Below are 67,657 nucleotides of genomic sequence, written 5' to 3'. Positions count from 1 at the left end.
TGTGAGCAAAGTGCAAGGCTCCCCCAAGCAGGTGCGAGTGTGGGGGTCCTGGAGTGTGGAAGGATGGGAGGTACAGGGGGATGGGGGGGGCAGCTGGGGCAGGCAGGGGGTGGAGGCCAGCTGATGGAGAAAAAGTAAAAGGGAAGTGATGGGCAGTACCCCACAGGAGCCAGTCTTGTGCTGGAGGCTGCCTTGGGGGACTAGGCACCCCAGAACGAGGATCCGTGGCTCATTTTAACAGCGGGCAAATGGAAGGTCTGAGAAGGCAGTTGGCTGAAATCGGACCCAGGGCCAGGTGACTCCAGGTTTTTCTGGCATCCCAGCCACAGAGAAGAGAAGGAGACAGAAGCCCGAGTTCTGCAGCTCGTGGGGAGGAGGAGTGCTCCCCCTTAGCCATGAGTACACTTGGAATCTGGGCCTCCCTGGGCCTCCCTGTGGGATCCGAGTTCACCTGGATCTTACTGTTCATTGTCACTGCTCCCCACACCCAAGCAAAGAAGTAAGCAGAGCCACTGGTCACCCACCCCCGACTGTCACTGAGGACGAACCAGGAAACCCCAGGACAGCGGTCTGCTCCAATACTTGGCCAGTCGATGATTAAAACCAACCCACAAATTTTGATAACTTTCCTCTGCCCTTTGCATAAGCTGAGCTGAGACCGTGGAAAACACTTCACGGTGCTCAGACCGGGTCAGGAAGGCCAGTGTCCTCCCCCGTGACCCACCCTGGGCTTCCTCCCTCACAAATCACCCAAGGACTTTATTCCGGGTGCTCCCCTGTGCCCACCTTCTTTTTCCCATGCACTGCTAGTCCCTGGGGCAATCTCTGTTAATTTAAACAACAACAACAACAATAATAATAAATCTAAACAACAACAACAAAAATCTAAATGTAATGTGATGTCCTGGGTTGGATCCCGGAACAGAAAAAGAACATTAGCAGAAAAAGTAGTAAAATCCAAATCAGATCTCAAATTGAGTGGACAGCGTTGTACCAATGTTTGTTTCTTAGTTTTGACAAACGGACCATGGTTGTGTAAGTGATGTTGATGTAAGGGGAAACCAGGTGAAGGATATAGGTGAATTCTCTTCCTAGCTTCGTAAACTTTCTGTAAATCTAAAATTGTTCCAGAACAAAATGTTTATTTAAAAAAAAAAAAAGAAGAAGAATGCACCTCTTTGGTAAGACACATATGACTTGCAAAGGGGTATATGTACTGGGTTTTATCCCGCATTCACCCCTCCGGGGCGGAGCTTCCTTATGCAGTTAACAGCCTGCCCAACTATACAGAGTGTGGCCCTCCAACTGCACCTGCCCTCCGTGTGGAAAAGCCACTCCAAAAAAACCCAAGCAAAGTTCTCCCTGATGTAGGGCAGTCAGACTCCCTCCTTCACTCTGCATGCATTGATTATATACCACTTGAATACCTAGCCCTGGGCTTGGTACTTTAGGGGACACAAAACCAGATTAGAAAGCTGGCCCCGAGGGATCCCTGGGTGGCACAGCGGTTTGGCGCCTGCCTTTGGCCCAGGGCACGATCCTGGAGACCCGGGATCGAATCCCACGTCGGGCTCCCGGTGCTTGGAGCCTGCTTCTCCCTCTGCCTGTGTCTCTGCCTCTCTCTTCTCTCTCTCTCTGTTACTATCATAAAAAATAAAAAAATTAAAAAAAAAAAAAAAAAGAAAGCTGGCCCCTAATAACTTGTGAAATGTAGTGAGAGCGACCCAGTCACCCTGCAACCACTGTTTTAGGAGGTCCCGAGCTGCAGGTGGCCCTCAGGCTGTGGAGAGGCCAGGGTTGGCAGAGGAACAAGATGGGAGGTGAGCAGCCCAGACTCAGCATCCGGGTGGACACAGGGCTGAGGGACGGTAGCCACGGCTGCATGCTTCCAGCGTGACATTCACTGCTCTGAGCACGGGGCTGGAGGGGGTTCTGTTGTTCCCCCCACTTTACAGATGAGGAAACCTAGGCACAGAGAGACTCGCTGACTTTTGTGGCCATACACTGGAAATGAATTTAGGTGCTCCCTCCTTTCAGAGGGACACTGAGGCCCTAGTCGTGTGACCACAGCCATGATGCAGCAGCCCTGGCCTCCTTTCCAGTCCTCTCCACCTTCTCTTTCTTCTTCCTTTTTAAGAGTCTATATTGAGATGTAGGTTACACACAATAGATGGGTCCATTTAGAGTACACGATCCCATTCATTTTGACAGATCTAAACACCCCGCCTCGGATCAAGATTCCGGACATCATCACAGAACACTTCCACCACTGTGGAACTTCCCTCCCTCCCCCCACCACACAGAAGCTGTGATGTGCACTACTTTGCACTTTCTAGAATCTCGCATAAAGGGAATCACGCAGTATGTGACCTTTTGCAAAGGCCTCTTTCCTTCAGCGTGTCCTGGGGACGCATCTACGTTGCTGCATGTGCCAGGGCCTGTCCCCTCTCAGCAGCAGGCAGGTTCCATCGCCGGGATGTGTCACAGTTTGGTTATTCAGTCAGTCCTGTCCCCCTGACCACCCTGAATCACAGAACCGCGGGGCCTCTGAGCATGCGTGCAGGGAGCACCAAGGCCGTGTTTACCCAACCCCGCCCTTGCATCGGTGGTATCCAGCCCTTGGCTCCACAGGGCAGCTGCCCAGCCCCTGCTTACATACTTCCAGTGATGGGGAACTCATTTCCTTAGGAGACAGTCTCTCCCATCCTCAGGTACCTGGGCCTATTGTAGAACCCCAGCTCATTTCAGCCCCAGTCCACCCCCCTAGCTTGTCCTCGCTGAGGTCCTGGTTCTTTTTTTTTTTTTTTTTTTAAGTTTTTATTTATTTATTCATGAGAGACACAGAGTGAGAGGCAGAGAGAGACACAAGTAAGGGACAAGCAGGCCCCATGCAGGAAGACTGATGTGGGACTGGATCCCAGGTCTCCAGGATCACGCCCTGAGCCAAAGGCAGATGCTCAACCACTGAGCCACCCGGGCTGCCCTGAGGTCCTGGTTCTGAGGCCACTCAGGTCAGCACACTCCCTCCTCACCAGAAGCCTGAGGATTTGGGAGGCCCAGCCTCCACCCAGCCATGTGCTGGTAAATGTTTAACTTCTCCTTCTAGTTCGGTTATCTTTGCTGGGATGTAATCTTCCGTGATATGAAGAATATATTTATCCAATGTCCTGTGAATGGACATGTGTGAGGTTTGCAAAGCTTGCTTTACAAACAGCTCTGCTATGATGCATGCGGACTCCTGGAGCTGGTGTGTGAGGTTTCCTTAGACATGCAGCCGCAGAGCTGGAGGCCACGTCCACCTTTTCCCCCAAAAGAGCGAGGAGTCATGCTTAAGGGGCGCTCAGGGTCCACACTCGGCCTTGTAGGCTTTACGCTTTGTTCAACCTCGTGGATGTGAACTGGCATCTCATGCTGGCTTTAATTTATGTTAACTTACTTCTGGTGCCATCGAGCATCTTTGCAAGTATTTATTGGATATTTGTGTGTCCTGTTCCCTAAACTGCCTCTTCATATTTTTTTCTTGGTCCATTCCTCCATTCTTTTATATCTCTTTGGAGGAAGTTCTTTGTATACTCTGATTCCCAAACTGCCAAGTGCATTGCATATCTTTTTTTCCAGGCTTGGAGGTGTCTTTTCAGTAGTCATGACTTTTCAACAGTTTTTATTTGAATGTAGTCTCCTGTAAACCTCTTCTCTGGTGACATTGCTTATGGAGTGAGTTGTAAGAAATCCTTCTCTAGGTACTCCCATTTCATAAAGACGTCTTCCTGTGTTTTCTTCTAAAGCTTTTAAAATTTGGGGGTGCCTGGGTGGTTCAGTTGGTTAGGTGTCTGCCTCAGCTCAGGTCATGATCTCAGGGTCCTGGGATCCAGCCCCACATCAGCTCCCTGCTCAGCAGAGGAGTCTGCTTCTCCCTCTCCCTCTCCCCACCTCGTGCTCTCTCTCTCTCTCTCTCAAATAAATAAAATCTTTTAAAAAAAATAAAGCTTTTAAAGTTTTGCTTTTCATGTTCAAGCCTTTACACACTTGGGATGGATTTTAGGATATGATGAAATATGGATGTAACTGTGTTGTTTCCATAACCAACTGTTCTGGCACAATTGGCTGAGGCACCCTGCCTGCCTTTCCCCAAGGAGCCGCAGCTTGCCCACCTGTCTCCTGGAAGGTGTCTGCCCGGGTGTGAGTCTGCTCCTAGCTCCTCTGCCTGTTGGCCTATTTGTCATCCCTGAAGCCAGCATGACGCTGCCTTAATTACCGAAATCCTATGCTAGGTCTTTATGTCTGGCAGGGTAAAAATTCTCCTCTCTTGAACTTTTTTCATAATGGTTATCACTGACCATTTGCTCTTTCGTATAAATTTCGGAATAAGCTTGTCAAGTTCTGGGAAGAACTATGTCAGGATTCTAATTAGAATTCGGTTCAATTTATAGAGGAATTTGGGGAAAATTGACATCTTTGTAATATTGAGTCTTCCTACCCATTAACATGTTATATTTCCTCTTTATATCTTTCAATAAAGTTTTATAATTTCCCCCCAGAAAGGTCATGCACATTTTTGCATGAGATTTATTCCTTGATACCTTATTAGTTTCACTGGCATCGTAACGAACACCTTTTAAAATTGCATTTTCTGTTTGTTGCTTCTATGCAGGAAAAATGTCAAATTTTGCATATTGGACTTATATATATATTATACCTTTATATATGGCCATATGGATAGAAATTCTTATTATAATTTATCTGGAGATTTTGCTACTAGCAAGTCTAAGACTGTCTTTGTAGATAGCCTTCATTTGTGGAACAGGACAGTTTTACTCCTTCCTGCTAAGCCTTACAATATTAATTCCTTGGGTTGTCTGGAGCCCCCACCACAGTGTTGAATAGAATGAGTGATGATGGGTGTCTCTGTTTCATTTCTGATTTCTAAAAGTGTGCTTCTATCTTTTCACCATTAAAGATGATGTGGGCTCCTGGCAGATATTCTTATCAGTTCAAGAAGTCTCCCTGCTATTGTTAGTAACAGCAGTTTTGTTCTGTTTTTATCACAAGTGTTTAATTTTATCGAATGCTTTCTTTTCCCTGTGTCTATGGAGATGTGAATAACACTAATCCATTTTGCTAGTGTTCAACTACCCGTGCATTCCTGCATGAACCCAACTTAGTCACTCTGGGGAGTGCTGCTGGCGGTCCCTCACTAGCCACTCTCTGTTCCTTCTTTTTAGTAACAGAGCTGCAGGGCTTGCAGCCCCACCACAGGCTCACCCAGTTCAAAACCAAATTTCTCAGCGTCCCTTGCAGCGATATGTGTCCTTATGATTAAGTGTGGCAGAGGAGGGCACACAGGGAATTAATGCGGGCAATTTCTGAGTCATCATCTCCTTGAAGGTTTAAACCCTTTGTCCTGTCCATCTTTTTTGCCCCTCTCCCCACTGGCTATGAAATAGAAATGCTGGTGCAATCCTGGACGGGTGGGGGATGGTAGATGGAGGTGGCTCACTCTGGACTTGAGACAGAAATACACTGTGCTGGGTCGCCTGGGTGGCTCAGTGGTGGAGCGTCTGCCTTGGGCTCAGGTCGGGACCCCTGGGTCCTGGGATTGAGTCCCCACATCAGGCTTCCCGCAAGGAGCCTGCTTCTCCCTCTGCCTGTGTCTCTGATGAATAAATAATTTTTTTAAAAAAAGAAAAGAAATACACCGTGCCTTCTTTCAAGCCCTGTGCTTTATCAACTTTTTGTTATCACAGCTTAAACTGCACCCTTAGGAATGCAGTCGGGATGATTGTCTTGCGTATGTAGCCAACTTCAAATTGTCAATATGGGGTGGGGGTGGGGCCCCTGTTCATGGGTACGATTGGACATTATGTTCCTCCTTTTCTCATACTGTCTTTTGCGGGCAGGGGGAGGGAATCAAGGTTGTGCTAGTTTCACTAGAAGAGTTTAGTGACCTTATCTCTTTCTTTTTTAAAAAAACATTTATTTATTTATTTATTTATTTATTTATTTATTTAAAGTGGGAGGGGCAGAGGGAAAGGGAGAGAAATCCCCAAGCAGACTCCCAGGCACCCCCTGACATTATCTCTTTTTCTATTTTTAGAGGAATTTGAATAATATGAAATTGTCTCTACTAGAATATTTTTTACCATTAACAAAGCCATATGGGGGCACCTGGGGGGGCTCAGTTGGCTAAGTGTGGGCCTTTTTTTTTTTGTTTGGGTTCTCAAACTTATTGATAGGAAGCTCTTCATAGTATTCTATAACTTTTAACATCTCCTTTTTAATTTCTGTTACAGCTCTTCTTTCTTTTCATCCTATATTGATTATTTTTGTTTCCAAACTTTTTTATGAATTGGTCCCCAGATTTGTTAGTTTGACTGAGCTTTTCAAAGAACCAACTTTTGGCTGTTTTAACCCTATTATACAATTTTTCCTCACTTAACTAATTTCTGTTCTTACCTTTATTTTTTTCCTTTGGGTTTATTGCATTGTTGTTATTTTACTTCTCAATTTTGAATGCTTGGTCCAGGAATTTTCAGCCTTCTTGTGCTCCTAATAGCAACTTTTTATGGCTATAAATTTTCCTCAAATACAACTTTAGCTGCAGCCTACCATTTCTTCTTAGTTGTGGCAAAATATACATAATATCTGTCACAACCTACAACTTTGATATGTAACATTTTATTATGTTTTAGTTCTACATATCTTAAGATTTTCATTCTGATTTTCTTTTTGATCATTGAGTTATTTGAAAGTGTGTTAATTTTCAAATGTTGGAGGAAGGAATCGTCTTTTTGTTACCGTTTTCTTAGTGGTATTGTCAAAGAACATGGACTGCATCACACCAATACTTTTAAATTTGTTGAGACTTGCCTGTGAGCTAGTACGAGGCTCATATTTCCATAAATATGTAGATAATCAGTGTTCTCTATATGTCTAATAAACCAAAGGTATTAACTGCCCTGCTCAAATCTTTTATATCGTTATAAATTGTTTTCCTTTTCTTGCTTGATCTATCAGCTACTGGAAAGGTATGTCAGTTCTTCCACCATGATGGTAAATTTGTCAATTCTCCTTGTAATTCTCTCATTTTTTCTTTTTCTTTTTTTAAGATTTTATTTACTCATGAGAGACACAGAGAGAGAGAGGCAGATATACAAGCAGAGGGAGAAGCAGACCCCATGCAGGGAACCCGACACGGGACTCGATCCTGGGTCTCCAGGATCAGGCCCTGGGCTGAAGGCGGCGCTAAACCGCTGAGCCACTGGGCTGTCCTCACTTTTTCTTTTTCCTTTATAAATCTTTAGGCTATATTACTATCATATGCATAAAACTCTAGAATTACTTTATCTTACTAAAAATATGTAAACTTTTATTAAAATAGCAGCCAGCATTTTTAAAGACTTTATTATATTTATTATGTTATATTTTAAGCTAGCACTTAAAAATTATTATAGAAATAAAAACTTAAAAAAAAAACATGAGGAAACCCCTGGGAGGTGGAGGTGCCCTTGGTGTCTCTGGTAGGCCCCCTGGAGGCATCCTGGGAAGCCATTTGGGTGGAGGTCCCCTCTGCCTTGGATCAGCTACAAGTTCAGTGTCACAACCAAGAGAAGTGACCAAAGAGACGTGGCCAGTTCTAAGAGCAGCCCCCAGGGGCTGGAGTCTGGTCCCCAGTCTAGCAGGGTCCTCCCAGAGTGACTGAGCTCTGGGGTCAAATTACTGAAGGTGGATTCAGATAGAAGCTGATGATTATTCCCCCACACCCGACGCATCCACCTGCAACCAAACTCCCTGGGCCACTGGTCAGTTCCAGCCATCTCCTTCCTTCCTGGTAGAGGAACCATATTTGAGGCTAACAGCTCCATAGGGCAAATTCCAGATTCAAGGAGGGGATTTTTCCCATGAAGCCCTAGATGCAGAGTGCAGACCCCTCTCTTCATTAGGGGCTTTTCTTCTGCCCCAGACACACCTAGAGACCCAGCACAGCCAGGTTCCCATTGTCCCCTGCCTGGACCTCAGGGAGCACTCCCAGGCCACCCTCCTCCAATGGATGGATGCACGGAGTGGCTCCTTCTGGTTCCTCTGCAGGCACACTCTGCTGCTCTACTTCATACACCTGCTCCTAGTACACTGTCTTGGCCTTTCTCTTCACACCCTCGGGGCCACCCCAGCCACTCCAGGGCTCCCATCGTCATTCCAGAGACCTGCTGGAGATGCCCTCAACCGATCCCAGACACCCATCAGCCTCTCCAACTCAACATCTCCCCCATCCTCCTCCCAGGATAACACAACCATCCCACTCCCCAACCTGGGATCTAGACAGCAAACCTTTTTAAGTTTATTGGTTATAATTTAATATTTTCATATTACTTTTAAATGAGTAATACATTCACCTGGCCCCAAATTCAAAAGCTACAAAAGAACTTATTACGATAAGTCACCCTCCTGACCCACCGCCCAGCCACCCAGTCCTTCCTAGAAGGTCACTTCCATTGCCATTTTTGCGTGTGTCCTTCCTGGGATCTTCAAGCAGAAAAAAAAAAAAAAAAGCATTCTTCACTTCCTTTCTCTCACCCCAAAAAGGAGCCCAGAATGCCCAGTGTGCTGCACTTTGCTGGTTTCCATTTACTGTGTACCTTGAAGTTTGTTCTGAATTTGGTTCAGAAAGAGCTTCCTGCTTCATTGTTGCAGGTGAATCCCATTGTTTGGCCTGAGTTATTCTGATTAGTTCCGATGAAAGGACAGGTAGGGGCAGCCCGGGTGGCTCAGCGGTTTAGCACCGCCTTCAGCCCAGGGCCTGATCCTGGAGACCCTGGATCAAGCCCCACGTTGAGCCCCACGTTGAGCCCCACGTCGGGCTCCCTGCATGGAGCCTGCTTCCCCCTTTGCCTGTGTCTCTGTCTCTCATAAATAAATAAGATCTTTTAAAGAAAGGACAGGTAGGTTCCCCCCACCTTTTGTTCCTCCTGCCCCGTGGCCTGTACAACAGTGCACTTGCACAGTTCCCCCAGGTGCGAGTATCTGAAGGCCCCTCCCTTGGGGAGGGCTGCTGGGTGACAGGGGCATCCTTTGTGCCAAATACCCTCCACGGGGGCTGTACCCCTTCACCCTCCCACCAGCAGCACCCGAAAGCTCCTCTCCCACGTTCCCAGCACAGGCTTTCAGGCGACTTTCTTATTTCTGATGCTCCAGGACAAAAACAGCTATACTGCAATGGAGCGTTCATTTGCATTTCTTTTAGTATGAGTGAGCATTTTTCCAGAGGGTTAAAAGCCATTTGTATTTCCCTTTTCTGTGAACTGTGTTTTCATACCCTAGCTCATTTTCTTCTTTGGCGTTGGGGCTTTTCATTGATTTCCATATTAGGGAAATTAGCTCTCCCTCCATCGCCAGAGTCGTGTTTTCCCAGCTCCATCATTGGCTTCACTAAATAGTGATTTGAACCATGGAGATTTTTTTTCATCTTGATATTGTTCAGTTCATTAGGCTTTTCTTTTATGGCATCTAGGTTCTTTGTGATTCCCAGAAAGGCCTTGCCACTCTGAAATCACATTTTAAGAAACGTTCTTCTATGGTTTCTGTGCACCGTGTTATAGTTTACCTTTTTACATTTGGTTATTTGCTACATATCTACAGAGCAAATGCTATTTTTTTTTTCCAGATGGCTACTCATCGAGCAGAGCCATTTACCAAACAGTGGATTTTCTCCCGGCTGACTGAGAAGCTACCTTGACCTCCCCTAAGTTTGCTCATGCATTTGAATACTCCTCTGATGGGGCATTGTTTGCTCAGTCCCAGCACCCAGCACCAGGCCCCTGCAGGGCCCTGCAGTTCTTCCCTCCTATTGTTTCTCCACTTGGGCTCCCACTTTCCACCCATAGCTTTAGTTTAATTCTGTTTTGTTTTAAAGATTTTATTTATTCATTCATGAGAGACACAGAGACAGGCAGAGACACAGGCAGAGGGAGACGCAGGTTCCCTGCAGAAAGCCCAATGTGAAAAGCCTGGATCGAGTCCCAGGACCCCAGAGTCACACCCTGAGCCAAAGGCAGATGCTCAACCACTGAGCCACCCAGGTGCTGCACCCTCCCACCCCTCTCCTCCACAGCTTTAGTTAAGAATGTAGATAGGTGAGTGCAGGTGCTGGGGGCTGTGGGAGGAAGGCCAGGAGCTTTCCCAACTGGTAATGGGATCATGTTGGCCCTAGGGGAGGCTCACTCCGATTCAAGGAGGGAAGGTCCCCATGTTTGTCCCCACCCCCACTCTTTTGTCCCTCCACCAGGCCCAGACCAGACCGCTGGTAGGTCTTCAGAGCCACACTCAGTCTGGCCTTGCATCTGCCATTCACTCCACCCAAAATCCCCGCCCTCCCCCTCTACCTGACGAAATCCTGTTTCTCCTCCAAGACTGAGCATTGGGTGTCCCCCCTGGCTGGAGCCCCGCACCCTCTGCTTACCTCCCCACACCTCAGTCCTTCTCACGGAAGGGCAGGAGCAGAGAGCTCAACCGCAGCCTGCCCGGTAGCCTTCAGGCAGGCACATAAAGGGCACAGAACAAGCCAAAGTAGGGACACACCTTTGCCCTGGACAGACAGACTCTAGGAGTCTGGGGGCAACTTCTCCATGCCATGCAGTGCATCCTCCCCATCTTGTCCAAGCATGGGTCTTGGGTTTTGATTTTCATAGTCTCCTTCCTCCTCCAAGGACCCCCAGGCCATTAAACCCCTTGGCTCCTGCCTTTCTCCTTGTGCCTGGCCTTGGATGCCAGCCCTCTGGTTCTGCTGGCTCCACTGCTGGGTGGGCCAGGGGACTCGGATCTGAGCAGGGAGGGGAAGACACCTGCAATCTCCGGGGCGCGCGGCTGCGGGGAGGATGGCCTCCTGTCTGCGAGCCCCTGGGCCCTTTTCGGAACACACACCAGGCATCATGCAACCCGTATTTAACAAACTAGTCCTGGGTGCTAGGCCCTCGGGGAAATGGCAGTGGGCAAAGCCAAGTCCCTGCCCACCCCCCCCCGGGGAAGGTCACATGCTGGTAGGGACCCAGACAAGACACAGGTTAATGCATACAATGGTAATACAGGTGGTGAAAGTGCCGCAAAAAGCTAACAGGGGAGGCCGAGGAGAAGAGAGAGACGGAGAAGGGAAGCAGTCAATGGGATTAGAAGCCAGACTGCGCTCTGCAGCGTCGGGGAAGGGTACAGCGGGCGGAAGGACCCGCCAGGGGCAGAAGCGGGGAGGCGCTGGGCGTTTTCAGGGGCGGCAAGAAGGCGGGCACCAGCAGAGCGGCTGGGGGCCTGGAGGCCCCGTGACCACCGCGCCCTCCTGCCCTGAGCGAGAAACCCCATCCGCATCGAGAAGGCGCCCCCTGGCGGCCGCCTGAGGACTAGACCCCAGTGGGACAAGGGCGCCGCGGGGAGAGCCTGCGCTCACCTCCCTGCCGCGTCCAGGCCGGCAGCACCGGGAGCAGGGAGGTGGTGTGGAGGGTAGGACATCGGACCTGGGCCGGGGGGGGGGGGGGGGGGGGGGGGGGGCGGACCTCGGGTATCTTCCGTCGGTCCACGGGATTTGCTGATGCAGTCAACGGTGGCGCCAGTTCGATTCCTAGCGACCGCGAAGACGGACGTGTCCTTTAACCAGGAAGGAGCGACTGGGAGGAGAGAGTTTGCAGTGTCAGGAATCAGGGTTTCCATTGAGAAGCCTTTTATTTATTTTTATTTTTATGATTTTATTTATTTATTCATGAAAGACACAAGAGAGAGGCAGAGACACAGGCAGAGGGAGAAGCAGGCTCCCTGCGGGGGGCCGATGTGGGACTGGATCCCAGGACCCCGGGATCACGCCCTGAGCCAAAGGCAGAGGCTCAACGGCTGAGTCACCCAGGCGCCCCTGTTGAGAAGCGTTTTAGACAAGGGCATGTCAAGTGCACAGTCGCAGGATGAGTCTGGAGCAAGGGGAAAGATCCCGGATGGACATAAGCTGGAGTTGTCCCGAGGCAGTTGTACTCAAAGTGGCAGGAGGTCACCCAGGGGAGGAGTGCCCCTCAAGACAGGCAGGACCACCCGACGGCCCTCCTCGGGGCTGCCTCCTTCTCTGCCTTGGGCTGCATGAGCCGAGGCTCCCTCCCATTGCCAGCCTCCCCATCCAGACAGAGGAACTGGGAGGGATTAGGAGAGAAGAAAGCCCCTTCTACCACCTACCTGGGGCCTCTCTGTGTCCCCCTCCAGACTTTTCCAGCCCTGCCACCAGCCACGTGCCCAGGGCCTCCTCCCCCTGAGCCCCCAGCCTGCAGCCCGTTCTTAGATTCCTCATCCTGCAGGAGCTCCCCAGACCACCCTGATGTCTTCCTTCCTTGTCCTTGTCTCCACACACCTGACTGGCCCCCACCCAGGAGCCTAGACCTCCTGACCCACCCCATCCCCCTCTGTGGACTCCACGGAAGGCTCAGCAAGGCCCCAGGCACTCAACAATCTCCTTACCAAGCCTCCAGTGCTTTCCTTCACACCCTCCCCTGACCCCATTCTGGAAGTCCCAACTTCTCCTTCAGGAGAACATGGTTTCAGCTTCCACCCCACCCAAACCCATCCTGAGACGGCCCTGTCCTCCAGCACTGGCCCGCCCCTCCCTGGAGGCACCTGTGTGCTCACAGCCTCCCCCCCTTGGCCCCTGCCTCCTCGGCTACAGCGGCTCCTCCACGTGCACAGCTGCCAGGAGCAGCACGTACACCTTCCAGACCCACACAGCGGATCTAGCTGGTGCAGTTGCCTTGGTGTCCCAAACCACAGTTGGAAGGGACCCAGGAAAAACGGTGCTCTGAGCCCTACAGGCTCCTGTATTCATGGGAGCACAGCAGAGCAGGAAGGGCAGAAGGCCAGTGAGCCAACCCACAGCTTCATCTCAGGCCCTCTGCTCCCAGATTCTCTGCATCACCTGCTGGGGGGCTCCTGACCCCCTTTGAGTACTTTTGATGCGCTCACCTTGCATTGCTTTGGGCTCCTTTGCCCAAAGGGGCCCAGCTGACTCTCAATTGCAGGTAACAGAAACCCAGCAGCGGAGGCCTGAACAAGCAGGGGTTTATTCCCTTGTTCAGCAAGATGCCTGGAGGAGGCAGCCGAGGCCTGGAGCAACAGCCTTGTGAAGCCATCAGGAACTCAGACTCATCCTGTTTCTTGTCCCCACCGTCCTTAGCTCTTATCCTGCATCTCAGGCTTGCTGTCTTGGCTGCAAGATGGTGGCTCCCGGCCTCATACCCACATGCCAAGAGGCAGGAAAGGGGAAGGGAAGGGAGGCCCAAATAGCATTCTCCCAATGAGCATCTCCCTCTATTTGGGAAGGGACCCCCCTCCCCAGGGACTTCCTCATTGGTCAGAATCAGATGGCCACTTTGATCACAAAGGACACTGGGAAATAATTTAGCTTTCCAAATTCTATAGGAGAAGGAAAAAATTGGGAGACAAACTGAAAATAGGTGTTGAGGGAGCCAATTTTTAATATTTGACACAGTCATAAAGGGAATTCATTGGCTTATGGAAGCAAGTTGTCCAGGCTTCAGGCATTGGCAGATCCAGAAGCTCCATAGGATATCATCCAGACTCAATCTCCTGCTCTCCATCTGTCACTTACTTCCTGTCAGGATCCCTCTGGTGGCACTAGCAGCTCCAGATTTGCATCATCTTCATGCCTGGAAATCACAGCTGAAAGGAGTTTGGTTTTCCTAGTTGTTCCAGCAAAAATCCCAGGATTGAATCCCATTGGCCTTATGTTGGTTGCAGGTCCACCCTTGAGCCAATCACCGCAGCAAGGAAATGGAATATTATACTAGCTGGATCTCTGTATTGCCTTCTCCTTCCCAGATCTAGGGATGGAGTCAGCCTCGTCAATCACATGGACTGGAAGTGAAGGTGTGGTGGTCCCAAAAGACACTCTGAATCTGATACCTGATAAGCATCAATGACAAATGCCTCTAACTCCCTCCGTGGCCTTCCCTGAGTAGTCTCCTCTGGTCCTTCTACCTCTCTGACATCATCCTCAGCTCTGGGCCCTTCTTGCAGCATGGACCCCACAGTGCTGGTTTCTGTGAGGATCTGAACTCAATTGTCCAAAGCCTCCACGAACATGCACATGCAGTCCTACGACCTCATGGTCACCCGGATACATGTCAATGACACCCAGATACATTTCTCCTAACTAGATCTTGCTGTGGAGCTCAAGACCCGTTCAGTGAGCCAATTTTTTAATATTTGCCACAGCCAGAAATACACATAACATCAAATTTCCCATCCTACCCATTTTATGCAGACAGTTCAGTGGTATTGGATATAGTCATGATGTTGAACAACCAGCAATGCCATCTGTCCCCAAAGCTCTTTTCACCCTGTAAAACTGGAACTCTGTCCTCATTAAACACTAACTCCTCACCCCCTGCTCCCCCAGCCCCCGGCCCTCACCCTCCTATTTTCTGCCTCCCTGATTTTGGCCACTCTAAATACCTCATATAAGCGGAATCATACAGTGTTTGTCTTTTTGTGGCTTACTTCATGAGCATAATGAACTCAGGGTCCATCCACGTTGTTGCGTATGGTGGAATTTCCTTCCTTCTTAAGCCTGAAAAATATTCCAGTGTAAGGAGGAGGCACACGTGCTTATCCATTCATCTGTAAGGGGCACGTGTGGCGTTTCCACGTTGTAACTACTGTGGATGATCCTGCTGTGAACACGGGTTTATAATATCTCTTCAGGACCTTGCTTTCCATTCTTTTGGGTGTGTCCCCAGAAGTGGAATTGCTAGATCATCTGGTAATTCTATTTTTCATTATTTGAGGAGCCATCATACTGTTTCCCACAACACTGGCGCCAGTTTACCTTCCAGCCCAAGGTGCCCACGGGGTTCCAATTTCTCCACATCGTCACCAACACTTCTTTGTGGTTTGTTTGTTTACTAAAAATTATCCTAATGGATGTGAGCTGATATCCCTTGGAGTTTGGATTGGCATCTCTCATGATGAATGACGTTGAGCATCCTTTCATGTGCTCCTTGGCCATTTGTATGTCTTCTCTGGAGAAAGATCTATTCAAGGCCTTGCCCATTTTTTAATCAAGCTTGGGTTTTGTTTTAAGTAGGCTCCATGCCAAGCATGGAGCCCAACATGGGGCTTGAACTCATGACCCTGAGATGGAGACCTGAGCTGAGATGCTTAACCAACTGAGCCACCGAGGTGCCCTTGCTTTTTTATTTTCAGAGTCTGGGAATTTCTCTGTATGTTCTGGATGTTAATCTCTCATCAGATGTATGATTTGTAAATATATTCTCACTTTCTGTGGGTTGCCTTTTTACTCTGATGGTGAATTTTACACACAAAATTTTAAATTTTCTTTTCTTTTTTCTTTTCTTTTTTTTTTTTTTTTATTTATTTATGATAGGCACACAGTGAGAGAGAGAGGCAGAGACACAGGCAGAGGGAGAAGCAGGCCTCATGCACCGGGATCCCGATGTGGGATTCGATCCCGGGTGTCCAGGATCGCGCCCTGGGCCAAAGGCAGGCGCTAAACCGCTGCGCCACCCAGGGATCCCAAATTTTAAATTTTCATAGCTCGCTCAGGATGGGCAGCCAAGATGCAAACGCAGACCACCTAACTGGAGAATGCACGTTCTTAACCATGGACAGATGGACAGGTGATGAAGGGATGGATGGTGGAAGATGGAGGGAGGTTGGGAGAGAGGACAAAGGAACAGTTGGGGGATTCCATGAGAGGCCTTCTCAAACTCCAGCTGCAGCCCAGCCACTCCCCCCCTGCTCCCCCCACCCCCCAACAGGGCTAGGGGAGGGGGAGGCAGGTAAGGCATCAACTCAGGCCCAGAATCTTTTTTTCTTTTTTTTAAAGATTTTATTTATTGATTTGAGAGGGAGAGAGAGAGACAGAGAGTGTGCACATGAGCAGGGGAAGGAAGAAGCAGACTCTTCCCCAAAGGGAGCCTGTTGTGGGTTTCATCCCAGGACCCCAGGATCATGACCTGAGCAGACACTTAACTAACACTTAACCTCAGACACTAACCTCAGAATCTAAGAGAAAGCCAAAACTTCACGAATCAAGATAAATAATAATTTGTGATAGTTTTATAAATCAAAATCAAAGCAATAAATCATGGTGGGAAAAATATCCACCACTTAAATAAAGATAGGATGTGAACCAGCCCTGGTGTGACCTCACCCACCTCACCGTGGTCCAGGCCCTACTTACCAACCCAGAACCTTCCTGCCGCCCGCCCCACCACCACCACTTCACCCCCACCGTTGCCCCAAGGCCAGTAATGGAGAGTCAGGAGGAATGGAGTGAGGACCGGGTTGCCAGGCTCTGCTCAGCCTCCAGTCCCGCCACAGTCCCGGCCCCAGGACTCCTCCACCCCCGCCCCCAGGGAATCCCAGGCTGTGGCTTCTCTGAGTGGCATCCCTGCCGCCACCACAGGGAGGAGCCCGCGGGCTGCCTTTGGTCTGTGAGGGAACCCGAGGAAGGGGGTGACCTAGGGGACCGACCCTCCAGTGCCCCCATCCCACTCCATCCTACCCCACCTCCGTCTGGCTCCTCCTTCCGGCCCAGGCTCCCTGGAGCTGAGGACCCAAGCCAGGCCCTTCCAATGCCCCCCTCACACCTATCCTCATGGGAGGTGCCGTCATTATTCCCGGTTTTGTAGGAAAGGAAACGGAGCCCAGAGAGGGAGAGGGCATGCATTCTGGACATGTCTGAGGGTTGAGGGAATGAACAGTCCCATCCTGCAGAGTTAGAGACCAAGCTGAGCGTGGCCAAGTGATCAGCTCCCATCGCACGGCCGGGAGGCACAAAGCCAGGGGCAAGGCTGGCTTTACCTGAGCACAAGCCCCCTGCTCTTTGTGTGCCAACCTGTGCTCTCAGGCTACCCAATATGACCCCCACCTGTGAGGCCCCATGTCCTGATCTCAAAACACAATCAGGTCAAGATAGAAGGTTCTAGCAGGTGGGCTTCAGGAGTCTTTTGTCCCTCCCACCTCTGTGCTGACTTTGGGCAAGTTGCATCCCACATCTGTGCCAAGGCTGTGTTGGGACCCTGGGGACCTGGGACCACACAGAGAAACCAGAGTGGCCTCCTCCCAGGGTAGCTGAGGGGAATAGAAAGGGCAATAGGAAAAGGGAATAAAAAGGAGGCCTCGGGGTGCTCAGGTCCCCGGCCTCCCGCTCCTGCCATGGTTTTCTCTTCATTAGGGGACAGACCTCAGACGATCCCTGAGGACTTTCCAGCAGGACGTCTGGGGACTTGGGTCACAAGCTCACTGCCATCCCAGGCTGCTTTGTTTCACCCAACACCTGGATACCTAAGGTTACCTGATGACCGGGGTCGCCCCCCAATATGGGGATGGCCAACCACAGGGCAAGCGTGAGGACCCAAGCCCCACACTTCCAGCCTGGCTGGAAACTGTTGCCAGACTCTGCTCTCACTTCCCGGGGCTGCACAGGGAGGGAGTGTCACCACCTCTGACACAGGTTAGCGGTGGGGAAGATGCTCGGACTCCGACCAGCTGGGCGGCTGCCTTTCAGTTGAATGGCATTGGACTGTTGCGGGCCATCATAAGTCGGGGATCCATAGGCCCCTCAAGCTGAGGCGGGAGATCCCTGACCCCCACGTCAGCTAGTATTCATTCAGCAAAACCTACCTTAGCACCAGGCCAGACAGCACAGGCCAGTCGGATAGACCCGGCCTCATCCTTCATAGAGTTTATGCTCTAGTGATGAAAACAAATTTTGAGCAAGTGATTAGGGTGATGGGTTCTAAGATTCCGGCAGAGTGTGCAGGAGCCATGAGCACTCAGGTTAGGACACAGTGCCCAGAGAAAGCACAGTTTTCTGTGCCAAGGCCTAAAGCACTGGTAGGAGCTGGCCAGAGACAGTGAGGAGAAAGAGTAAGTCAGGGTGCAGAAGTGGCATCTACAAAGGCCCTGGGGCATGAGAGAACATGGGCCGATCAAGACAAGGAAGGATGGTCCATGGCGCTGTAGCATAGGGCAAAGGGCAGAGTGGTGGGCAGCAGTCAGCCTCCAGGGGAACTCGCAGCTCATGCTCCGGAGTCTCAATGCCATCTGGAGGGTGGGGGGAAGCCCCGGATGGTTTTTTAAGCAGAAGAGTGATGCGACCAGTTGGCTTTCAAAGCAGGAAGTCCCAGGGAGCCCCATCACTGCCCCAGGGTAGGGGAGGGGCCAGATTCTGGATGGCGTGGCAACTGGTAGACCAGGCCTGCAACCCACGAGGTGTAGCTGGGGAGCCCCGGCCTTTCCCCAGGCCTCTGCGCCCATGAACGTGACCCCGGGAGCTGAAGAGATGACACCAAAAAGGCAGAAAGGGGACCCATGAGAACATGCGTCAACAGATCATTTTGTTCAAGTCATTAATGACATTTTTTCTGCAAAAAAACAAAAAAATGAGTCTCCACAGTAGACCGAACCTACTATAAGTTTAAATCCTCAAGTATCAGATTTCAATCTTTGAAGGACAGACAAAAACTCTAGAGGAGTGGCCTCCAAAATAACTAGAACTGATGTCCCAGAAATATGACTCAAACTTAACCACAAGAACACAAAAGTCAGAACCAAACTCTGGGCCGGAATCCCTGCGTGTTGGCAGCAGCCCCTCGGAGCCTCTGTTTCCTGGTCGGTAAGGCAGGCAGTGGAGATGTCTGCTCGGGCCAGGGGAACCTTCTGGCCTTTCCCTTGAGGCCCGAGCCCCCCTCCTCGGGGCTCTTGTCCCCTCCTGCCAGCAGCCCTTCCAGCCACAGACGCCTGAGTCTCTGCGACTTAACCCCAATAGAGTTGCTCCTTCTTAAAAACACCCTGCCCACCCCATCCCTGCTCCAGTGGACTCTACTTTTTGATCTTTTCTCGACATCCCTCCTCTCTGCCTCTACTTCCTCAACTCCTCCTGCCTGTGGCCCCTGCCCCACCACCTCCCACCCCAAGCTGCTAATGCACTGGGTGCTCAGAGACCTTCACTTCCCCAACACCCACCAGAGGCACTGCTGACCACTTCTTCAAAGGCCCTCATCTTGGGGTCTCGGACCATGCCCGGCTTCCTTCTGGGCCTCCCTCAGCTCCCTCCTTTCCGCAACCAGCCTTGTGGCAACATTTCCCTCCAAGGCCCCACAGGCTAACACCCAGCAGCCCCCTCCATTCCACCTCCCTGGCTGGGGGAGCCCACCTCCCACCTACATGCTCCAAATGCCAAGTGTCCTGTCTCCCAGGATTCCTTGCATCCAGATGTGAGGTCCAGGTTGACCTGCCTGGACCAAATGGGATGATTAGAGCTCTGGTGGGTGTGGCCAAACAGGTAGAGACACCTGAAACGGTCAAAGCCATCGGGCAAACCCGAAGGAGGCAGAGTGCGGGGAGACATGGACCTCGGCTCCATTCCACCCCACAACACAGCCCCCCAGGCCCCCTGGAGGCTTCTGCTTCTTCCAGGCCCCACTCCAGGGAGTCTTCAAGGAGGATAGAACCTGGGGCCGCCTTCTGTGTGCACACGACATGCATGTATACATATGCTTCATATGCAGTAGTGTATTCTGGTCCCCAGAAGAAACTACAGTCCCAACCCCAACCCGAAACTCCTGTGTTGGAAAGGAGAAGTAGGGGGCGGAGGCCTGGGAGGAGGAGTCAAGGGAGGAAGAGACCTCTGAGCCTTTGTTCATGCTGTTCCTTCAACCTAGAACACCTCCCACCGCTCCCTTCTCTGAAGCACAAACTCCTGCTTGACCTTCCAGAGGATTCTTTCCTTTCTTGAACAAATACCCAAGACTCTGGATGGGCACCCCTGCTCTGGGAAGCCCTCAGTGAATGGGTTCCGAGCCCCTCAAGCCCCAGGCTTGCCACTGAGTATTGCTGGTGGCTCTTGAGTTTTCTGTCCCTACCACCGAACACACTAGGCTGCATCCAGGAACTCCTGGCCACCTACTCAGTGTGAAAAGATGACTCTCACCTAACATCTCCCCTTCCTTCAAAATTCTACCTCCCGAGTCCCATGCTCATACTGAACCATTTGGGGATCCTGAAGACACACACCTCTCCAGCACAGGGGGGCAGGTCCTCAGATGCCTGCACTGGGCATCACACCTAGATTCCAGCTGGCTCTATATCCCATATGCACCTGCACCACGAACACTGGGCCACGACCCTTTACAGGTTTTGCTTTTGCAACCTCCTCCACACAAAAAAGGGAGGCATTCTTATCTCCCCTTTGCCAATAAGGAAGCCGACTCACAGGGTAAAGTCATGTGCCCAGGCCACACGGGTAGGGCTGGATCTGAGTCCAAGTCTCAGATGAACAGAGAAAATGCAAAGAAGATTCAAATCACCCCAGTTCCCACAACCCAGCAACAATATATCTGTTAACATTTTGGTGGACATCCTTCCCTCCTGTGTTTATAGCTGAGGCATCAAACGGGTGAACCATGAGCCAGATCCACCCATTTTGTTGGCTTTCACCTCGCTGTGCAGCTCAGCATTTTGCATTTTGCAATTTAAAAAAAAAGACTTGATTATTAATATCACACACAAATGTGTAAATCCAGTGATCCTTTTGAAAAAGAGATCTGACCATCCCTGGCTCTTGTCTTTTCAAGGCAACAGTCAGCTGGCCACTTCACACGGGGCAAGCCTCTCCATTTTGCCACAAGCACCCCCCCTCCTTTCCTGTTATGCCTGCAAGGAGGTCCGTGTCCCTCATTTAGCTTACCTGACCCCCGTCAGGCTGACAACCTCTGCTCTAGGCATCTACAAAGGCTAGCATTTATCCAAAACCTACAACACATCAAGCACCAGTCAAATGTACTTGACACAGGTTAACTTCTTTAATTCTCATAGTAATGATATGAAGTAGGCACTGTTATTATGCCCATTTTACAGATGAGGCAGCTGGGGATCGGTTGCTCAAGACCATGGTGAGAAAGCGGCGAAGTCGGGATCGGAGCCCGGGCAGTCTGGCTCCAGAGTCTGCCTCTGACCCCGGAACTATATGTAGAGACACACACACTCAGCCCTGGGTTGAGGATCACATTCTATACCGATCCATATAGTCCACGATCATCTGCAGCAGAAAAACGAGAGTCACTAAAAAAATCAATATTTACCCCCCCAAAAATAGCAAGAGTAGACATTTGTTGCTTTTATCCACCCAGTTATCCTTCCTTTAAGGAACTTCCCTCTTCCTGGCAGTTCTGGTGGGGCTGTTCCTCCGCTCTCACCTGCCTCTGGACCAGGAGGTGGGGCATGTGATCCAGGCCTGACCAATCACAGTGTTCCTCCCATAATGTTGCAGGGATTGGTCCAGAGATGGGTACATGACCCAGGCCTAGCCAATCAGAGTCTTTCCCTGAGATTTTTTTTTCTTTTGGTAGGCTGTCTTTCCAAAGGCAAAGGTGATCCGAAATGAGACTGGTGCTGTCTGTGGCCGGGCTGGCTGCCCTATGGAGAAAACTCATCTAAGCCAGAGAAAGAAACAGCTCAGCTAGACTGAAAGAATGGGCAAGAGGATGAGAGAGAGAGAGAGACATCTTAAGTCTCTGGTACCCATATCCCCGGAGTCAACCACATCCCTGACTCTCCAGGAACTGAGCCAGTAAATTCCGGCTTAAGCTAGACTGAGTTATGTTTACTTAAAACCAAACGATGCTTGACTTCTACATCCTCATTATTTTCTTTAATGACTCACACTAGCCCCTCATCTGGACTCAGCATAATTTATTAACCGTTCAGTCCCTGATGGGTGTTTGACTCTACCCAAATTCCCCTATTACCAATCCTGTGCTTATCCTTTTCCAAGTGTGTGCAATTATCTCACGAGAGGCAGTTTCTAGACATGAACTTGAGTATCACAATATGTTCAGATGCCCTTGACCTCCATCCCTGCCTTTGGCTTACATGTCATGGACTGTCCCCCAGCTTCCCCCATCCCTCTGTGCCACAGGCTCCCAGTAAGTCTTGCAGCCAAACCTGGACAAGGAGTGATGGGGGACTGGGGGACATCAAGCATGTTTGTAAAGGCTCCTCCAGAGTCCCACTTGCAGCTGGGGTCTCACAGGCCAGAGCCTCAGTGGTCCCAAGATTCAGGGGCATTCCATCTGCCAGGCAGAGGCTCCCTTCCAGTTCCGAGTCATGAAAAAAAATTAGAAATCAGAGAAAATTATGAAAGGGAGGGACTTCAGAGATGATTCATCCCAGACACACACCGTGCCCACTGCCTGCCACATCCCAACCATCCCAGATGACTCCACCATGTACCCCACAAAGGTCAGGATCTTTGTCTCTCTTGGGTGGGTGCCAAGAATAGCATGTGGAATGTAGTGAATGTACACACATCTACTGGATGAAGGGATGGATGGAGGGAGGGAGGGAGGGAGGGAAGGAGGGAGGGGTGGAGGAATGGAGGGAGGAATGGAGGGATGGAGGGATGGAGGGAAGGATGGCTCTAGCTGTGCAGCCAAAGGCAGGTTCTTTAATACTCACTCTATTAAAACCCTCTCTCTCCAGGTCTCCGTTATCCTACATGTAAATGAGATCATTGAATTAGACCAGCCCTAAGCTCCTGCAAGCTCTCTTGCTCTCAAACCAACTGTGACCAACACAGATGAGGAATCCTGAGCTTTTGGGGCACAGAAAGCATCATCTACATGGTTTTACTACAATGGAATTCAAGTGCTGGGCCTTTCCTACCTCTCCCCTTTAATGGTGGGCAGGCCATTAAACTTCTTTCTAAATGTTTGAAGTCATGCTTGCATAAGTTCAGAGTGCAAATGAAGTCAGGCAGCACAGAGCTTGAATCTGAGCTTGCTTCTTCCTGGCTGTGTGACCTCGAGCAAGTAACTTACCCTCTCTGAACTCAATTTGCACATCTATTAAACAGAGATAGTAATACACTTTGTTGGGTTGTGGAAAAGATTAAGAAAAGATTAAATGAGAGGATTGGCAGCACTTAGAACAGTGCCTGGCATGTAGTGAGCACTCCATAAATGATGGTTGTTGTTGGTGGTTGTCTAAAGTCCCCTATGTCCGGGGACTGCCGTGTGTTGTCCTATAACCAACTGTGGACCAACTATGGACCTCCACGTAGCTCACATGGAAGAAGCAGAGCCTCATTTCAGGGAAAAGGGCTGATCCCAGGCCAGAAAGAGCTTCAGGAAGAGGCCTTTAAGGGGAGCCCTTCCCATCTTCATCCTTCTTCCTACCTGAAATTCAGGCACAATGGCTGGAAATCAGGCAGCCACTTTGAGCCATGGGGAGACCTTGAGGATAGAGGTAAAAAATTAGAGGGAGCCTGGATGCCCGATTCTCAGGCTTCTGTGAGAACAGCCCTATATTCCCTACCTCAGGCTTCATTCTCATAAGAGGTAAATATACCTCTAATTTCTTTAACCCATTGTTATTTGGGTTTTCTATTTCACATAAAGAAACTGAATTCGGTCTGCCCCCATTTTGCAGATGACAAAAAACAAGTGTCAGATGGGAGAAATTCTCACAGCTAGCCAGCACTGAGTTGGGGTTTGAATCAAGGTCTCTACAGTTCCCCTGCTATTGATTCTACCCACTGCCACCCACAATGGTCCCTCCCTCCCAGACTACCTGCACACAAGCTGTTAGACGTGACCAGGGCTAGGGGGACAGAGGGAAGGGCGATGCAATCATAGAAGGTTTCACGGAGAAAGTGGCATTGGAGTTGAGTCTTAAAGAATGAGTTAGTGATAATAACTGAACCATTTGACCAGCCCTTCAGACAGAACGGGAAGCCCCAGATGCCAGCCTGTGGTCCCGGGCAAAGTACATCCACTGGGCCTGGCGGCAGCATTAGAACATATTTCAAGGGCCCCCAAGACCATCCTCAGATTCAGTGATTCACCTGGAGGACTCACAGAACTCAGCCCACAGCCTTACCTACAACTATGATCTGTTACAGCAAAAGGGTACAAACAAACCCAGTCAAATCACCTGGGGTGAGGTCCACAGGAAACCCGGCATGGGGGTCCAAGAATCCTCTCCTGCTGGAGTCACGCAGGAGCCACTAAGTCCTCCAGTAGCAAAATGTGCAAATGCATGTGAGATGCTGTCAACCAGGGAAGCTCAGCAGAGACTCAGTGCCCAGGGTTCTTTATTGGGAGCTGGTCATGGATGCACCCTCTGTCCAGCATACTGCACGCTTCCAGATTTCCAGAAAGAAAGCAAGGGTTCAGCATGACCCACGGCGTTTGCACAGTTTAAGCTCAGCAAGCCACTCTCATCAGAGAATAGCAGGAATCCTCTGGAAACCCAAGTTCCCAGACCCGAGGCGAAGGCCAAACCTGCAAACAGGCCTTGTAAAGGATCACCGTCCCAGTCCTGCTGGGTCAACTTTTCTGCACAGGGAATGACACCTTCCTCCCCGTTTCTGTTTTTGAAGTGACCCAGGAAATGGGCTGTTGTGCCTCAGACCCAAATGTGTAGAGAAAAATCTATTTCCTCTGGAGACCACTTCAACAGGTTTCCTAGAGAATGACCTTGAGTTATGCAAGAGCCCAAGGGCAGAAGGGGGGCTGCTTCCAAGAGTCCTGAGAGCACAAGACTGACAGGAGGTAGGCCTGACTTCTGGCCCTAGGATGGCCACTAATCCAAGTTGGTCAAGCATGTTCCAGAAATGAGCCTCAGTTTTCACTTCAATGACATGAAGGCATTGGATTTCACCTGTACTGGTGAGCTTGTGCTGCGTAACAAACCACCCCCCAAATTGGTAGCTTAAAACAGCAAACTTCTGTTATTTCTCACAGTTCCATGGGACAGCCATGTGGGTTGGACTCCACTTAGTGGTCCTTCTCTTGGTGTTCCCTGGACTCACTCATGAGGCTGCAACAGGACGCAGTCAGGATAGCTGGGCTTTTCTCTGTGTGGCCTCCCACCCTCCAGCAGGCTAGCCCAGGCTGGTTCTCACAGCAGCTGGGCAGGCAGGTGGCCAGAGACAGACACAGCCCAGTCCAGATTCAATGGGAAGAGAAATAGACTCCACCTCTTGAGGGGAGGAGGGGCAGCGTAACCATGCAAAGGTGTGTGCACACAGGGAAGGGTGGAAAGTGTAGCCAACTTTGGCATCAACCATACTACTTCTCCTATGTTCCTTTTATTCATTCACTTATTCATTCATTGCTTTTACCAGACATGAAGACATGGAGGTGAACTTGTCCTCATGGGGCCTCCAGACTGGTAGGGAAACAGACGAATAAATCCATGTGTGACACACAGTTACACAGAGTGAGCATTTTTTAAATAGATATTTCTTTACACAACACTTTTTTCCACAAAGAAATTGGATCAACCTGCTGGAAAAGGCACAAGCATTAAATTGGGAATTTTAACCAGAAAGAAAACTAAAACCAAAAGGAAAAGAAGATAGTGTTCATTAAGCACCCACTATGTCCCAAGCATCTTAAGCACATTCTTTCCACCCCCTTTTCTATAACCCTGAGGTGAGGATTATTATTCTCCCTTTAAAATTTTTTTTTATTTATTTATTAGAGACAGAGAGAGCACAAGAGGTGGGGGCGAGGGGGGGGAGCCAGAGAGGTTAGTAGGCTCCCCACTGAGCAGGAAGCCCAATGCAGGGCTCCATCTCCAGGACTCTGGGATCATGACCTGAGCCAAAGGCAGCTGCTTAACTGACTGAGCCCCCAGGCACCCCTCTTATTCCCCTTTTATAGGTAAGCAAACTGAGGCTGGCTGCAGATAAGTGACCTTGCTGGAGTTCTCACAGGACCCAAGTGGCAGAGCTGAGAGCCACACAGCTGAGTCTGGCCCCAAAGTTCATGTGTTACAGTGGAACAGTTGTAAAGGAGCTTCGGATTTGACTATGAGTTTCCTAGCAGCCTGGGGGAAAAGAGAAACTAAACATACTGCCAATTGGTCACTAGACAGGAAAGAGCCAGGCATGTCATCAAAGGGAAGCAAAGCCTTTCCTAGCACTGAATCCATTTTCTTTTTCCCAAGGCTGAGGAGATGGAAGAGAGCTTGTAGGGCAGAATCTTTGGGGCCCCGTTGTCCAAGGGTGACCCTTCAGCTGACATCTGGGGACGTTGGTAAGTAAATGCCCGACGTTCCCTGGAGAAGGCTGTGTCCCCCAGCAGCCATCATTCTCTGCACGCGTGTGTGCGCATGCGCGCCCGTGGTGTGCCACTCTGTCTCACTTTCTCTTTTTATCCCCCCAATCCCTCCCTTTGTTTGTCTCCGTTGTCTCTAAATCTCCCTAGCCCGCACCCAAAAATGCAGAGTCCCTGCTACACGAAATTCTGCCAGTTTTAGGAAGTGCTGCTTTGTCAAGAGCCTACACACCAGATCCTAGCAGACAGGACTTCCTCCCCACACGGGGCTGGGCGGGGCGACCCGGAAGGGGCCTGATGTAGCTGAGGTGACACCTCTCTGCCTGGCCAGCTCGAGCAGCAGCTGGCTCAGCGGGCGACAGGAGCACAGGCCACCCTTCCTCAGGGCCTCAGAATGGACTTGTGCCACCCAGGTAAGCACCTGGGGCCAACCTCTCTGGGCCTCAGTTTCCTCTTCTGTAAGATGGGGACAATTGTGCTTGCTTTGCAGGACCCTGGGAGGAATCAATATGTAAATAGATATAAGGTGGGAAAGGCAGAAGCATGCAATGAATGTTTATGAGCTCAGGCTGGGGGCCAAGCTGTGCTCCAGGGGCTGGGAGTGCAGTGAACAAAGCAGGCCCTGTCCCTGCTCCCATGAGCTCACGCTCTAGCGGGGGAGACTGTCAGGAAAGGTATTAATGTAATATGTCAGGAGGTGACAAGCAGGAGGAAGAACAGTCAAGGAGGGTAAGGATGATGGAGAGGTGCTGGAGAAGGCCTCAGAAGGAGGCACCATTTGGGCAGAGACCTGGAGGGGGGAGGGAGTGATCTATATGGGTTTCTGGGGAAGGAATATTCCAGGGGGAAGGGACAGCAGTGCAAGAGCTGAGGATGATAATGTTGGTGACAATGGCTGTCTGGGTGGCACAAGGGTCCTCAAGCTCCTGTCTGGCCTTTGAGGATGGGGAGGCCGAGGGCAAGCCTAGAGCGCTGGTGGAGGCCAGGGAGGAGCAGCGGAGACCCTCCCCAGTGAACAGAAGCATGTCCGGGGGAAAGAGGAGAGGTGTCTACGCAGCTGGTAGGGGAGACAACAGGATCCTGCTGCGTTTCTGCAAGGCAGGGAGAAGAGGGACAAAGCCTCTGTGCCCTGCAACCAGAATATCCCAGCATTGCCTGGAGATCCAGGAGACGAGGCTGCCGGGAGCTGTCCAGTCCCCAAGCTTCAGATGACATCGACCCCGGTTAGCAAGAGAACCCTTTCTTCCAACAAAACCGAAGGCAGAGCCGTGTGACCCCGCCCCCCAGCCTCCCTGGCTCCGCGGGCTCTGGGGAACACACAGAACCACCCATCCCTTCAACCCCGTTTGGGCTTTTGGTGGCAGGTGGCTCACAGACTGGACGGGCTCCGTGATATGTCATAGGTGGCGACCAGAAGGCAAGAGGGGACCCAGTGAGGAGTAGCACCTGGCTCCAGGTCACTCGCCAGATGGGAGGTGATAGGAGACGCTGAAGTCACGGAGCCCACACTGCCTGTCTTCCCACCGCTATTACTTTGCTCTCACAGCCCGAGGTCCTTCAGAACAGGGAGGGTCGTCTCCATAAAGAGGTGAAGTGGACGAGAGGGCTGACTCGCCTGTTAGTGGCCAGGGACGTGAACCTGAGAGGAAAGAGAGCAGGGGTCAGCCCGGGCTGTGGGAGGCGCCGGGACACCAAGAAGGTGGGCCGCCGCTTAGCTTTAGGCTGGCCCTGGGTGGGAGTGGGTTGAGGAAGGTCAATGCAGGTGGTCTGCTGGGAGATTTGAGATCTCCATGGATTGGGTCATTCATTCATTCATTCACTCATGCTGCAAACAGTCCTCCGGTGTGCAGGTCCTGTGCTGGCTGAGCGGTGCTGGGACAGTGGGGACCCAGCTGTTGGGGGAGCTGCTGGTCCAGGATGCGGGGGGATGGGGAGACAGATCCTGCAGACAATGACCCAGGGCAGATGAGGAAGCGACTTCTTCCACCTGGGGGGGGGACAAGCTGGGAAAACTTCCTGGAGGAGTCAGAGGGAGGGAAGGAAGGTCATCCCCCATTGTCCAGAGTGGGTCTTAATCAAAGCTCCTCCCCAGCCAGGTGACTTCCCTCTCTGAGCTCAGATTCATCATCCATAAGGGCCCCTCCACCCCCAGCCTGAGCTGGGAAAGTGGGGAATGAGTGGGGGGTGGGACTCACCCCACCTGGCTGGGGGCCCAGCTCTGCACCAACCCACCAGTGGTCATGATGGGCCTTTTATCCTCTGTGGGCTCTGCTTCCTCACCTCTGCCGTAGATAGGATGGGGCCGGGCTCCCCCAGGACAACCTGGCCTCCTCCAGCTTGTCCTGCAGAGAAGCAGATCAAGCCCCCTCCCCCAGGGCCTGCTGGGAAGCTGAGAGGTCCAGGCAGCAAAGCCCCTACGTGACCAAAGACAACAACTTGGGGTTGGTGCAGCGAGGCTAGGGTGCAGTTAAAAATAGAGACAGCTTGGCTCTGGGGGTGGGGAGGAAGCCACACGGACACCCACAGAGCCTCAGGGGCTGGGGCGGAGCCGCTCCGCCAGACACCCCCTCCTGCCTGGGTGCCCCTCACGCGGAGACTCTGAGGCGCCTCTGCCCCCTGGGGGGGGCCCCAGGAGAGCACCCTCCTCTCGCCCTGGAAAGCGGAAGCAAGGCCAGCTGTCCTGGAAGCCAGGCTGCAAGCAGAATGATTTCTAAAAATATGATGGGAAAGAGGAAGGACAAAGGGGAAGCAGGGAGGAGTTGGGGAGGTGGTCGGGGTGGGCCCCCGGGCACTCCCCGCAGCCTGGGCACGGGTGCAGAGGGCAACCACAGCCTGCAGCAGGCGTGGGCTCAGTTGTCCAAAACTGGCCCTTGTGAGGCCTGAAAATTAGAGTCAAGCTGAGGAGTCAAGAGAGTTCATGGTGGTGGCTATTGTCCTTCTCATGTTATTATTGTTTGTGTTTTATCACTATTGTCATCAAAACCCGTTCTCACTGGTTTGGGGTGGTATCTCATTGTGGTTTTGATTTGTATTTCCCCGATGGCAAGTGATGCAGAGCATTGGGGAGACTGGGTGAGAGGCACTAAGGAGGGCACTTGATGGGATGAGCACTGGATGTTATACTATATTTGGCAAATCAAACTTCAATAAAAACAAATAGAAAAAAAAAAACAAAACACCTCCCCTAAGCTGCTCCAGGGCTTAAAACACCAGCATCGCCTGGCTGGGAATCAGAAATGGCCCTCTCACTCTACGTCCCTGTCACCCTCCACTCACTCTGTGTCCTTGGCACCCTCCCCGAACCATCTGGACCCTCTGCGCTGAAATGCGGAGGAACCCCAGCTTTGAGACAGGTGAAGGGTCCGAAGGCCCCACGCTCCACAGGACAGTTGCAACAGCGCCGGGGCCACCTGTTGGGGTCAGAATCCTGTCAAGGTAACAGGGCCCTGGGAGGATTCATGGACACATCCGTCAAGCCACAGAAGAAGCCCTATGGAGACGGAATGCCAACAGCCCCTCCTCCCTGCCCCGCCATCCTGCCGTCCTGAGGACACGTGGGCCTGTACCTGTGCCTCTGTCCCCCCAGCTCTAGGAAGTTGGCTTTGTTTTCTCTCTCACCCCCCAGAAAGGGAAAGAGGAACAAACCGCAGGCATCATTCCACATCCGGCCTTCATTCTCAAACAGGGAGCCACGGTCAGCATTTCCATGTCAGGACAACCAGGGCTAGTGTCTGATGGGGTTTCAATGATTTGCATGAAAATATCTGGCATCAGACCATCATCAGCATCACGGGTGTGGCCTCGGAGTCCTAGCTGGGCCTGGGGGTGACTCCCAGCTCCACCACCTTCCAGCTGTGTCACTTGACCTCTCTGAGCCTCGGATACCTCATCTATAGAATGAGACCAGATGTTCCTTCCTCCAGAGCTGTCATCAGGATCAGACGGGATAGACAGAAGACGGCAAGAGCCTGGAGCGCCTAGTAGGTGCTCGAGCAGCGAGCCACCCCCTAAGGGACAGTGCGGCTTGTTTGTTGAGCAAGATCTTGGAGCTGTCCACGAAGAACTGTCTCCAGAACTGCTGTGGGGACAGGAGGGACCCGAGGGAGAGGCCCAGACGCTGCACGGGAGGGCACCTAAGAGGGGATGAGCAGGAGCTACAAGGTGGAGGGGAGAAGGAAAGGCATTCCCGACGTGGGGAACAGCAAGCACACAGGCCCTAGGACCAGGCGCACTGGGAGCAACCAGAGGACTCCGGGAGGCCTCAGGCCCGGCACAGGATGGTGCAGTGTGAGCTGAGGATGGGGGCGAGCCCGTGGGATGAGTGGGCCCTATAGACCTGGGGTCTTGTCCCCAGAACAATGGGATGCTGTGGGAGACCAGATTGGAGGTGCAGAGGGGAGGCAGGGAAACACGGGGATGGCCTGCAGTCACCCAGGGCCTCACCTGTGGTCTGCGTGCAGGTGGGGCAGTGGGAAAAGGAGATGGACAGGGCATGGCTTGGCCGGGGGGAGACATGAGGGCGAGAAAGAGAAAGAGAGACAGCTGCGTGTCAACATGCCTCCTGGGCTCCTGGCCACTTCCAGGAGCTGCGAGGATTAAAAGGCATAATTTATGCTGTGCTGCTGGCATAAAGTAGGTGTATTTGATCTGAAGGGACCCTTGCGTTGTCTCCTGGTACAAGTGACACCAGGATCTTCCAGCCAGCCGAGCTCAGAGTTGCAGGGACAGAGATGAAAACACCCAAGTGGGTCACTAGGAGGAGGGTATGCAGAGCCTTTTATCATTTCTGGGTCCATGTCAGTGACCTTTGGGGACAGAACACTATCTAACAGTCATATCTTACATCCTGGTACACGGTGCCCCATCCGAGCAGGATATCGGCTCCAAGCTGACACCTCAGCTGCACCTTCCAGAAGCTGCTCCATTGCTCCATCAGGCCGGCAGCTTCTGGTGGTGAAGAGTCGGTGAGGACACTTCCCGGCCGGGGCTCTGTGGGAAGAAAGGGCCACTGCATGTCCAGAGTACGTGTGGCTTCCAGTCAAGATGGATCACTGGCACCAACACTGGGCCGGTTGGTCAGAGACTGGCTGAGGTCACCAGCCGGGTCATTCCATCTGCTTGGTGGAGCAGGCCCTCTCCTGTGGTGGGTGGTTGCTGGGGAACGTTAGTGTGCTTCACAAAAATTTTCACCCCCCAGGGACGCCTGGGGGGCTCAGTCGGTTAAGCATCTGACTCTCGATTTGGGCTCATGTCGTGATCTCAGGGTCGTGGGATCAAGCCCCACATTGGGCTCCATCCTCAGTGGGGAGTCTGCTTGAGATCCTCTCTCCCTCTCCCTCTGCCCTTTCTCTCTCTCAAATAAATAAATAAAATCTTAAAACAAAAAATCTTCCCCCTCCATGTCCACTCCTAGAGGACCATCCACTAGCTCTACCCCCAGACCTCTCTGCTCCTGATCTTCCAATCTTATGTCTTCTTTCCAGCCTCTGACTGAGAAGTCAAGCCATCCTCTCCTGGCCCTCGTTAACCTTAAAAAATAAAACTGCCGGTTCTTTTTACCAGCAAAGATGGGTTTATTCCAAAATAGTACAGAACTGTGATCCAGGATAAGCAAGCTACGGCCAAACCCCAGGCTAGTCCACAGAACAAAGGAGAAGAGGCTCTTTCATGGAACTCAGAGGAGTTGGAAAGGCTGCTATGAACAGTCCACTGGAGCTAACTGGGAGCTTGAGGCGAAGTGGCTCTTCATGGGCTGAGCTGTGACTTTCCCATTCCCTGGGCTGTTGCCGAGGGAAGAGAAAAGCTTCCTTCCTCCTGCTGGGAGAGTAAAGTAGGAGCTGAAATCTTTCCCACTTGCCAGGAGCATGTCCCCCACCTCCAACCCCCCCATTGCAGCTGGAGTTGAGGAGGAGTGGTAGTGTGTGAGAGCTCCCCCTGCTGGCCTTCGGGCTTCCTTATAAAAGACTTTTTTTTTTTTTTTTTTTTAATATTAATTTTCACACCACCTACGCCTGTGTATCCTTATTTGGCACCACTGCTCTTTGCCCATGAAGTGGATGAGCAGGTGCTCCTCCACGGTTCTGCCCTTGGGGGGATTTCTCATCTCTGTCTCTCCAGGACACCTTCGAACAGGACTGTGGTTCAATAGTTATCCAGTTTTTACTTAGCCCCAAACAGGAAGCCACTCATTCCGGAACCAAGTTCAGGTGTTTTGTTCCTTTGCTAGAAAGATCCCAAAGGACCTACCGATGTAGACATAGTGTGAGATGAGGGGCCTGGGTGACCTGTCCATGGTGCCCACTGGAGCCCTCTGGGTCTGTTCACTGTGGAGAGTGAATCACTTATGAAGGATTGTGCTCATTTGACTTTATGACTCAGTGGGTCACACAGACCCACCTTGACTGCTTGGCCAAGGCAGTCATTATCAATGTATCATTATTGTATATAGTTGCCCCAGCATTACAGGACCCTTTGTTCTGGAGACCCAGCTTCCCCTTCAGTCGACAGGGTCTGGGTCTGAATACTGGTAGAGGTCCATAAACTAGACAAAAGGTCTTGGCTTTTCACGAGTGGGCTGTCCTTTGGGAGGGGCATATCCTTGAGTGAGGCACCTCCATTTGGCTGAGTTAAGCTCCTGGGGAGGAACTCAGCTGTGACAGCAGCAAATCACCCCCCAACCCAACCCCCAGCCCCAAGAGAATGGGTGCCTTGGTCCTGAAGGGGAGAGCTGATGGCACAACATGGCACCCGTTATACAAGTGTTGGGTGCCCCCTGTATACTGAATACCTGCTTGGTGCCTCCCCATCTCCATACCCAGTTTCCATCACAAAGCCCAAGGTGGCTGCTCAGTCAATGAGAAGGAGGGGTAGGGAAAGGAGACCTTAATAGTCTCTCTGCTTTCATTTGGGAGAGATAATATCTGTCCTCGCAAAATCTTAAAGAAATGGGACCAGGTATTCCCTAGAGCTAGGACTTAAAGAGTTGGGGAGCAAGTGGACGGCAGACAGGAGAAGGCATCCCAGGGCGGAGAGCTGCAGAGGCCAAAGTGGGAAACAAGATTGAGAGACAGTTTGGGGACAGTGAGGAGCAGGCAGGCTGGACTCTCAGGTGCTTTCTGAGAATAGTGGGGAATAAGGCTGGGTAGGGAGGCCAGAACCAAATGAGAACCGTGTTTCTAAGTAATAGGGAGTCTGTGGAGATTTTTTGATCAGGTGAATGTTGTGGATGGAACAGGAAGCACGATGGGTTAGAGGTGGGTCAACTGACCCCAGGGTGGGAATTGTCATAGCACCTTTCACAGAATACCAGCACCCATGTGTCTCCTTTAATTCATTTCTAGGCAATGAGGAACAAACCCAGGCTTTGTAGCCTGCCCAATCCAAGTTCCTCTCTGGCTCAACAGCTTGTCCTGTTCAACCCTGGTCAGGCCACCTCATCTCTCTGAGCCTCAGTGTCTGGGGCAGGAACTATGAATGGTCTCCCTAAACCCAGTCTCCCCATCTTACGTAGTAAGGGTATCAGGACCATACTAAAAGCTCATTTCCTAGCTTCCCTTGAAGCTGGGTGTGGTCATATAGCTCCATCTGGCCAATGGCATGAGAGGCAAAATGATACACCACTTCCTGGTTGTGCAAATAAATAAGTGGATAAGTGATAAACAGGTGATCCAGGGAAAGAGTACATGAAAGTCCCAAGGAAGGATAAACGCAAGTATTTTGAGTACCGCCTATCTGTCGGGGTCTTTCTAGGGGCTGAGGATGCAGCAGTGAACAACGCTGAAGTGCCTGCTTCCGTGGTGCTGGGAGTATAATGCGTAAAACAGAAAATATGCAAATAGGGGCGCCTGGGTGGCTCAGTGGTTGAGCATCTGCTGCCTTAAGCTCAGGGCGTGATCCTGGGGTCCTGGGATTGAGTCCCACATTGCGACTCCCCACAGGGAGCCTGCTCCTCCCTCTACCTGTGTCTCTGCCTCTCTCTGTGTGTCTCTCATGAATAAATAAATAAAACCTTTTTTTTTGTTAAGATGCAAATAAACAAGATGGTTCCAGGGAGCCTGTACCCAGAAGGTACCAAGTTTGGTCGAACAGGAGGATGGAGGAAGGGCCTGCTTTTTAGGGGGTAGTCAGGGAAGGTCTCCTGGAGGAGGTGACATCTGGGCTAAAGCCTGGGTGACGAGGGCAAGGAAGCCATGGTTTTCTGGAGGGAAGAGGGCCCTGGGGAAGCAAGGGCTGGCCTGTGTGGCTGGAGCCGAGTGATGGAGGGGACAGTGGTGAATGGGCCAGTGACCGCAGCTTCTCTCTCCAGACCCAACGGAGCTGAGCAGCGGGGAGACAGAGGAGCTGCAGCGGATCAAGTGGCACCGGAAGCAGCTTCTGGAAGATATCCAGGTGTGTGCACACCCATGTTCATGCTGACATTCCCTCCAAGCACACCCACCCACGCACACACCCTCCCACAGCGCACACACCTCCCCACTCACCCCTGACCTGAGCCTGGTCGGACAGGGGGGCTGGACTCCAGCCCGCACCTGGCCTCAGCCCCGGCCCCCGGGAGTGGGGAGACCAGAATCCCAGGGGAGGATTCCCCACTGCCAGGCCCGGCTACCAGGATCCGGAGAGAGCCAGGAGCACGGGGGAGGGAGGAAGGGCAATAGGTGAGGCAGCTACTGTGTGCCGAGCCCCACCCGGTGCTCCATACGCTTCACGGCACAGCAGGCTCTACTCCCGTCAGCTCTCATCTCCACGCTGGGCCTTAGTTTCATCCCCCCTAAAATTTAAACCATTTCGTCAAGATAACACCGGTACGTGCCAAGCACTTGCTAATGCACCAGTTGCTCAGACGTTTCCTCATCGGATTCTTAGCAACCCCCGAGGCAGGCCCGGGTTCTGTTCCTGGAAATGTGCTGAGCTCAGTCCTACCCCTGGGCCTTTGCATCACACACATGCGTCCACATGTCCACACACACGCAGAACTCAAAATCCCATTGTCTGGGACTCTCCCAAGCTCTCTCTGTGGCACCTCCTTCTCATTACGTCATTGTCAGCTCGAGTGCCGCCTCCTAAAGACTGCCCTGACCCCCCCTGGCTGTGGCTAGGACCCCACCCCTACCCCCCACCCCTATATACCTGAGAAAGCAGAAGATACAAAGTCATTCACTCAGCAACTATTTTACTGAGACCTACCATGTGCCAGGCTCTCCTTATACCATAACTCAGATCATTTTATTTTTCTTTTTTATTTGAGTATAATCGACACACAATGTTCCATTATCTTCAGGTACCACATGGTGATTGGACAAGCCCGTCCCTTACACTGTGCTTGCTCGAGTGTAGCTACTCTGATCTTTTTTGCTCAGTCATATCATTTGCCCATGACCACCATGATCCCAACCCCACCATGAAAGCTTGGGTTTCTCTTGCCCACCACCATATCCCCAGCTCAATAGTCAGAGCACAGTAGGTGCTCAATTAATACTTGCAAGTGAATCATGGGGAAGCTGCTCAGTGATTTGGCCAAGATCACATGGACAGATGCTGACTGGGCTCAGGTATCGTCTCCAGGCCCCACGCTGCCCCTGGGGTCCCGGACAAGCCTGGGGATCACTCTCACCCCAGAGATTCCAGTGGAAGATGAGGAAGGGCTGGGTGGGCTTTAGGGGCTCTTGCCAGGTGCTCATGGTGCAGCCTTGAAGGGGAAGCTGGACAGGTGCCCCTCTGCTGTCTGCCCAGTGGTCATGGTTGGCGGAATTAGAGGGTCCTCTGCCCCCGGAGGTTTAAGAGGCATGGGGAAGACATGGACTTGGAATGAGGCCTTGGACATGTCACTTCACCACCCTGTACTTCAGTGTCCTCTTCGGGAAATCCCACTGGGTCCCTGAGAAGGGGGCCTTACTGACTGGCACCCTGGTATACCCATAACTCCTGGCACAGAGCGAGTACCAAGTCAAGGGCAAACGACAGAGTAAATGGATGGGGAATGGAAGCCAGAGAGGAGTTGGGGCCTGGTCTGAGGTGGGGAGTTCGAGCCCCTTGACTCGGGAGGCAGTAGGGAACCACAGAGGGAGTTGGGAAAGGGTGGGCTCCAAGCTATGCTTCAGGAAGCTGGCACCTGGTGGAGGAGGGCTTGTCGAGTGGGTTCTGTTAAAGGGCAGACGACCTCACAGCTGCAGAGGGGAAATCGAAGGCTGGAAATAGAGTGGGGCGAAAGGTGGGCCTTGGGGACTGCCTCCCCCAAGACAGGAGCCTGCGGAAATTGGGTATAAACAGGCAACAGGTTGGCATGGGATTGTGAGGATAAGAAACATCTGGGAAAGGGATCTACAGAGATAGGGTCTCTCAGTGGAGTCAGGGGTCATGCCCAGCGGTGGAAGTGGTTGTGAGGGGGTCAGGAATCCCCTTCCGCCCCAGCCTCCGTCCCTGACTCTCCTACCCTTCGTGCCCCCTGCCACCCCACAGAAGCTGAAAGATGAGATCGCAGATGTATTTGCCCAGATTGACTGCTTCGAGACCACGGAGGAGAGGTGAGGGGCTAGGCCAGGGGCCCCTGGGAAGCTGCCACACACCAGGAACCAGCATGAGGAAGCAAGGGCCATGCCCTGGTGAAGTCAGAGGTCCGCCTGGAGGAGGAGGCGGTGGAGACAGGATGGAACAGGGAGGGCCCTAGACTCCACCACGTGGTCTGGGCTGGTCTGCACTTCCAGCAGCCCCCTCTCTTGGGAGATACCTCCTCCCTCAACCCCTCCACACAGAGTCTCTCCCAACCCACCCTGACCCAGACCGTGATCAATCGTCAGCCAGGAGTATCATGAGAGCTCAGCCCTGAGGATGAGGAGGAAGAGCCAAGGCCTCACGGGGTCAGAGCCTGGCCCATGGCAAGGCCAAGGCTGGAGCACCTCACCACCCCCCCTAGGGTGCCATCCACTGCCCCTCCTATGGGGAGAGTCCCACTGGCTCTGTGACCTGGGGTGGGTCCCTGACCCCCAGTTGGGCCTCAGTTTCCCCACTTGTGGGGCACCTTGATGGCTTAGTCAGTGAAGCGTCTGCCTTCAGCTCAGGTCATGATCCCAGGATCCAGGGATGGAGCTCCACGTTGGGCTCCCCACTCAGTGGGGAGTCTGTTTCTCCCTCTCTCTCTGCCTCTCCTCCCCCACTGGTGCTCTCTCGCAGTCTCTCTCTCAAAAAAAGAGAGAGACAACTCTGGTCCCTACGTAATTCCCTAAGGCCCCAGGCACTGACTCCTACATATGTGTCTCAGGAAATCACACCCTGCTCCTGCCACCCCCTGGTCTCCAATGCCTCTGGTCACCATTCCAGCCCGACACCCCTCACATGCACGCAGGCAAACATGGGCACGCGCATGGCTGCCCTGCATCTCCAGGTGCTCTGTTCCGGCTCCAGCAACAGCATCACACTTACGCAGCACCTACCACCGAGCTGTTTTGAACTCTTGAACCTCTCAACAATGCTGGGAGGCATGGGATGGTGTCGTCCCCATTTTAGAGATGAAAAAACTAAGTCCCCTGAGATAAAGTGATTTGCCTGATGTGGCTCAGCTAACAAAGCAGTGCAGCAGGATTTGCACCAGGAGCCTGGCCCCAGAGCCTGTGCCCTCACCCCCAGCCTCCCTGTAATCCTGCCCCCACTTGGAGCACAGGGGCCCTTTGAATGCTTTCCCTGGTGGGCAACTCTGGGTTCCCAGGGCCCATGGGAAGAGTCTGGTTTAGTAGCTCTGGGAGGGGCCCGGACTCTGCATGTCTCAAGCTCTCCGGGTGCAAGGACCCCACTTGGAGGTTCTTGGGGGAAGCTGGCTCTAGTTGAGAAAAGCATCCTTGGGCATTGACGGGGAGCCCTGGGGTCCTAGGGGCAGTCCAGACTGACATCTTTGTGTCTGCAGCCGGTTGGCCCAGAAGGAGAAGGAGCTGTGCATCGGGCGTAAGAAGTTCAACATGGATCCCATGAAGGTAGGCAGTTGAGGGGGACTCGGGGGTCATGGGGCTGGGGGAGATGCGTGCTGGACCCCTTCTCAATGTCCTCCTGTTGCCCTCAACTGACCATTACCCGCCTTACAAATGAGGAAACTGAGGCCCAGCCGAGCCCGGTACCCCGTCCAGTGTCCACAGCCTGTCATGGCTGAAGGGCTATCACCCCAAAACATAGCATGAGGTGGGAGCCAGGAGGACGTGGGCACATTCTGTGAAGCTCACCAACCTGGAGTCTCCTGGCCGAGCCTCTGCTTCCTCCTTTGTGAGTCGGTCTTTGGACAGTGGGGCCCTGAGATTCTGGGGCTCAGTGCCCCGAAGTGTCTTCCAGCCTCTCTGCTGGGGGCAACCAGTCTGGGGGCGCGGGCAGGGAGCATGGAGGGTTCAGGGCTTGGCCCCTGCTCGGCCCTCCCTCCCCCACCCAGCGAGGTGGCAGCCAGTTCCCTTCCTGCTGGAACAAAGACCAGAGGAAGCCAGAGCTGACACACAGAGGTGGGGTCAGGGCAGCCAAGGGGTCCCTGGAAATTTACTGCTCTGGCTGAGACGGCTGCCTCTTCCTCATCAAGTGACACAGGCTCACAGGGTCACACACCCATGTGCCTTCTGCAGCCTCAAGACCATCACACGGAATACACACGTGCACGCAGGTGGATGTGTGCACACGGGCCACCAGAGCACCGGGAGGGGCCCCTGAGGGGTCCCCAAGACCCTCTGCCAGTCACTGAGAGGCCCCCCAAACCTGGCCCCTCTTCTCCCAGCAACGTCTTCCCTGAGTCAAGCGGGACACGAAAGGGCCCTCACTGAAAACCAGAGCCCAACCCCCCCAAACTCCCAAAATTAGAAGGACCGATTCTGAGTGCCTGAGCTGGGGAGGAGAGGTGTTAGTGACATCATCAAGTCAGAAAAGCAGCTTCATGTATAAAGGGAAGGAAAGTTGTCACAATGGACACTGTCTCCCTCTGAAAGTTGCCACAATGGACACTGTCTTCCTCCCTCCCCATTGTGGGACCTGGCAATTTCCTCTCCCTTTGATTTAGCTGGGTTTTTTTTTTTTCTAGTTTTTATACAATGGACATAGATTACTTGTGAGAAAAAAAAAAGAAACACTATTTTTAAATAGATGAGTATTAAGGGGACAAAAGAAGTGTCTGAATCATTGACTCTTAAAATTATAAATTCATGGAATCATTGAAGCATATAATCCAAGAGTTCAGACTGAAGGAGACCTGGGGAGCATGTGGTGTGAACCTGGCTCATTGCTGAAATGCTGTCTCTCTTCGCATGCCTCTAGTGGCGGGGAACTCACCACCATACAAAGGCAGCGTCTACTAAGGAGGGACACAAAGTCTCAGAACAGTCGGGGCCAATGTCAGGATGCCAGGCCCCTGTACCCCACCCACCGCCTGGCCCCCTCCCTTCCTCCCCTCAGGCCAGCTGCTGTGTGGGGGCTGATGGTGGGCTCTGTGCATCTCCTTCCAGGGCATCCAGTACCTCATCGAGCACAAACTGCTGACCCCCGATGTCCAGGAGATCGCCCAGTTCCTGTATAAGGGTGAGGGCCTCAATAAGACAGCCATCGGCACCTATCTGGGGGAGAGGTAAGGTGGGGCATGGCCTCAGGGGGATAGGGATGAGGGTGTGCAGGTGCACACAGGTGAGTGTGTGTGTGTGTGTGTGTGTGTGTGCAGGTAAATGAGGGAGTGAGTTATGTTAGGGAAGTCATAACTGTTGGACTTGAGCCGGCTAACTGATCACTCCCTCCACCTCCAAGCCTGACTTCCTTCCTTTCTTTATTCACCCATTTGTTCAATGAATAAATATTTTTTAGTATCTGCTGTGTGCCAGGCAGTGTCCAATCCCCAGATTTATATTAGTGAACAAGGCAAAAACTCCTGCCCTCAGGGAGAAGCATTCTAGTGAGAAAGACAGATCCCAAACTATGTAATGTATGTTAGAAAATTGTAAGTTCTGTGGAATGCGAATAAAGCAGGGAAGGGAGATGAGAAGCATGGGGAATGGCAGGTCATGGACTGTGACTTTAAAAACTGTGGATAGGAAGGGTCTCATGGAGAAAGTGATGTTGGAGGCTTAAAAGAGGCGAGCAGTGAAGACATCTGGGGGAGGAGCATTCCAGACAAAGGGAACAGCAGGTACAAAGGCCCTGGGGCAGAAGCATGCTCAAGGAATAGCAGGCTGGTGAGATTAGAAGAGGCCAAGGGAGGGAAGAAGTAGTAGGTGACAAGGTAGGGCCGCATGGGTGGGTTCTGGGCAGAGAAATGGTGAGCAAGGACCCCTTTGGCTGTTGAGAATGGCAGGTGGGCTACAGGTGACAAGGGGGGAGCTAGTGTAACAGCCCTTCTCCCAGGCCGGCCCCCCAGTGAACACATTCCTTCTCCTAAGAGAGCGAGAGATGCAGGTGGCAAAAAAGGATGGAGCTTCCAGATTTGACCTGGGAAGAGGGAAGGAAGAGATAGGAGCAGGCATGGTCGGTCTCTCCGTTTTACAGCTGAGGACACTGGGCCTCGGGGAGGTCCTCCAGGCAGGAAGTGACGCAGCGCAGGCTGCTGCAGAGCGGGAGCTCCCCTCGGAGTGAGAACGGGGCTGGCGAGCCATGGGGGCCTGGGGGGTGGGATGATGTGGGATCAGAGGGTGTGAATGGACTGGAAGGTGCTGGATCAGGAAGGAGGACCAGAGGAGGGTCCAGCAAGTTCCCAAGTGCCTGTGCCCTCCTTCCTGCCCTCTCCAGGGATCCCTTCAACCTGCAGGTCCTCCAGGCCTTCGTGGACTGCCACGAGTTTGCCAACCTCAACCTTGTGCAGGCCCTCAGGTGAGTGGTCCAGAGAGGAGTGGGGAGCAGCTGGGGAGGAGCAGCCTGGGAGTATGGGGGGATGAGGGGGATCAGGAGAGGAGAGCTGGGCAGGGGGCAGCTGAGAGGGGGGCAGCCTGGGGGTCGGGGGGATCAGGAGAGGAGACCCAGGCAGGGGGCAGCTGGGGAGGCAGGGGGATCAGAAGCCACACAGGTTAGTGGCACAAACACAGCATCAGGAGCCAAAAGGAGGAAGCAAGGAGCAGGAACTCTTGCTGAGCGCAGCCACCCCGCGGGCTGAGGTCAGGCGGCTCATGGGTGTGCCTCCCGGGTGCCCCTCGGGTTATTACATTGCGTCATTATAGCCTAACAATCGTGCTGTTACTGCTACTTCCGCCCACCCCACACTCTTGAGCTCAGTGTTTTGTGTATTTTATTAATACAGCGTAGTAGGTCTTCCCTTTACTATTACATATTAAACTCTGGAGCCGGACTGCCCGGCTCATATCCCAGCTCTATGACTCACCCCTGGGGCAAGTCTCACACACAAACACACACACACACACACACACACACACAAACTCTCTGTCCCTCAGTTTCTTCATCTGTAAAATGGAAATAATAAAAATACCAAATTAGGGGCACCTGGGTAACACAGTCAGTTGGACATCCAACTCTTGGGTTCAGCCCAGGTCATGATCTCAGAGTCCTGAGATTGAGCCCCACATCGGGCTCTGCACTCAGCAGGGAGTCTGCTTCTCCCTCTCTCTCTGCCTCTCTACCCCGTTCATGTTCTTGTTTGTGTGCTCTCTCGCTCTCTCTCATCAAATAAATAAATAAAAATCTTTTTAAATAAATAACTAATAATAATAATAATAATAGTACCAAATCCATAGGGCTTTAGAACCAAACAGAAAGGACTTAGAATTGGCTTAGCAAGTCTTACTGCTATAGGTCATGCCTGGAAAATCAGCTCCTGAACCGGGGCATTTGACCTGGGCTTTGAAGGATGAATAGGAGTTTGCAAGGCAGAAAAGGAAGAAGCCACCACCATCCAAGCAATGTGGCCTTCCCTCCAATTCCCATTCTCTTTAAGGGAGAGGGGGAGGTGGTTGGGAGTCTCCAATATCCATTCCTTCCTTCTTTTCACTCATTACCAAGCAGCCCATGAGTGCCCTGGGCCGGGATGAGACCTAGCTGGAGATGTGAGGGGAGCAGCACAGAAAGTCCTTGCCCTTGAGGAGCTAAGTTTGAAGCTCTGGAAGTGCTTAGGTTTGAAGAACAGGAAGTCCAGGCAGGGGGTGGCACCTGCCCAATAGTCCCCAGTCAGATCCCAGGGCAGACAGAGGCCCCCCCGGACGAGGCAGAGGGGACCACAAAGGGTGCTCGGTCCTAGACGGGCAGAGGGGAGCACACACTCCACTCCTGTAGTTGTTTTTTTTTTTTTTAAGCTTTATTTATTTATTTATTTATTTATTTATTTATTTATTTATGAGAGACACACAGAGAGAGGCAGAGACACAGGCAGAGGAAGAAGCAGACTCCCTGCAGGGAGCCCAAATGGGACTCGATCCCAGGACCCCGGGATCACAACCTGAGCCCAAGGCAGACGCTCTATCGCTGAGCCACCCAGCTGCCCCACTCCTGCACTTTGAAAGCAAGGGCACCTCCCCGTGAGCCTAGCGACAGCGACAGACTCTCCCATTTAGAGGATAAAGACCAAAGCTCAGAGAGACAGAGCAGCTTCCCTGGGGTCCCCGGACCCCATAGCCCGGAGATCTGCACCCGCCCCACCTCCCACAGCCCCCTTCCTCCCCCAGACAGTTCCTGTGGAGCTTCCGGCTGCCAGGCGAGGCCCAGAAGATCGACCGGATGATGGAGACGTTTGCCACCCGCTACTGCCTCTGCAACCCAGGCGTCTTCCAGTCCACAGGTGACCGTGTGGGAGGGGACCGAGGGCCACGGGACCCCTCGGGATCTGTAGGCACCATGGCCACCCCCCCCTGGGGTCTCCCCACCCTCCACCCCAAGCATCCAGACCGTGGGAGCCCAGACTTCTTCACTGACAAGGCCCTCTGCTGGGTGCTTGTCAGGCAGAGCTGCCTCGGGGCACGGTCCTTGGGAGAGGAGGCAGGAAATAATGCACAGGACCCCCGTCTGAGGGCAGCGATGGGGGGGTCGCAGATCCAGGACGGCTTCCTAGAGGCAGTGGGGGCTCACCAGGGCTTTAAAGGATGAATAGGAGTTCTCCAGGAGGTCAAGGTGGAGAAAGGACCTTTCAGGCAGGAGTTTCCATCTGAGCAAAGACCAGAAGCAGGAAACACTCTGGGCAGGACATCGGGAGCCCAGGGTATAGAGAGACATCAACAAAGATGAGTACCCCAGACCACCACCCGGCCCCCAGCAGGGCGGGCAAGAAGTCATCACGGCAGGCTTGTCCTGGCCTCCCTCTGTACCTGAAGTTACCATGGCAACAATAACGAATTCCATTCATTGAGCACTACCTGTGTGCCATTCACCTGTGCAAAGGCAGGTCATCCTTGCATCCACTCTGAGGTCAGCGATGTTCCCCTCTCTGCATGTAATACCGACTCAGAGGAGAGACGTGGCTTGTCCATGGCTCTGCGACCGTAGTCGGGTCCTACCTTGTAGTTATAAATAAATTGGGGGTGTGCTTGTCACCATCTGTCACCTCCACTAGCCTAAATACCCCATGGGGTAGGGACCATATCAAATCTATTCACCAACGAAGCCCTAGTCCACGGCACTTCACGGGGACCCAGTAAATATGTGCAGAAGGGACGGAATTTTAAAGCCCCCAGTTTGAATCACATTCTAACGATATGATGTTTGCGACCTCGGGCATATAACAGGAACTTCTTGTGCCCCAGTTTCCTGCTCTGTAAGATGGGGTTAGTCACAGGGTCTCAGGGGGGCTGGGGAGCTCAGCCTAGTACAGGCACCAGCCACTGTTAGATTGTTCCAGTGGGTATCACTGTTTTCAGAGGTAGGATCATCGATGTTCTAGGGCGTGAAGATACTTCAAGCTCAACCTAATAATGTCACAGATGGAGAAGCTGAGGAGGTCAGGTACTTTCTCAAGGGCCACCAGACAGTTGGGGACACAGCTGGACCTGGCTGGCTCGGGACCCAAGGCCTAAAAATGCCCCCAGAGGAGCAATCCCCCCCCCTCCCAAGTGCTCAACCCAGGCTCATCCCTCCCTGGGTGAGGTCTGAAGACTGGAACGGTGCGGGGGGGGGGGGGGGGGGGGTGGAGGCCTGGGCCCCAGGAGCTCCGCCACGCCGGTGAGATTGCCAAGCAGCATGTGACTAAGCCTTGAACAGTGTAGCCAACAATAAATGTCCTCCGAGTTCTGAGGAGGCAGAGAACAGAGTGGGCAGGGAGGCTGGGAGGACTGGGGAGAGGCTGGAGCTGGAGCAGGAAGGGGAGGGTTGACATGGGGAGCAAAGGGAAGGGGCCTGCGTGCCTGGCAGGGGGCCCCACCACCACCCCGGCAGGAGCCAAAGTGCAGGCGGGGAGGCGTGGGAGGGGCTCAGGACCGTGGCAGGTGGCAGACCAGGTCTGTTTGGAGCAGGGAGGCCTGTGACACTGGGGAGGAGGCCGGGCCTCGAACACCCAGCTAGGACAGCACAGACCCCTTTGGGGCATTGAGACAGGTGAGGCTTGGCCCCTGGAAGTGGGGTCAGGGCAGAGGAGGGGACAGTGACCAGGGCCAGGACCGTGACCGCTGTCCCGTCTCACAGACACCTGCTACGTCCTGTCCTTCTCCATCATCATGCTGAACACCAGCCTCCACAACCCCAATGTCCGCGACAGGCCACCCTTCGAGCGCTTCGTGTCCATGAACCGAGGCATCAATGACGGTGGTGATCTGCCTGAAGAGCAGCTTCGGGTAAGAGGGGCACGGCCACACCCGCCTGGTCCCAGGATCCGGGAGGGGCCCATCCTTAACTGGACAGCCGAGAGGGGCTCCTCTGAGGTGGAGCGCCCAGGTCGGCGGCCGTCTCCAGACGGGCTACCACAAGGGGTTGGTCCCCAGAGGGGCGTTCCCGGTGGCCCTCATCGTAGTCCACCCAGGAGGTCCTCTCCGCCTTCACCCTTTGGGGGGACTCTGGGCACCCATCATTCGCACCTTCCAGAAGGGGTGCTTCACCCAACTCAGGTATACTGCTTGGAATCCCAGGTTCTTACACCCCGTCAGCATGTCAGAGGTGAAAGTCCTCAGGGTCTGCTAAAAGCCTTCCCTCCTTCAGAGAGGGGGAAACTGAGGCCTTCCACAAGGCAGCTCGTGAGCCAAGAAGAACACACACCTCCCATCTCTTCCTCAAACAGCCCCCACTGCTGCCACACTGCACTAGGCCCTGTGCCGGTGAGGGGCACCCTGGGATGAGTCAACCAGGGCCCTGTCCAGGCCGAGTTCAGGGTCTGGCGGGAAGATGATGCACATGTGAGTTATAGCCCTGTGTGATTCATGTGGTGCTAGCTACAGAACATAGCTACAGAGACGCAGAGGGCACTACTATCACTCTCCTGGGGGCAGAGGAAGGGTGCCATCCTGGAAGACTTCACAGAGGAGGTGACTTTTGAACCGGGCCTTAAAGGTTGAATGGGAGTTTTCACAGAGTGAAACAGAGAAAGGACATTCCAGAAGGGGGGAAATAGCCAGAACCCAGGCCTCGCCTGGCTGGAAAAGGAGAAGCGTCCAGAGTGGCTGGCTGAGGTTGTGGGGTGTGTGGCCAGGGACAGGGGGCACAGTGGAGCCGGAGCATCCAGGGCTTCCAATGACAGCCTCAGGAGCTTGCGTGGTTAACCACGGGCAACACGGAGATAGGAACAGTTTTGCAAACACAGGAGTGAGATTCAGAGCCTGGTACAGCAGAAATGAACTGACAGCTGCGCCAGAGGAGGGGAGGAGAAGGTGGGAACCCCACCCTCCCGGCTGAGCACCCTGCGAGGTCTGCGGGAAGCCTGGGTCTGGAAGCACTCGGTGTCCCCCCTCCGTGCTTGAGAACTGCCACGCCCTCAGCCCACCACCCTCCTTGGTCCCCAGAGGGGAAAGTTTATCATGGGGTGGGGGGAACCACAACACCGAATGAAGGCTTGAGAGCTGGTTAGAGCTCGAGTCAAATCCCGTCTCCCCTCCCTCCCCCACCTTTGCCAGCCCGTGACCTTGAGGAATGACTCACCCACCTCTCCAAGCCACCATTCTCTCAACCAGGATAATGACGCCTGCGTCACGGAGCTGCCGGGAGCAGCAATTTGTAAAAATGTAAAGGGCATAGCCCATGCCAGGGACAGAGCACGGGCTCCAAATGGTGGCTTATGTCACTATGAAGAATAATTAATAATAATTTAAAAACCCTGGCGCTTAGTAAAATGCCCCAAATCTAAAATGCACTGGGGAGTCGGTAACTCATCTCATATGGTGCTGGTGGCAGGAGGCTGTCCTGGTCTGGCAGATAATGAGTTAATGACACACAAGCATTTGGGGCTCAGCACTCCCCCGCCCCCCCCCCCCCAGCCCTGGGCACCTCCCTCCCAAGGGTTTTTTCCTATTCAAGCCTTTTGTTAGTAACAATGCACTACATTTGTACAGAGCTTGTAACTTTCTAGGGCTTTAGGGTCTAGAATCTCAATTTAGCCTCACACTCTGCCTGGGAGGTCTGGGAAGGGTTTATTATCCTAGCGGGCAGCCGGGCAGCCGGAGAAGCAGGCGCAGAGGTGGGGGAGAGGGGACAGAGCGTGGGAGTCACAGCCACATCCAAGTCCTGGCTTGCCCCCTCTCTGGTTGCGAGCCTTCTAGTAAGTGGCTTGACCTCTGAGCTCCCAGCTCTTAGGACTGGTGTAGAACCGTAAGGCGTTGAGCAAAATGCCTGTGTCGTTAGAGTGGCTAATTATTCCAGAAGCTTCCCAAGGGGCAAAGAGAACCACACAAGCCTGGTTCTTGCTGTTTAGGGCTTTTCCTGCAGAAGTCTGGGGCGGGGGGCGGGATGCCCCGGTGCTGTGTGGAATGGGGGGCACCTGCCAGCCTTCTCTCAGGGCCTCACCTTCCCTGTTTGTAAAGCAAGAACTCACCTTTAAGCAGCTCCAGGTATTCAAAGTGGGCCGCTCTGTGGCAGGATTCCCCGTGCTGGCCCTGGAGCTGGGGCCCTGCCGAGGATCATAATGCTTTCAAGTGGGAGGGGGCGCTGCGGGAGGGAGGGGGCGGCGAGCTGAGCCCCCCTCCCCAGGCTGTCCTGATAGGGATGAGGCCCAATGCCTGAGAGACTCAGGGCCAGGGTATACGCGGTGTGGACTCACAGGATGGGAGATCGCATCCCGGCTCGGCCCTTTCTGGCTGTGTGACTGTGAGCATGAGCCTCGGTTTCTTCACCTGCCAAGTGGGCAGGTGCCGCCGCCCTTGGGCAGCTCTCCTGAGAAGCAGAGGTAATGCGCGCAAGCTCCTGACGCTCGGCAGATGGCAGGGGCCCAAGAAACACCAGGAAGGGAACCACTCCCCTGCCCGGAAAGGGAGCTCCCGGTGGAAGAGGGGAAGAGGGGGAGGCCAAGAAGTGGGGCTCTCTGGCATCTGGTGTTACAGGTGGAGAAACTGAGGCTCAGGCAGGGGAACAGTCTCCCAAGTCAGGGCATGTTCTGCTGCGGGCAGTCCTGGACCTCCTGGGTTCTTGTCCAAACGTCTCCGTCAGCACTGACCACGTCCCGGGCCCAGCTGTGGCACTCCGTGTTCTCACTAAGTCCTCCTGACCCCCTTAGGCAGTGGGTACCAATCCCAGTTTCCAGCAAAGAAAACTGACCTCCAAGAGCAGTAGCTGGCCAGGGGTCTCATAGTTTGTGAGGACACTGGATTCGAACCCATGTCTGTCTGACTCCAGGGCCCTTCCTCCTGCAGAGACCAGGAGGCAAGGTTTTGTGATGGAGGACTTGGCCATGTATCCCAGCTACCTGTTGCTTTCTAGCCAAAGGAATCGCAACTCACGTAATGGGAAAGATCAGGGATCCATTTGGCTTCAGATCTTTGGGCTTCAGGCTCAGCTAGATCCAGGTGCTCAGTGAAGTCAGGACTCAATCTAGTGTCTCCAGCTCTCAGCAACCTTCTCCTCCTCAACAGACTGTCTTCAAATTGCAGCAGAGATGGTCCAGGCAGCTTAGCAGCTAAAACTAAAGTCCCAGAATTAAAGCGTATTGGCTGGCTTGGGTCACATGTCCTCCCTGCACCAGTCACTGTGGCCAGCAAGAGGAAATGTCCTGCTTGGCCAGGTGGGAGTCGTTCCCTCATTCCTGGAGCCTAGGGGAGAGGCAGTAGGTGTCAACCCCACCCCACCCCCCCAGAAACCTGGACAGAGAGTGTCTGGGCTGGTGAGTCCCCAGAGAAGGGGGCGGAGGGGGGGATGCGGTACAGCGAGAGAGCCGGATACAAGACCAGCAGAACCGTTGGAAGGTGGCCTTGTCTTTCTGATCACAGTGCACCCAGCCAGGCTTGGTGGCCGCCCCACCGCCCACCCGCAGGGGTGTTTACCTGCGGGGGAGGGCTGGCGTTTACAAGGGCAGGAACAGAGCCCAGACGTTTCCTTTGCGGAGGGGGTGAGGGGCAGAATGTGCGAGCCGGTCGGCTCCCGGCACCCGCAGAAGCTGCCAGGGGGCCCCTTGTGGGTACCATGGAGGATGAGGCCGCCCCCCACCCCTGTCTGCCACCCTGCTTGCCTCCTGGGCCTCCCAAATGTTTGCGCTGACAGGTTTGCTGACAAGGCCTTTCTGCCGCTGGCCTTTGTTCGATAGGCCAGCACATCTCGGGCCTTCCCAGAGCCCGGCTGGGCCTGGGCAGGAGGGGCAACAGGGCTTCCCAGATGCGCTTGAGGTGCGGGGGCTCCCCCAAAAGAGCAAGCGGTCCCTGCTGCTGCCTACACCCACCCCAGCACAGCCAGGCTGAGCCAGGGACTCTGGGATTGGGCAGAACACACCTCCCTCAGGCCCAAGAAAACCTGCTTGTGGTGGAATTGTAACCAACCCCCCAGGCCCTGAGCTATCAGGTCAGAAAAGGCCTTTAAAAGCCAGCAAACACCATTTCCAAAACTTTGGGGGAATCAAACAGTGCTTGTGAAATTGTTCATTTAAAATCTCAAGGAAACCATCTGAACAGCAGTATACACAAATGCAACAGAAGGAAATGATTTAATTATCTTCGAGATGGAGATCCAGCATTGGTTTTAATAAACAGAGACAGTTTGGAATGTTTTTCCAAACACTTGGAAATATGGGCAGGTTTGGCCATAGAACACAGAGCCCCATGGCAGGGGGTTCAGCACATGCAGGGATGATCTGCTGCAGACATCCACAACTCACCCACGGGGAGGTCTCAGCCCTGGCTTGTGTACCTCTGGTGACGAGGAAGTCATTACCACACCAGGTTGCTCCATCCATATTCCAGCAGCTCTAACTGCTAGAAGGTCCTGCATGGAGAACTGAAATCTATTTTCTGGGAACTCTCCCCCTGTGATCACCGTCCACCCAGCAAAGGTCCCCCTTGCCCTTGAGAGCCAAGTTTGGCATCCATCCCACCTTGAGTCTTTTCCTTGGGCCGGGCCTCTCGACATGGGCAGTCAATCCCCACCTCCTTAGTCGCTCCTCTGTGTCCTCCTCCCTGAGGTACACCTGGAAGTCTCTAGGTGACTGCAAGGAGGCAAAAGGGGGCTCCACCCCTCATGGATGTTACATAAGGAGGCCCTGACCCTGGCTGCTATGACCCAGTGCGTGTGTGTATGTGTGTGTCTGAGCGTTTATGTGTGCACACACACAGGTGAACATGTGGGGGTCTAGAGGTCCTAGGTGAGCATCCTTGCCTGCAACACTCTAGACACAGGGGTGACTGTCTCTGACTCCCTCATCTGACCTGTAAGAGCGGTGCTGGGGGGTGGGTGAAGGCAGGAGCTGTACTCCTCCCTCCTCTTTACCTTCCCCTGGACTTAGAGCACAGAGGGGCTCTGACCCCTGTGTAGTCCGTTTAGCGGGCGCCCCCCACCCAGAACTCTGAGGGATCAGCACCTTTCTGCTGTTAAGGACCAGCATCTCAGGGATCCCTGGGTGGCGCAGCAGTTTGGCGCTTGCCTTTGGCCCACGGTGCGATCCTGGAGACCTGGGATCGAATCCCACGTCAGGCTCCCGGTGCATGGAGCCTGCTTCTCCCTCTCCCTCTGCCTATGTCTCTGCCTCTCTCTCTCTCTCTCTGTATGACTATCATAAATAAATTTTTAAAAAAAATTTTTTAAAAAAAGGACCAGCATCTCAGATAGGTTGAGGCACATGCCCAGGGTCACACAGCCATCAAGTGACTAAGCCGCGAGTTTAACCTAGAGAGCCTGACACCCAAGCCTACGCTCTTGTGACATGCCACTGGCTGGAATTCCAGCAACAGGGGTGGGGGTGGGGTGTCAGGGGGACAAGGAGGGGGGTAGGATGGGCATCAACCACCTGGTCCTAAGGAGTTGCTAGTCTGTTTTAGGCCAGCCCCTGGGGGAGTCCTGGGGCTTGTGACACCCAGGCCTGCCCTAGGGGAGCGCCCTGCCCAGTGGGGGAGAGCCTCCCCAGCAAGCGGACATACAGACAATGCCAATGCCGCCTCCACTCACCGTGCTCTGGCCACAGAGCTGGGGAGCCTGGCCTGCGGAGGGCCTGGAGGTGCAGACCAGCAGCCCGGGGGAAGCAGGTAGCGTTGCCACACAGGCCCAGGCTCCCAACTGGGATGGATGTCACAGCCGGGCCTTTCCCTCCCTTCTCTGAGGACAGAACCTCTTCGACAGCATCAAGAGCGAACCCTTCTCCATCCCGGAGGACGACGGCAACGACCTCACTCACACCTTCTTCAACCCCGACCGCGAGGGCTGGCTGCTGAAACTGGGTGAGGCGCACATGGGCACACACGTGGGCACGAGGCAGACACACTCAGACTCCCATGCACGCCCGGGACACATGCACACCGGGACATGGGGCCTCAGGGGTGGAGCCGGCTAACCCTCCGCTGTCCTGACCCCAGTGCAGCCATCTGCCTGCCCCATCCCTCCATCTGTCTGTCCTGGGGGAGAAGGGGGCAGTGGGGGAGGGGAGGACAAGCAGGAAGAGGAGCTGAGAGGCTGACGGGCCTTCAACCACAGCTCTGACTCTTCCTGGAAGGTTTCTGAGGAAGCCAGGCCCAGAGAGGTTGGGGTGCCCATCTGAGGCCACACAGCCAACAAGCGGGTGGGCAGAGGGTTGGGTGTCCCTGCAGGATGGGGGAGGGAGTGGGACAGGATGTGGTTCCGGGGAGCTTCCCTTCAGCATGATGATGGTGGGGGAGGGCCTCCAGCCTGCAGAGAGGAGCCTGGTGGGGGCTGGGGTGCCCGGGCTGGCTGCAGAATCAGCAGGGGAGCTGCAGGCCTGTCTGCCCTGCCCAAGCACACTCCTGGGTGCCTCTCCTGCAGAGCCAGCCCAGCCAGGGACTGGGGTGTTGGGAGACAGGTAAGGACAAGGACAGATACCTCGTGCTGGAGCAGAGACCTGGGCTGGGGGTGCCCGCCTGAGCCCACCACGTCCCCGTGGCCCCTCTGAGCCCTCCATGTCCTCATGCCCCCCTGAGCCCTCCACATCCCCGTTCCCCCCGAGCCCTCCCCATCCCTGTGCCTGCCTGAGCCCACCACGTCCCCGTGCCCCCCAGCCCTCCCCATCCTGTGCCCCCCTGAGCCCTCCCTGTCCCCGTGCCACCCCAAGCCCTCCACATCCCCATGCCCCCAGAGCCCTCCACATCTCTGTGCCCGTATCCCAGTCTGACCCTTGCGCGGACCACTCAGCCTCCTTTTTTGCCCTCTGGACCATTCTCAGCCCCAGGGAGGCTCTGAATCGCGGATCCCAGCTCCTCCACACATGTGCCAGGGGTCAGATCACAGTCCCCGGGGGGGTTCAGTGTGTGTCACAGCAGCCAAGCACCCAGGCTCAAGAGCTGGGACACCGGGCTCAAATCTGAGCTCTGCTGAAGGGCCATGCACAGACAATGGTACCTCCCTATGCCTCGGGCTCTTCATCTGTAAAATGGGGTTAATAACGGTCCCCTCCTCATAAGCAGTTCTAGGGATTAATAAGCAAACATTTTCTAAAAACTTCTAGAATGTTGCCTGTCAGGCAAAAGATGAAATGCTTTGCACGGTGCCAGTGGGGAAGTAGGCCAAGGGATGAACTGAGGGGGAAGGATGGCAGAAAAGCACAGGGAATGGGCGGCCACTGGTCCTGGGGCCTGATTGCCAAGGAGCCTTGAATGCCAGGTCAAGTGGCCAGGGGAGGCCTGGGGTGATGGGTGCCACCAGGGTGTTTGAGTGACCAAGGGACGGATCTGGGGGGGAAGCGTAGTGGGCTAGGGGTCGGGAGGTTTGAGAGGAGGGGGCAGAGGAAGGCTCTCCAGGCCCTGCTCTCCTGGGAGGAAATGCTGGTGGCCCAGGGAGAAGTCCGCTGACTGTGCCGCTGGCTCCTGCAGGCGGCCGCGTGAAGACGTGGAAGCGCCGCTGGTTCATCCTGACCGACAACTGTCTCTACTACTTTGAGTTCACAACTGTGAGCAAGGGGTCCCTCCCCAGCCCCGCCCCCTCCCAGACTCCCACCAAGCAGTCCACTAACAGAGCTTGGGGCTCCTTCGAGATCATTCAGCCCCTCTCTGCACCCATTTCACAGAGGGGAAGACTGTGCAGCAGAGAGCAGGAGGGGCAGGGTCAAGCTTGCAGCCTGGCCCGGTGACTCCCAGATCCGAGCTGTGCCCTGCTCCCTACCCCCCACCAGGGCTGGACAGAGTCTGGGACGATTCGTGCACTCCTCTGTGGGTTTGGGGGGCCCTTCGAGTTCACTCCCTGCCCTGGGTCTCAAGGCTGCATTTGCTGATCCTTTCCCCCTCCACCGCTGCAGGACAAGGAGCCCCGGGGAATCATACCCCTGGAGAACCTCTCGGTGCAGAAGGTGGACGACCCCAAGAAGCCAGTAGGTGGCACAGCGGGGTCCTGAGAGCCAGCCGAGAGGCGGTGGGGGAGGTGGGAGGGAAATTTCTGAAATGGGGTGGGAGGAGAGGGCAGCTGGCCTGGGTCCTCCAGGAGGTCCTCCACCGGGCTGGGGGTCGCCTCTGTCTCCCTCCTGAGGCCATGGACCCTGGGGGCGGGTCACTGTCATCAAAGGGGCGCGATCTCATGGTCTCTCAGAGCCTGCCTCTGACACTGGTGAATGACCTTGAGTAAGTCTCTGCCTCTTTCTGAGCCTCAGTTTCCCCGGCCGTCAGCCGGGGGTCTTAGGGGAACGATGGACTTAGGAGGAGCCTTGCACATAGGAAGCCCTCAGTGTGAGGAAGAGCAGCTCCTGCCCCTTTGCCAGCCGGGGAAGCAGGCCCGGGGTGGGGTGGGTCTTGCTGTTTGTCCGAGCCCCAAGGGGCTGGTCCTCACTGAACCCCCAGCAAAGCACAGCCCCGCCGCCCCCTCCTGCCACCCCTGCCCGGCCCTCACCCCGCCGCCTCCCCACAGTTCTGCCTGGAGCTCTACAACCCCAGCTGCCGGGGCCAGAAGATCAAGGCCTGCAAGACGGACGGTGAGGGCAAGGTGGTGGAGGGCAAGCACGAGTCTTACCGAATCTCTGCCGCCAGTGCCGAGGAGCGCGACCAGTGGATCGAGGCCATAAGGTAGGGGCTGCCGGGGCCTCCTGGCCCTTCCGGAGGCCTCTGCTTCTCTCTGGGCCTTGTCTCCTCCTCTGTAAAAGGGGCTAAATCTAGAATCTCCCCCTCGTTTCTGGGATGCAAATCCCTCCTGCCCATATGGTGTAAACACCTCCTCTGGTGCCAGCCCCTGGCCAGGCCCCACGGGGGACACAAGAAGGTGAGGCCCCAAGATCATGGGCTGGCCGGAGGATCCCGAGAGATGTTGCATATAAAGCTCTTTGCCCGGTGGTAAGTGCCCGTGAATGGCACACTCATTAGCACCAGGATCCAAAGGGGCCCTGGAAAGACCTAGTAGAGATGGAGGGAAGGGCTTTCTAGGGGCGAGGACCAGGACTGGCAAAGACAAGAGGGCAGGTGAGCATGTGGCCTCCCTGGACACCACCCCAGAGGCCTGGGCATTGCCTCTGGGCATTGCAGGGGTAGGAGGGGGCGGGGGGAGGGGGTTGCAGCTGGCTCTGCAGGGATCGGGCAGTGGGAGACCAGGCCCCCCAGGATAGCAAGGACTCCGCCACCATGGCAGCTAGTGTGGGTTTCTCCTGAGGGCACTGGGGAGACTGGTAAACAGTAGGGGTGTGGCCAGGTGAGGAAGGCCACGGTGTTGGGACTGATTCGGGGGTTCAGAGATGGGCAGTGAAGGGGCAGGTTGAAAGGAGCCAGGTGAGGGGCAGGAGCAATGTGGAGACATGGGTGACGGTGGGTCCTGTCAGCCAGAGGAAGCCACCGGAGCGGTCACTGGGCCAGGGGCTGTGTCCTAGGGACTTGCGGGGTCTTTCCCATCCAGCCTGGCAGGAGTCCTGTGAAGCTGCCAGGCCAAACCCACCCTTAGCTCCATTTCACAGACGAGGCCCTGAGCCCCCCACGGGAGGGACTTGCCCCACCACACAGCCAGTGGGGGCAGAGCCAGACCCACAAGGGGGTCTGCTGGCTCCACCAGGGCTCTTTCCACCTCCTCCTGGGATTCTTTTTTTTTTAAAGATTTTATTTATTTATTCATGAGAGACACAGAGAGAGACAGAGACACAGGCAGAGGGAGAAGCAGGCTCCCTGCAGGGAGCCGGATGTGAGACTCCATCCCCGGACTCGGGGATCACACCCTGGGCTGAAGGCTGACGCTCAACCACTGAGCCCCCCAGGCAACCCTCCTCCCGGGATTCGGAAGAGGGGTCCACAGAACTTTGGGGGCAGAGTTCTGAAGGCTGTCCGCTCTCAGCCTCACCCTCTACCCCCGCCCATGGGACTTTGGGCGGGGCTGACTCACCGCAGCCTGGCCCTTGGTGGGGCCATCTGGCCTTTCTCCTGCAGCAGGGCAGGTCGTCCCTTCCCTGGGAGACCCACGCCCCTATTCGAGCCTTGGGAGCTGAGGACCGCCCCCCACCCCCACCCCATCCCCACCCCCTTGGCAGCCAGCCCAGCCCTGCAATCTTTTCACCTGCTCTCATTTCAGAGCCAGCATCACCTGTGTCCCCTTCTATGACCTGGTCTCTGCTCGGAAGAAGAAGATTGCCAGCAAGCACTGAGCTTCCTGGAGGTGGTGGCCAGGGGCGGGGCCTCACGGGAAGCCTACCACCTGTGGTCCCGGGAGACACATGTCCCACCCCAGGGCACCCTTTCCTGGGTCACAGACATCACCCCCGTCCCCATTACTTTAAGCTAACAGGAGCGTGGCAGGGGCGGCAGGGTTCCAGAGGGTGGGTGGGAAACCCCGAGGGCTCAGAGGTGGCACTCGGATCCCCTGGCGCTGGGCACCCAGGCACCGCTAGGAAAGGCCCCCACTCCCTGCCCCGAGTCACTGCAGCAAGGAGCAAGGGAAACAGCCGAATAGGAACCAGCCCCAGCACCCAGCACCCTGTCCTGCATTTGGGCCTCAGTTTCCCCTTCTGTTAAACATCTCCTATACCTGAAATGCTGTGGGCCATTGAGGCAGGAGGGGCCACGGGGATCCCGAGTGCTTCCTGCCCTTGGCCGTGGTGATGCCTCTTCCTTCCGCTCAGGGGGTTCTCAGCCAGCCCCTCCCCTGTTTGCAGCAGGGGCTTAGCCGTCCCTGCCTGAGGGACACACACACAGCTCAGACCCATGGACGGAACCGCTGGCAGACGCCAGGAGCCCAGTGCCCGTGGTCTTGGTCGCAGCTGGTCTCCAACTTGATGTGTGCCTGCTGCCAGGTCACACTCTTCTGGTTCTTGGAAAACTGTGGGGTTGGGATAGAAATGTCCTGGTCCCTTCCGTGTCCCCCCTGCCCCCAGCAACGGCAGATCCCAGTGCTGCCCAAGCCGTCCCCTCCCTCCTCACGGGCCACTTCCTGTCGGTAAGCACAAGATTGTACTGGATCCACCCAAGAAGCTTCTGGCAGGAGGTGTTTGCGCTTGTGGACTGATCACCGGGAGGGGCTCGCACCCAAGGCTGCAGGGAAGCCAGGATCAGAGTGGGCTCCAGTCGCAAGGATGTCCATTTTGGAGGAAGAGCAAGTGGAACTCTTGAAGAAAGGGGAGCATCCCAGACACATGTTCATGCGGGGCTGGTGGTATGGCCAGGAAGCCCAGAAAAGAGAGCTTCATGAACTGTGGTTACCAGGAGGGCTGCCTGGAGGCAGCACCCATGCCACAGAGCGACATAGGAGCTTGTGGCAGAGTCTCAGCCGTAGCCTCCAGGCTGAGCGCTGACCAGGGGTCCTGTGGAGGTGAGGGGCTGCCCCAGCCGCGACCCGGCATCCTGAGACCCGCAGTAGGGCCGTTGAGAGTTGAGCTGACTTCCCAGCAGGCACTGCCTCCAGGGTGGCCCCAACCAGGAGGAGGACGCCTTGAACAGGCGCCTTCCCAGAAGCCCTTCTCCCCCCATCGCACAGGCCCTGGGGGAGTCCCTGCAGGGCGGTTCCCCAGCAGGAAAGCAGGATACGTGATTGCCTCTGCCCCAGCGCCAGCCCGTGGGCGAGCCAGAGCAAGGTGGATTCCCCAGGGCACGGGAGGCGAGCTCTCCTCCCCTCCACCCCCACTGACACGCACACATCTTTCATGGAGTCAGGGTAGAGTAGCTGTCTTTCAAGTGGTGAGATCCCCGTCACTGGAGGTGTGCGAGTGCCTGGTAAGGACATGGTGCTGAAGAGGGCCCGGGTTGGGCATCTGCAGGGGGCCTTGGAGGACTTTTGAGGACTTCCGCAGACCCCACATCAGCCTGGGGACTGAGGGCCACGTCTGCCACCGCCTCTGGCCCCTGAAAGGGCAGCCAGGGGCCACGGAAGGAGCACTGGGCTGAGGGTCATGGGCTCCAGAGTCCTCTCCCGCAGCTGGCATAGGCTGGCTGGGTGGCCTCAGCCTCCCCGTTCCCGCTCTGGTCCTCAGCTGCCTCCCCCATCATTGAGAGGGTGGAAGCAGTGATTTTCCAGGCATAGCACCTGTTCTCGGAATCACTCAGAAAAGAGAATAAAGCTCATGATTCATGTCACCAGAGGGGTCTCTCCTCTCTGTGACCATATCTCCCATCCTTGACCCCACCCCACTCATCCTCATTTCTTTCCCAGATGAAGGCTGGAAGGCCAGACAGGAAAGTGTGGGTCTTCGGAGGGCCCTGGGCCCTCATCCTCAGGGCTCCAGGGCTGTCACCCCAGACAGATGTCCCCAGAGGCTGCATTTGTGACAGAGGTCCCTTCAGGGCAGGGCCAGGGCCCAAGTGGCTCTGCCCAGGCCAGAGAAAGGCAGAAGAACTTCCCAACAGGCAGCTCCAGCCACAGGGAGAGTGAGCGGCTGCCTCGGGAGGGAGGTAACAAGCCTGCCTCTGCGAGGCCCCAAGTGCCGGCTGGCACCAGTGGTCACTGGCAGGGCTCTGAGCTTGAATTCAGTAACCTTCATTTATTTGTACTTCCCACAATTTTTATTAAGTAGGTAGAGTGTTCCAGGCGCTGCATGGGGGACAAGCCCACGTGTGGTTCACAATCTGAGGATCCTGAATTCCAGGATTCTAGGCCCCCCTCTGGACGTGCAGGGCGAGGAAGAGGGCCCCACACCCTAAGCCAGCGTCCCGCTAGGAATTCCACCGTTGAGCTGCTCCTTGAAGACCTGAAGCTGCCGAACTGATGGATTTCTCCGTGCATTCTCTCCTTTGGCCCACGCACCTTCCATGCACCAGGCTCCATGCCCAGCACCAGGCATGCAAGGATGACGGAGATACGGCGGTCGCCCTCAGGGGGACACGGTGCTGGTGGGGGAGACAAGCGTGAAGGAGCAGGGATGGCCGAGACCAGCCCGTGCCGTTAGAGACGGGGGGCGCAGGGGCCAGAGAGGGTGGGCAGAGAAGCTTCTCCGAGGAGCTGTGCTGAGTGCTTGTTGGCAGCCAGGTTGGGGGAAGGACACACACCTGATCTTGCGGTGAGGTGAGCTCACCTGGTCACTGCCCGCACCTCCCCCCCACACACACTGACGGTGAACGTCCTCCTCTCTGGCCTGGACTGTCCCTGCTCCACCCCTGCTTCATGCCTGGCACACAGTAGGCGCACAATAATTTTTAGAATGAAACAACTGAAAAGGCTCCCTTGGGCCTCAGCCTCCGCGGGAGCAGGTGTGTAGGGGCAGGGGTACTGGGAGCAAGTTGGTGCTGCCCTGGGTGCGGGGAGTGGCCAAGGCAGGGCCCACATCCCAATCCGGGAAGGACCAAGGGCTCTGACTTGGGGCCAGGGGCCGCCTCGGCCCACCTCCCCCGAGGTCCGCCACTCCTCGCTCTGGGCAGCAGGGGGCTCCCACCACACGTGAATGAGAGGTTCCACCTTGTAGCCAAACCCGAGGCTGCCCTTGGCCGGAGGGGGGCTCCGCCCTGAGCAGAGCTGTGGGCCGAGCACCCTGGAAAGGGAAGCAGCTGGGATCTGCGGCTCCAGCAGCCCCCACGGGCGCAGGTGAGCACGGGCCTGCGTTCTCCCCTGGCACCGGCACCGTGGCGCCAGCTCAGCCCAGGGGTCAGATACCCTGGCTCTCTGCCACCTGGCTGTGGGACCCCCACGGGCAGCCTAGCCCCTCCGGATGCCATCTTCCTCCGTGAAGGGTTGGGCCGGGTGACTTCCATGGCACAAACCTCCAGTGAGGACCTCCCTGTGCAAGGGACTCTCAGACATGGGCACAGTGCAGCCCCTGCCCCTGCCCCTGCCCGGGGAGCGAGGGGGGGGGCGGGGGGGGGGGGAAATTGAGACTGTTTGGGGAAGAGGGTGTGGGGGGGCGGGGTCGGATGAGAAGGTGCCAGGAAAGGCACTCACGGTGAAGAGCCACAGGGGGGCAGTAGTGAGAGCCACACAGAGGGCCTGGGTTCAAGGCTTAGCTCTGCCCTGTGTCTTAAGCAACCTTCCCAAGCCATCTGAGCCTCAGACTTCCCATCAGTAAAATGGGAATAATTCAATATGTTCAAAATACTTAGAACAGTGTTGGGTACCTACTCAGAGTTATGTTAAGTGCTATCATTATTACAAGGCAAACTGTTGCACGTGCTTTCATGGTACAAAACAGGCTGGGCCCATCGGAGGAGGAAAGATTCAGGGGGGCAGGAGAGTTAAAGATCTGGGAAGCCTTCTTGGAAGAGGTGTCCATGAAAGATGAGCTAAGCAGAGGGCCGGCTGAGCTGCAGGAATAAAGGTGTGATCCCCGAGTCTCTGAGACCCATGTGCCCCTTGTCATGAAGCTCTGACTGGGGATCCAGCAACCCGGCTGTGGAACAGAGGCCATCCCAGAACAAGGGAGGACAGGCTTGGCGCAGGATGCCCTGGGACGGAGTAGGAAAGAGCAAGGGGGCTCTGGGAAGCAAGGGGGCGGGCTGCCCCCTGCCTGGGGAGGGGGAGTGCCTCTCACCCAGTAACCCGGAGCTGGCGCAGGGTCCCTGGGCCCGGATGCCAGCAGGCGGAAGATGGGGGGCGGGCAGCCAGGAGTCCAGCCGGCAGGTGTGAGAGACCTGGAGAAATTGATTTACTAGGGACAATGAAAGGAGCTAAATATGTTTGCCGGCTCAGCGATGACTCAGGCGTTCCCCAGGGGTCGGCAAAGTGTGAACATCAAAGAATCAGAGACAGGTCTCCTCCCACCCTGGCAGCCGGCTTTGAGCCCCTCCTTCCCCCGACCCACGAAAGCCCCCCCTCCCCTGTCCCCTGACCTGACAGGGCAGCAGAGACCCAGCCATCCCACCCAGCCTGCATGCCCCTCCCCAACCCTGCCAGACATCCCCCCAGGATGGCTAAAGAAGTAAGACACATCTAGGTCAAAGCCCTGGCCTTGCCCCAAATTGCTGAGTGATCTTGGACAAGTGGCTGACCCTCTCTGGACCCACATCCACCAGAGACGACCAGGCCCCACCAGCAGCCCTTCCTCCCCCCCCACCCCCCACCCCCGTCTGGCGGTATCGTTCCCACCCCACTCCACTCAGCTTCCTCTAGGCAGCTGTGAGCACAGCCTCCTCTTCCGAAAATCCAACTTCCCTCCAGGAGAAAAGCCAGATTCCACAGGGCCTCCCTGGGGGAGAATATGCTCTTCCGGTACCTGGTTCCAGGCCAGCACTGGGCTCCAGGACAAACACGATGCATCTATGGAGTCTGAGGCCAGAGGCAGGGAAGAAAGAAGAGGGAGGGACAAATGACCTTCTCAAGGGGCAAAGCACTGGGGCGGCAAGGGGGTGTGGGAAGGGAAGGGGAGGGTGTGTGGGGGGGGTGTGGGAAGGGGGCCTGAGAGGAGGAAGGGAAGGACACCTGCCAGACAGGGCCACTCCGGGAAATGCTCGGAGCCCCAGCACAGAGGCGTGGCCTGTTGGGGAGCCCCCCCAAAGCGCTCAGTGGGCACAGAGGAGAGATGTACCCAGAGGGCAGACCACTGGGCGCCTGGAGCCAGGGAAGGGCTCCCACAAGTGGCTGGAGGCTATTAATGGGAGGTCCCTCTGGCTGTTTACAGGGGACTAAGGAGGCACAGGGCAGCAGGGGGCTGGAGCAGAGGGGAAGGGACCCACAGAGGCTGGACAGGAGCAGCAGGGGTAGGGGTGGGGCGGAGAGAGCAAAGAAGCTTGACAGACTTCTGCACCCACGGGGCCAGGCAGGAGCTAAGGCCTCTGTCACTTTTGCCCTTGAAGGCAGTATTTATGAAGGTTTCCCTTTTTTATTTTTTAAAGATTTTATTTATTTATTCATAAGAGACACACAGAGAGAGTCAGAGACACAGGCAGAGGGAGAAGCAGGCTCCCTGGGGGGGCCCGATGTGGGACTCGATCCCAGGACCCCAGGATCATGACCTGAGCCAAAGGCAGATGCTCAACCAATGAGCCACCCAGGTGCCCTCGGAGGTCTCCCTTTATGTCCCGCTGTGAGTTCTTAGCTGACTCTCAAAACCAGCCTACCAAGACCCAGTGCTCCAGATTTGATTTGACCCCACCACCCCACCACCCTGCCACCCCGCCATCCCGAGCATCAATAGGTCATGGCCAGGGCCGCCAGTCATGGAGCATAACTACCTCCACAGCCACTGCCGACAGGGTGCCTCCCAACCTCCCAACACCCTCCAACGTGAGCACGGTCATCCACACTTTATAGATCCCCACTTCCTGGGGGCACGTAGCCCAGCCAGAAGGGCCCGAGCCGGCATGGAATCAAGGCTGCCTGACTTGAGACCTGTGTAGATGTAGAGCAGCCATGTCATCCAAAGTGGGACCCGTCTGAGAATACTAGAAGGCTGGTTAGAGGGGAGTAAACCAGGCTGCCCCAGGGACCCCGAGACATATGCTCACCCAAGAGACTGGTCAAATCCATGGGAGTTCAGCTGGGGACATCCAGGTGACCCAGTGGGCCAGAAGGGATGTGACCTATGACTGCTCAGTCCTAGAGAAGCAAAGGGCAGTGGTTCTATCCAGAACACACTGGGCCCCAGGCCTCTACCACCACTCAATGCCAGTGAACTCGTCCCCTTCATGAGTTTCCCCAAGTCCTGCCCCAGTGCTAGTGTGCGGGCCCACCACAAGGACAGTGAGCCAAGTCCACCACAGGCCCTCCACAGATTTTAGCTGCCACTCGTATCATTATCATTATCATTATCATTATCATTATTATTATTATTTGCCACTCATTTCCTTGCAAGGCCAAGAACAAGGGTACCCTTATAGGTGCCAGGACCTGTCCACACCATCCTTCTAAGACCAGCTGAAGCCCTCTTCCCACAGGAAGTCCTCCCTGACCACCCCCATCCCCTTTAAAGACTCCAGTGATACCAGAAAAACAGGTGTGCTAGCCCCAGGCCTCCAAAGGAGACCCAGTGCTGCTTTGGTCCTGACCTTAAGTGTTTACAGTTTTGGCTTTTGGCAGGCCGGTCTTGTGGTCTGGGCCTGCAAGTCTCCAAGGGAGGGTATAAGCTTTAGTTCTGCTGCTGGACTCCCAAGTCCCCAAGCCCTCTCCTTCTCCCTAGCTCTCGGCTTCTGCACAGGGACCTCCAGCCTCATCGGGATGCATCTGCTCAACTGCTTCCACTGGGCTGTTGAGGCCAGGAGGACCTGGGAACCGGCAGGGAGTTTGCAGACGCAAGTGAGGCTTAACTCCTTGACCTTCACAGTCCTTCTGATCCTTTGAAGCAAAAGCTTAATTCCCTTCCCTTTCTCCTCCAGATTTTCATTTAATGAATAAGAGCCCAGAGAGAACCTCCACTTTGACCCAAAGAAAGTATTTTTTGAATAAAATATCCCTTATTAAAAAAAAGAATAAAGCATGCTCATTATAGAAAATTGGATAATGCAATCATCAGGAAGAAAAAACTTAGCTCAAGAATTCCTCTACCTGCTTATTATGAAAACTTCAGATTATTTCCAGCACACCTGGAAGCTTTATGCGTTAGATCTGTGCCATGCTACATGACATACAAGTTTGTAACTCGTGGCTTCCTTAACACCATGAAATTTTTTTATTCCCCCACGGGTAGCAGTCAGGACAGGCTAGGTTATGCTGCGGTAACAAATAATTCCCACATTTCAGTGGCTTCACACACAAGAGTTTGTGTCTTGCTCACATGGTAGGCCCAGTGCGGGGCTCGATAGGGGTCTCTGCTTATCTGTCCCTCAGGACCCCAGGCTGAGGAGGTGCCATCCCAACACAGGCTGCCAGGAGCATTGTCTGGATATAACACATCGCATTGGCTCCACATTTCATTGGTCAAAGCAAGTCACATGGCCACCTAACTTCAAGGGGGAAGAGAAGGACCATCCTGCCACCTGCCCTTTGAGAAGAGAGAACAGAAATACTTGGACTGCAAAGCTGATGCCCGTTACATCCAGGATGGCCAAGGGTCCTCATTTCTAGGGGTCAGTGGGTTTCCTAGAATACAGGACTGTCAGAGCTAGAACTAAGAGCGTTCTGGGCAAACCAGAACCAGCCGTCTACCTTCACTGGGCCGCGTTGTGTATTCTTCACAAACTCACTTCTAAATGACAAAAGACTATCTAGCAGGTGAGTCAGTTTTTCTCCCCAATCCCCTATTGTTGGAGACTGACATTGTTTCCAGTTTTGCACATTTAGAAATACATAGTCTACAAGAGCATCATGAATAAAACCTTGTCCATACGGCTTCTCAGGAGTGCAATTACTGACCATTTTTTCGAGCTCAGAATACCTGCTATGTATTCATATTTCAAGAGCTGGGCCAGGGGAACTTGCCTTCTATAACATGAGCAAGCGCCCACTTCTGAACGCTCACCCAGAGCCCGGAGCAACGATTCTTGAATTTTAGCCTCAGAATCCCATGGCGGGCTTGGTAAAATGCAGAGAGCAGGGCCCCAGCCCCAGAGCCTGATTCAGTAGGTCTGAGGTGAGGCCCGACCCCAGCATTTGTACCAAGTCCCCAAGGGAATACTGGTGCCTCTGATCTGGGACCACACTTTGAGAACCACAGGCCTGGCGGTTAAATGCCCCTGGCTTGGCAGTAGGTCAGGGGCTTCTGCCCAGATACCCTGCAGCTGTGTAACATTGGGCAAATCACATAATTACCCTCTCTTAGCCTCAGTTTCCTCCTCTGTGAATTGGGGTCATTGTGAGGATTTGCGGAGCTCTGAAAGGCTCGACGCAAGAGTTCAGTTGAAGATAGTCTGATTCAGCGGTGGATCAAATTCGTATTTTGAAATATTTGTTAATTTGAATTGAATCACATTATGAAAGTTTGCATATCTTTCATGTCTCTGAGCTGGAATGGATTTTTTTTTCCATGTGGTGGTGAAGCACCTGTGCTTCCTTTCCAGTGTGAATCGTCTGCTCCTGCCCTTTGCCTGGGTACTTGTGGGTTTCTCGGGCTCATTATAGAGCAAAGACAGCAGCACCATGGCCGCTCTTGTTTTCTACAACAATTTTTCCAAGGCTGCTGCATGCCTTTTACTGGGGTCATTTTTCTGGCTCACAGAGTGACCAAATCCATCTGACTTTCCCGGTTTTATTTCCTCCATCACTTTTAAGCCGAGATTGCTCTCCCTTCTCTGGAATGTGAAACATATAAAGAAATTGGATTTTGAATGATGGGATTTCGTGCACCTATGGTTGGCGGGGTGGGAGGAGGGGTCCTCTGGGCTCACCTCAAACCCTCTGGTCAAGGCACAAGGCATAGACAGGAAGTGGGGGCCTCTGCACTACCCACCACCCCTCACCCTTCACTCTGCCCCACACGTAGGCAGAGGGTCTGTCTCCCCATCTGCAGATGCCCCCTCCAGACAGGCGTGGGGAGCTCAGGGGGCACAGAGGCCCCTGGAAGTCCAAGCGGCCTATCCTCCAGCTGGAGACAGGAGGACCAAAGGTCTGAGAAGTGGCCACAGGTGTTAGCAGCCTCGGGTTCAGATTTCTCTGGTGTTTACCCTGTGGGCTTTGCCTCTGCGGGTCTCTATCTTCTCATCTAGAAAACGGGAGTGATAACGCCCACGTGGATGGAAAATGTTAAATAGATTAACAGCCACAGTGCGCTTAGCAGAGTGCTGGGTGCAAAGCGCATGCTGAATAAAAGGGACTTGTGGTTATGCCCCCATCCCTCTCCCACGGGGGAGGACGTGGGCCCCACAGCCTTTGCCTCCCTTTGGACTCAAGATAAAACCAGCACTGCAGCCCCCAGTCCCAAGCACCTCAAAGCCCAGACCCTCCAGCTGCAGCTCTGACCATCAGCCCTGCAGAAACAGGCCCAGGCTCCGGCGCCACCAACAGGCACGCTGCTCAGGCCTGATTTCCATAATAATCAGCCACAGATCTTCCTTTCAAAAGGCCTAGAGCCACCTCACCGCCTCCACTGCCACCCACCCGGGAAGCTCCAGCAGGCCGGTGCCCCTTTCCCAACCACCCCCGCCACCCCGGGGAGGGGGAGCCTCAGTTTTAAAAGCTTTCGAGAAACCAGTTGACACTGGTGGCAGCTGAGAGAAACCAGGGGTGTCATTCTCAGCGTTAAGGATGGAGGGAGGGGGATCCCTGGGTGGTGCAGCGGTTTGGCGCCTGCCTTTGGCCCAGGGCGCGATCCTGGAGACCCGGGATCGAGTCCCACGTCGGGCTCCCGGTGCATGGAGCCTGCTTCTCCCTCTGCCTGTGTCTATGCCTCTCTCTCTCTCTCTCTGTGAGACTATCATAAATAAATAAAAATTAAAAAAAAAAAAAAAGGATGGAGGGAGGGTGCACAGGGTGGTTGGCTGTGGATGCAGGAGGCACAGAGGCACAGAGGCAGAGGCATGGATGGAATAGTGGAGACCAGGCTCAGAGATGAGGGGCAGAGGAGGGAAACTGAGGCCCAGAGAGGTTTCTGGTCTTCCCAGCCGATAAGTGCCTGGCCCTGGACCCTCTTCCAGAATGGCAGATCCAGAACTCATGGCCCACCCACCCTGCCTCCTCCCCAGGCCTGGCTGCCTGGGAGCAGGGTGCCCACGTGCGTCCCAGAGGACCGCACCCACGGGACAGACTGAGCAGAGCCCGCGGGAGGGAGGCTGACTCTGGAGCTGATCGGGCTGGAAGTCCATGGACTTGCAGATCGGGGTTGGAAACCCAGCTTTCCCACCTCCTATCCAGGGGTGGCCAAACTGCAGCCCACAGGCCAGCAACGGTCTTGATATAACCCGGAACTGAGCATGGTTTTTACATTTTCGAATATTAAAAAATATATATCAAAAGAAGACTAATATTTCCTGACACATGAAAATTATGTGAAATTCAAATCCCAGTGCTCATATGGTTTTATTAGAACACAGCTATACTCATTCATTTTTGGTACCGAATACAGCTGCCTTTTCTACCACAATGGCAGACTGGAGTCTGGTTGACAGAGAGGTATGGCCCCGAAAGCTGGAAATATTGCCTACCTAGCACTTCCCAGAAAAAATTCACCCGCCCCTAACCTATTGGGACAAGTGATGAAGTCTCGGAGGCTTGGTTTCCTCATCCGGACAAATGGGAATGATATTCAATGAGGATTAAATGAAAAGAGCAGCCAAGCTCCCTCTACTCCCCCATTGGAAATGCCTTTTATTTTCTCCTAGCCCTGCGCCTCCCTGCCTCCCCGACCCCGAATCACAGCAGGCTGGGGGAATGCTCCATGAGCTCAAAGTGCCCATCGCCCACCCCCTAATTCTACTTGTCTTCATTCCACGCTCGCTAGTGGAGCCCCAGAGCCACCTACCTAGTCAGTGAGCAAGCCTGGCTAGTTCCGCCTCTGGTGCCCAGCACAGTCCCTGGCACACAGTAGGTGCTTAGCAAACATTTCTAGATGGATGGCTGGGTGGATACTTTGCAGGCTTTTCCTTTTATCCATCCCCTCTGCCCTGACCTTCATCATCTCCTGCCCAGGAGGTCTGTCCCCAGGGAGGTCTCTCCATTTTCTCTCCTATCTTGCAGACAGGGTGACCTGCCTGTGCCCTGCCTCCCTGTGGCCCCTGCTCCTGGCCCCTCACTGCCCTCTCTATTCAGGCCACGCTCCCTGGTCAGCACACAAGGGGCTGAGCTACTTACTACCCATCTTCCGAACACCCAAACTACTAGCAATTGCCTGAATCCAAGAGGGTGGATCAAGCATCCAGGTGGTTATGCTGTTCTGTCTCGCCTAGAATCTTCTTTTTTATCTCCAGTCCAGTGGGCCTGGCATCCTCTACTGAACACCCCCCCAAGACTCAGTTCAGACTCTGACTCTATGAAACTTTTCCAGATCTCTCATCCACCTCGGCTGTCCCCTGTATACCAGAGCTATCCTGGCAGCAGTGGGGCTTCAGGGCTATTACGAATGTGCATGAATATGAATGCACGAATATGCATTCTCCGGGTGAGCCTGTGAGCCCCTGGAGGGCCAAGAGTGTGACTGGTATTTCTGCATCACCAGTCCCAGCAAGGACATGGCTAGAGAATGAACCAATGACAGAAAAAAGGAATCGACACAGATGATATTGAGCAAGTTGTCCCTTGCTTAACAAATTCCAGGGGCTCTCCGGTTCTCTGTAAGGGCCAGCCACTCCACCTGGTCTCCAAGTCCTCAAGCCCTGGATAAAGCAGCTCTGATCCCCTGCCCAGGCCTGTCTTCCCGAAAGTGTCCCAATCTCCAAGCATTTGCTCATTCAGTTCCCCCTCCCTGTGAATCCTCCTCACTCACCCTCTTTTGTGCCCATGGGAGCCCTGACCAGCCTCGGAGATCTCACAGGGCTCCGGGGATCAGGACCGGCTGGAGTTGGGGGCCAACTACTCTCACATCCTCCCAATCCCACGCAAAAGACAGTGAGTGGGGGCTCTGACAGGAGGACTTGGGTCCAGGGTGAGGCCTGTCGATGTCGACCATGGAGACATCCGTTCATGTCTGGAAGTGAAATAGAGAATAATACCTGCCACGGTGGGCCGCCGGGAGGTTAGAGAGGCTGCTGTCTGATGTTTCCGGCACACAGTAGGTGTTCGATAAAGAGCAGCTATTTCCAGTTCTGCTCGGGGGTCCCTGCCCAGAGAGGAGGCCCAGGGAGCCGACCTAGACCTCTGTCTTTCTCCCTCTCTCCCTCACCCCGACACCGCCCGCAGCCAGCGACGGGTGCTGCTGTGGACAGAATGCC

General features: G+C 54.3%; 1 protein-coding gene across 2 annotated transcripts; it reads left to right on the top strand.

Moving 5' to 3' along the window:
* Positions 1-26,341: 26,341 nt before the first annotated feature.
* On the top strand, positions 26,342-57,079 carry CYTH4 (cytohesin 4). Of its 2 annotated transcripts, XM_038550659.1 has the most exons (13): positions 26,342-26,536; positions 34,429-34,511; positions 36,579-36,643; positions 38,017-38,083; positions 39,581-39,699; positions 40,848-40,928; positions 42,728-42,840; positions 44,673-44,821; positions 50,710-50,821; positions 52,424-52,500; positions 52,846-52,917; positions 53,448-53,602; positions 55,083-57,079. In XM_038550659.1, exons 1-13 carry the CDS (start codon positions 26,518-26,520, stop codon positions 55,153-55,155), a joined length of 1,185 nt encoding a protein of 394 aa, XP_038406587.1. In that variant the 5' UTR covers positions 26,342-26,517; the 3' UTR covers positions 55,156-57,079. The 2 variants fall into 2 exon arrangements, with proteins under 2 accessions (XP_038406587.1, XP_038406588.1); XM_038550660.1 differs by lacking the exon at positions 36,579-36,643 and having other exon boundaries at positions 26,477-26,536.
* The last annotated feature ends 10,578 nt before the right edge of the window (positions 57,080-67,657 follow it).

Source organism: Canis lupus, chromosome 10 (genome assembly GCF_011100685.1).
Source record: "Canis lupus familiaris isolate Mischka breed German Shepherd chromosome 10, alternate assembly UU_Cfam_GSD_1.0, whole genome shotgun sequence".
Classification (NCBI taxonomy): Eukaryota; Metazoa; Chordata; class Mammalia; order Carnivora; family Canidae; genus Canis; species Canis lupus.
Note: the sequence above shows the minus strand (reverse complement) of the source record. Positions and strands in the feature narration are given on the sequence as shown.

Excerpts from the sequence above, each read along its gene's own strand:
- CYTH4 (XM_038550659.1), top strand. Across the intron at positions 44,822-50,709 it reads TGCCTGAAGAGCAGCTTCGG|AACCTCTTCGACAGCATCAA; the intron begins GTAAGAGGGGCA and ends CTCTGAGGACAG. Across the intron at positions 50,822-52,423 it reads GGGCTGGCTGCTGAAACTGG|GCGGCCGCGTGAAGACGTGG; the intron begins GTGAGGCGCACA and ends TGGCTCCTGCAG.